This window comes from Heterocephalus glaber, unplaced genomic scaffold (genome assembly GCF_053883595.1).
Source record: "Heterocephalus glaber isolate CG9 unplaced genomic scaffold, H.glaber_assembly_v1.0 deba00001452, whole genome shotgun sequence".
NCBI lineage: Eukaryota > Metazoa > Chordata > Mammalia > Rodentia > Bathyergidae > Heterocephalus > Heterocephalus glaber.
In genome coordinates this window covers 11,852,869-11,923,298 of record NW_028258302.1, presented here as the reverse complement: position 1 = coordinate 11,923,298, position 70,430 = coordinate 11,852,869, and the positions used below count along the sequence as shown (strand labels likewise).

General features: G+C 49.5%; 1 protein-coding gene and 1 long non-coding RNA gene across 4 annotated transcripts; both read right to left on the bottom strand.

Moving 5' to 3' along the window:
* Window positions 1-15,349: 15,349 nt before the first annotated feature.
* On the bottom strand, window positions 15,350-17,148 carry LOC110350380 (uncharacterized). Its single transcript, XR_002396924.2, has 2 exons — window positions 16,464-17,148; window positions 15,350-15,510 (listed from the first exon to the last, which is right to left on the bottom strand). It is a non-coding gene; the product is annotated as an uncharacterized LOC110350380 (long non-coding RNA).
* Window positions 17,149-27,220: 10,072 nt separating this feature from the next.
* Window positions 27,221-69,355, bottom strand: Nkain1 (sodium/potassium transporting ATPase interacting 1). 3 transcript variants are annotated; one of them, XR_015452759.1, is made up of 7 exons: window positions 69,241-69,355; window positions 34,960-35,097; window positions 32,162-32,242; window positions 30,577-30,790; window positions 29,882-29,942; window positions 29,295-29,376; window positions 27,221-29,153 (listed from the first exon to the last, which is right to left on the bottom strand). XR_015452759.1 is itself a non-coding variant. In XM_013074183.3 (7 exons), the coding sequence occupies exons 1-7, from the start codon at window positions 69,292-69,294 to the stop codon at window positions 29,144-29,146; spliced, it is 624 nt and encodes a 207-aa protein (XP_012929637.2). In that variant the 5' UTR covers window positions 69,295-69,348; the 3' UTR covers window positions 27,221-29,143. The 3 variants fall into 3 exon arrangements, 2 of the variants coding, with proteins under 2 accessions (XP_012929637.2, XP_012929639.2); XM_013074183.3 differs by having other exon boundaries at window positions 30,577-30,774; window positions 69,241-69,348; XM_013074185.3 differs by lacking the exon at window positions 32,162-32,242 and having other exon boundaries at window positions 30,577-30,774; window positions 69,241-69,351.
* Between the last annotated feature and the right edge of the window lie 1,075 nt (window positions 69,356-70,430).

Sequence of the window (70,430 nt, the reverse complement as noted above, 5' to 3'; positions counted from 1 at the left end):
AATATTTGCTCATCTTGTGGAATACTTGCAGAAATACCCTGGTATCAGCACTTGGGAGACTGAGGCAGGAGGATTTCTTAGAGTTCAAGGCCAACCTGGGCTACATATTGAGTTCAAGGCCAGACTGAATTAATAGCAAGACCCTGTCTCAAAAAACAAATAGGGCCAGGGATTTAGCTCAGTGGCTCCGCTGCCTGCCTCACAAGCTCAAGGACCTGAGTTCGATCCCCGGTACCAAAATAAATAAGTAAAAGAAGAAGAGGAGGAGGAAGAAGAGACCCTGGCATTGTAGTATCTCCAGGAACGGTGCACCCATTCAGGAAGACTGGGGGAAATGGTCTAACTATACACTTACAACCTTAGGGTTATGTGCTATGGAAATTATACTTCTATTTTTAAAAATGAAAGCCAGGCATGGTGGTGCCTGCCTATAATCCCAGCATTTGGGAGGCTGAGGCAGGAGGATCACTGCTGGGTTACATAGTCAGTTTAAGACCACCCTGAACTACAAAGCGAGATCCTGTCTTGAAAAAAAACAAACCAAAACAAAACTCTGGCCCCAGTCAGCCTATCTTTGCTTATCTGCCATCACTACTCTCTTCCTCAATGGCTGCTCCCTAAGGCAGGCAAGGCAAGGATAGGCTGATTGGGGCTGGCATTTTTGATCTCTAGCTTTCAAGGCTGGTTATTTTCCAGCCTGGTCTTATTTTGGGGGAAGGAGTGTGCAGAAGCTGAGGCAGGAGGGTCCCCTGAGACTAGGAATTTGGAGCCGCCACCTTATGTCGAAAAAAGAAAATGAAAATTTTAAGGAATGAAAAATGTGGAATAGGGGTATGATTATAGATTACAAGTGATATCAGAGACTCATCCGAAAAAGGAGAAGGAGAAGAGCATACAAATTCAGAAGGGAAGATAAGAAGGAGCCGAACAAGCTGACCAGACACGCCTGAGGGTTAAATCTGCATCGGGCCCTCAGCACTGGGTGACTCAGCCAAAGAGCTCAACAGGGCATAACAGCTGTTGGCTGAAATTCACCCCACAGATATAATCGCGGCCTGAGCCTGCCTTTGAAAACCATGCATTTCTGCCTTCCCACTTCCTGCATTCCAGGGGCCCTGGCTGGCTCCAAATTCCACCCTCCCTGTCCCACTCTGGCCTGGGATCTGACTGCAGCCTGTTGCCAAAAGACCAAAGGCTGAGGGAGCCCCAAGGGGAACCAGTCCTGCCATATGAACAAAAAAGGGAAAATATTATACCTTGCCGTGAAAAATTTTTTTAGAAGCTGGGCTTGCTGGTGAATGCCTGTAATTTCAGCACTAGGGAGGGTGAGGCAGGAGGATTGCCGCAAGTGCAAGGCCAGGCTGGGCTACATAGTGAGTTCAAGACCAGTTTACACTGTCTCAAAATGTATGAGTTCAGTCTACCTTCCAGTTTTTCTTTCTGCCTAAATATGTTTTCGTAGGGAAGAAACCAAAGCAATTTCATGAGACCTTGCATCAAAATAAAAAATGAAAAGGGCTGGGGTGGTAGCTCAGAGTCAAAGGTCTTGCCTCAAGCCTTAGTACCACCAAGAGGAAGATGAGGGAGGCAAAGGAAAGTAAATTGGTTAGCTGCAGAAGGGTCATTAAGTTCCTTGTTCTTGCGGTAAGGGGTTGATACCCGCCAGCTTTCAGGCCCTGGGATCCAGGGCCACTGAGCGTGATCTGAGTGTAATCAGGACAGTGCCCAAAGCGAGGTGAAGAGGACACTTGTCCTCATTCTGCTCCTGGGTGGGCCTGGGGTGGGTGGGGCAGGAAGTAGTGTACCAAGGGGGTTATTTGACTCCTTGTGCAATGACCCATTTCACTTGAACTCTACTTTTGTGCTAAATCAATGTCCGTGGTATTAATTGACCTTGAAAATTTGTTCTACCTCCTAATACTTTACTCGCAGCACATACTGGCTGTTTTGTTTCCTTTAGCTTTTTTTTTTTTTTTTTTGGTACCAGAAATTGAACTCAGGACCTTGTGCTTGCAAGGCAGGCACAGTGCCACTGAACTAAATCCCTGGCCCTCCTTTTGGCTTTTTGAGACAGAGTTCTGCTACATAGTCTAGGCTGATCTTGAACTCACCGTGTAGCCCAGGCTCTCCTGAAATTCACAGTGATATTTTGGCTTCAGTCTCCCAGAAGGCTGGTCAGAGGATTATTGCAAGTTCCAGGCCAGCCTGGAACATAGTGAGACCCTGTATCAAAACAAAACAATAAGCAACAAATAAACAACCCAGGCTCCTGGCATATAGTTTTTGTGTGACTTTTTTGTTTGTTTCTTTGTTTTTTGAAGTGGGGTCTTGCTATGTAGTTCAGGCTGACCTGGAACTCACCATGTAGATCCCATACTGGCCTTTAACTGGAGGCAATCCTCCTGCCTCAGCTTCCAGAATGCTGGGATCATAGGTGTGTACCATCATGCCCGGTTACCTCTTCTAATGTTCATTGTTAATATTGTAATTTTAATTCTAAGACTAATTTTAATTCTAAGACTAATTTTATGTTTGTAAAATATTATTTTATGGCAAAAATGTTTGGAAAGTATCTCCATGTACAAAATAAAAAACAAACTTCCTTTTATGCCATTGGTTTTCAAAGTATCAGCTCTGGGTCACTAAGTTCACACAATCCATAGCTTTTTTTTTTTTTTCCAATCAATAACTTTTGCACCCTGGCCAAAGTCCTGATTTTATTGGCTTGTATAGGTCTAAGTCAACACTGTATTTTTTTTTTTGGTACCAGGGATCGATCTTGGGTCCTTGCACTTGTGCAGCAGGGGGCGAAACCACTGAGCTAAATCCCCAGCCCTCAACACTGTATTTTGTGCCAAAAGAAACATGTTTGAGCTGGGGATTTAGCTCAGTGGTGCCACCACCTGCCTTACAAGCACAAGGTCCTGAGCTCAATCCCTGGTACCGGGGGGAAAAAAAAAAGAAAAGAAAAGAAACATGTTTGGGAGCATTGGGAAGGGCAAAGAAGTCACTTTAGATTGACAAATAATGTGACGTTAGGCAGGTCATTGACAACATGTAAAATGACTAGCATTAATCCAGAAAACTGCTGGGTGTGGTGTATACACCTGCAATCCCAGCATTCAGGAGGCTGAGGCAGGAGGTCGCAGTAAGTTTGAGGCCAGCCTGGCTACACAGTGAGTTCAAGGCTAGACTGAACTACATAGCAAGACCCTGTCTCAAAAAAAAAAGGAAAAGAAAACTGTGAAGCACAAAAATGCTTTCACTGCAGACCTGACCCCGCTTCAGATCTTAGTAACTGTTGTGATTCTGGGTGCCCATTAGATCCCCAAAGAGAGCTGCCTGGAAGAACATTGGGGGTTCCCAGGTGACCTGCAGGCGATGAAATGTTCAAAGTGGCAGCAAATACACTGAGACATGAAAGATGTTGTGGAAACACTGTCAATCTCGATATTTATGGCTCTGACAGGAAAATGTTCAGCCCTTGCAGAAGAAATTCCTTCTAGAAAACTCAAGAGTCAGGTAATGCATTTTCTTATTAGGAAAAGCTTTCTTAGCTAGGCAATCCAAGCTCTGGACACTGAAGGAGGAGGACTGCCGATTCCACCCCAGGATGGGCCACTTAGCAATTTAGGAAGAGTCCAATTTAAAATAAAAAATTTTAGGACCAGAGATTTAGCTCAGTAGTGCCCTGCCTCACAAACACAAGGTCCCAAGTTTGATCCCTGGTACCAAAAAAATGTTTTTTTAAATAAAAAAATTAAAATAAAAAAATTTAAGAAGATGGGAATATAAACTGGACTTGGTGGTGCACACCAGTGACACCAGCACTCTGGAGGCTGAGGCAGGAGGATTGAGCCTTGAGTTCAAGGCCAACTGGCCTACATAGTGAGTTCAAGGCCAACCTGAACTACAGAGTATAAACCCTGTCACAGTGCTGGGAATGTAGCTCAGTGGCACAGCACCGGCCTGACAAGCAGGAGGTCCTGAGTTCAATCCCCGATACCAAAAGAAACAACCAAAACAAAACAAAACAAAATGTGACCCTGTCTCAAAAAATCAAAACAACTGCCTCGAAAGTATAAGGTCCTGAGTTCAATCCCTGGTACTGAAAAAAAACCAACAAAACAACAACAACAAAACCTGAGAATATATTTTGAGAAGAAAAAAATAACAGCTTTCCTAAGTGTGTAGAAGTTTGACTATACACTAGATCTCAATTCTGTATTAAATGAGCTTATCGAAAATGGTGAATTAGGCACCCTTGGCAGCATGTACCTGTAAGGGCAGCCTCAACTATATAGTGAGACCCTGCCCCCCCCCCCAAAAGGCGAATGAGTGCTAGGAGTGTAGCTTAATGGTAGAGTGGTTATTTAGCATATGCAAGGCCTTAGGTTCCACTCTCAGCACAGACAACCACAGGCACACAAGTAAATATAAGCTGGGCATGGTAGCACACCCCTGTGATCCCAGCATTCAGGTGGCTGAGACAGGATCGCTTCGAGTTCGAGGCCAGCCTGGGCTACATAGCAAGACCCTGTCTCAAAAAAACAAAATACAAAAAAAGTACTATGAATTGCCTCCTTTTATATGTGCGACTAAAATGCTAATCACATCTCCTGAGGCCTTCAACCTCCCTCTGGCTTAACCTGCCCTGGCTCCCTCCTTCCGCCCTCCTTCCTGGCTAGAGAGGAACAGCTGGGAAGGGTCTTGGCCCAAGGGAAGCCATTCTGTTGCTGAGCAGAGCTGCCAAGGCTGTGGGGGGTTGGCTGAAGCTCTGGGGCAGAAAGGTCTCACCATGGAGGAGAACTGCAATTGGGCCTGGCAGCCATGATGTGGGTGGCCACAGGGAAAGGAGGACCAGGTTTCCAGAAGGAGGAGGCCGGGGCAAAGCACAGAGGAGCAGCCTAGGGCTGGGCCGCACCATGGCGGGGGGGCCTTCCTGGAGGAAGGGAGTGAAAAGAGGAAGGTAACAAGGGCTTTCCAGCTCCCTCTCCTTCACAGAGCCACCACTGTGGAGCCTGTCCTTGCTCCCAACACTGTGAGTTACTATGGAGACAGATGAGCAAGAGGGACAGACTGGGACCCCTAGCACTCCAGTGGGGAAGGAAGCCAGCTGGATAATTCATTCATTCATTAGAAGTATAATTACCAACCAAATTCATAACAAGATTATCTATTTATTTGGGGTCTGCCATGAAGACACAGGCTGTGGGATGTCCCTGGTCTGGGGCCTCAGGGATCATCACACCTCTACTGGACCTCAGGCAAACAGGGAGAGGGAAGAATGTGATGGAAAGGAGAAATGGGGTGTGCAAAGGCCCTGAGGTAATAGGGTGCAGTGCATTCAAAGGGTGTCCAGTGGAGCTAGGGTACAGTGGGCAAGAGGAGGAGAAGGTGCGATGGAATCAAAGCCACAGGAAAGACCAAGTCCGGCCACCCCTGCAGCAAGGTGAAGGAGTTTGTCAAGATGGCGTTTCCATGTGTTTTTTGAGGGTAGTGGAGATTGAACCCACTCCTTTAGCGTGCTAAGCATGTAGTGTACCACAGAGCCACACCCTCATTCTCCTCCTTCCAAAACACTGTTTTGTTTGCAGTATTGGTATTGAACCCAGGGCCTTTGCATTGAGTTTCATTTCCATCCCTTTTTATTTTATTTTATTTTTTATTATTGAGACAGGGTTTCTCAAAGTTGCGAAGTTGCCAAGGCTGGGCTCAAATTTTCCATCTTCCTGCCTCAGCCTCCCAGAGTGCTGGGATCACAGATGTGTGCCTCCTGAACCACATAGTCAGACCCTGTCTCAAAAACAAAAAATCAGGAGCTGGGTCTCAGTGGTAGAATGCTTGCCTAGCATATGCAAGGAGATGGGTTCGATCCCCAGTATAGCAAAAAAGTGAAAACCAAACCAGATGCTAGGGTGCACCTCAGTAGTAGAGCACATGCTTAACAAGTACGAGGCCCTGGCTTCGACACCTAGCGCCAGGAAAATAAGTAATAAATAAACAAATAGTAAAAGCTGGTGGTGCACGTCTATAATCCCAACACTTTGGGAGGCTGAGGCAGGAGGATCACCACGAGTTCAAGGCCAGCCTGAACTATAGAATGAGACCCTGTCTCATAAAACCAAAAAGAGTCTGGCGTGATGGCGCACACCTGTAATCCCAACACTCCGGAGACTGAAGCAGAAAATTGGCCATGAGTTTGAGGCCAGCCTGGGCTACATAGTGATTTCAAAGTCAGCCTGAACTATATAGTGAAACTGTGTCTCAAAAAGCAAAAACAAAAAACAAACTCAAAAGGAATAGTAGTATGTTTTGCATATCATTTCTCACCTTTTATTTGGTACCTCAGGACCTTGCGCTTGTGAGGCAGGCGGCGGAACCACTGAGCTAAATCCCCAGCCCAATTTCTCACTTCTTCTTACTTTACATCATGGAGATCTTGGAGATGGTGCTATTACTCTTTTTTTTTTTGTACCGGGGATCGAACTCGGGACCTTGAGCTTGCAAGGCAGGCGGCAGAACCACTGAGCTAAATCCCTGGCCCTGGAGATGGTACTATTACTGGCCACTTAGGCTCATACTCAGGTTTATCTGCTCAGGGCTGACCAAATCAAAGGTAGGCCAGGGCCGGGGATTTGTCTCAGTGGTTTCACTGTCTGCTGTGCAAGCGCAAGGACCCGAGTTTCGATCCCCAGTACCAAAAAACAAACAAACAAACAAGGGTAGGCCATATAATTGGGTAAAAAAGGAAAAAGGTGCAGTGGGGTGGTGTATGCTGTAATCCCAGCACTTGGAAGGCCGAGGCAGGAGGATTGGATGTGTTCAAGGCCAGTGTGGACTACATAATGAGACTTTGTCTCAAAAAATAAAACAACAAAAAAAGTATTTATTCAAAACTAGCTCCAAGGAGATGGAGGGGGCTATTTGCCTCAAATCACTATCTCCCAGTGTACAGGTAGGCAAGGGTCTTTTATAGCGAGGAGCAGAGGGGAGGGGAGCACAGACAGGCAGTGCAGATCTCCACGCTTGCGTTGTCACTTCAGGCCATCTGCAGCTCATCTTCTTTCTTGTGGGAAAGCAACCAGGCTGCTGGCCTCCTGAGGCCTGCATCTGCATGTTCTGCCACTTCTGGGCTGAGGAAAGAAGGAGGTGTTGGCTACGTGCTCAGCAGGAGGAAGTTTTAAGAAGTTGCTTATTTCTGAAAGAAAAAAACTAGCTTTTAAAGTTTCATTTTGCAGTGCGGGTTACAGTGCCATGACAGTGTACTTAAATAAACATTCTTCTCAGTGACTGCCTACAATTACTTTCTACGGATAGACTTTATCTAAGCACTCCTAATTGAGGGATATATAGCATTTTGTTACTGTGACAAGATACCCGAGATTGTCAACTTACAAGGAGGAAAGGTTTATTTTGGCTTACGGTTTCTGAGGTCTCAGTCCATGCTGTCTTGGCACTGTGGCTTTGGGGCCTGTGGTGAGGCAGTGTGTCATGGTAGTGGAGCAGAGCAGGCTGGGGTCCCAATGTCTCCTTCCAGGGCATGCTCCCAGTAACACAACTTCCTTCCGTGAAGCCCCACCACCTAAAGTTCCTACCACCTACCTCCCAAAGGGCCATGGACTGGTGACCATGTGTTAATCAGGGACACTTAAGATCAAACCATGTCTGGGTTCAATCTCCAGCACAAAAATAAATATGGTCCAAACCATATCAAGGAACATTTAGATTATGGTATCTTCACTATAACATACAAGACTACAAATATTCTTTGTGTACATGTTTGCATGTACAAGTATTGTATATATTACATATCAGATTTGTAGAAATAGAATTTTTTTTTGTACCAGGAACGGAACTCGGGTCCTTTCGCTTGTGCAGCAGGCGGCGAAACCGCTGAGCTAAATCCCCGGCCCAAAATAGAATTATTTGATCCAAGTCTATATTCAGTTGAAATTTTTGTTTTGTTTTGTTTTGTTTTGTTATCTTGAGACAGGGTCTTGCCATGTAGTTTAGGCTGGCCTCTAACGCAAGGCTATCCTCCTGCCTCGGCCTCCCTAGTGCTAGAATTACAGGAACATGCCACCACATCCAGCCAAAATTTTTCTTTTGACAGTTGGGAGACTGAAGCAGGATTGTATATTCCAGGCAGCCCAGAAATTTAGTGGCTTAGTGAGACCCTGACTCAAAATATTTAAAAAAATTTGTTTTATTTTGTTTTTTATTTGGTATGTAGTTCAAGCTGGCTTTGAACTCATGATATATCTACAGCTGACCTTGAACTCACAGCAATCCTCCTGCCTCTCAGCCTCCCGCGTCCTGGGATTACAGGTGTGCAGCACCATGCCAGCTAAAATAAAATAATTTTTTAAAAGGGCCAGGAATGTAACTCAGTGCTCTCTAGTTTCAATCCCCAGTATTTTGCTTTTTTTTTTTTTTTCCGGTACTGGGGATCGAACTCAGGACCTTGCACTTGTGAGGCAGGCAGCGGAACCACTGAGCTAAATCCCTGGCCCAATCTCCAGTACTTTGAAAAAAAAAATTTATTTTGTTTTGAAACAGAGTTTTGCTCTGTTGCCCAGACTGGCCTCAGACTTACCATTCTCCCATTGTCCTGGCTCAACCTTCTGAGTAGCCAGGATTACAGACATGGCCCATTGTACTCAGCTTTTTGCTAAGGTTTTTGTTGTTTTTTTTAAGAGATATTAACAAATTGCCTTCCATAGGCCTGGTGTAGAATGACGCTTTCATGAAAAATTATGAATGTGAAATTTATGAACAGTTCTTAGCTCCCTTTGGCTGGTGTTTCTGTCTTCTTGGGCATGGAGGCTGAAAGCAGATCATAATGTAAGACAAGAAAAATAAGTTGCTTATGTATAATAGAATTTATCTGAAGTGACATCATTTTCCCCCTTTTTGGTGGTGGTGTTGGGGATCAAACCCAGGGCTTCACACGTGCTAGCTGAGCGTGAGCAGTCTCTCTACCACTGAGCTGCAGCTACATCGCCAGTCCTTCACATTTGTGTTTGTTTGCTTTTCCGTGTGTGTGTCTGTGTGTGTGTGTGTCTGTATATGAGTGTGGTACTGAGGACTGAACCCAGAGCCTTGGCATTGAGCTGCATCCCCAGCCTTTTTTGTTTTGTTTTTTGAGACAGGGTTTCACTAAGTCACCAAGTTACATAGGCTGTGGTCCAACTTGTGATCCTCCTGCCCCAGCCTCTTGAATAGCTGTGACTACAGGTAACAATGCCACCACACCCAGCGCTGTCTGCCTTTGTTTTTAGGCATAAGGCTGCTGCCAGAGCAGGTTGCTGAGTGGATCTAGAGAGCACCTGGGATATGGGGAGCTGAGTTGGACAAGGATTAAAGTGGGCCATGGGAGGACAGAATGGTCAGCAGCTGCACTTATGTGGAGAGAAGTGGGACATTCCTGGGAAGACTGGGGCTTGAGCTTTCCTACAGTTTCTCTGAATTTTCCACAACCTCCTTTTTATCTGACATGAGTTGAACAATGCTCAGTTTCTTGCAAAACTTCCAGAGCAGAGCACTCCTGGATGTCAGCCTTCTTCAGCCCTTGGCTAATGCTGGCATCAGGTGTGGAAAGGAAGGCAGCGGTTTACAGTTGCGCGCCCACATCAGGCGTTTGAGTCCATTACCTAAATTAGTCCCAGATGTGGTGGTGAGTCCTGGCCCCTAGCCCACATCCACATGCTGTGTCACAGTTAGTTATGGTCGTACCATCCCCGAGAGTGGATGGCTTGGGAATGGACATGTGACACAGTTCTTTCCCTGTGACCTCAGACAGATCTGCAATAGGGCTTCTAAAAGTGCTTCCTCCTGAGAGACAGCCGTGGGATAATGCTGTTTCCTCTTTCCCTGAACACTGTGGTGCTAGGATGGGAGCGAGGAATTGTAGCCCTGCCCTTGAACCAGCCTGAAGATGGAGCCACCCCTAAGGGTGACGGAGCAGACAGGTGGCCAAAACCTGGGTCCCAGATGGAATTCTGGGATCACTGGCCAAGCAGAAGTCCTCTGTACCGCTGGTTCCTCCTTGATGTGAAATCACAAATGTGCCACTGCTTAAATGTTTGAGTCAGGGTTTCTCTTCTATGCATGAAAACTGATTCATGCAGATGGAGCTGTTTTTTTTGTGTGTGTACCGGGGATTTAACTCAGGACCTTGAGCTTTCGAGGCAGGTGCAGTGCCACTGAGCTAAATCCCCAGCCCTGGTTTTTTTGTTTGTTTGTTTTTTGAGACAGGGTCTCACTATGTATGACAGGCTGGCCTGGAACTCACAGCCATCCTCCTGCCTCAGCCTTCAGATGTTATCTCTCTCCCTCATCATGCAGTCTGCCCAGCTGTGCTGCTGGATTTGGAGCAACAGGTGAAATGTAGGTGCTACCCCTTACCTGAGAATATACACTGTTTCCATGCTGTCTTCAGACAGTAGGTTGAGAGTTTATAACAGTTTCAGCTGATGCCCAGGACAAATTATGTCTTAAATGTAATAGACAAGACCTTGGCCTTCTGAATGCATGCATGAACATAGTTAATGAGTGAAATTGTCCTTCTCAAGCGGAAAAAGTACTAAAAGCACTTGGCCCAGCCTGACATCAGTGACCATTTTTGACACACAAATGTCAAGGATCTACAGCATGATTGCACTGTGATCCCTTCTGATCTCTGGGGTGTGATGTTTAGACTTAAGATTTTTAAAGTTGCCATGAAAAAGTCTTTAAAATTCAAATGTGAAAAAAAAATAAGATTCAAATATGAAGCAAGCTCAAGAAGGTCAAGAATGATCTGCCTCCATTCAACAATTTGGTAAGCTGGTGACAGAGGCTCAACAGCTCAGTGCTAGAACTCGGGCTCGAACAGAGCCCTCTTTGCCTCCAAAATCTGACTCTTTCCAGTACAAACTGTAGGCACAACTTCCCAGACTCGGTGGTATAAAGTGAAAGTAGAGTGGCCAGTGTTTCCTGAAAAAGTCTTTTGTTGTACTGCCTTCTCTCCTCTGGAACTCTCTATTCTTTTGGGGCTAAAACCACTTAAAAAGAAGTTGTTCTTTGTGATTTGACTAATGCTAATTCTTTTTTTTTTTTTAATACCAAGAATCAAACTCAGGACCTTGAATTTACCAGGCAGGCACAGTGCCACTGAGCTAAATCCCCAGCCCTAACTAACCCTAATTCTGACCCACCTAGACCTATGAGATAGGAATGGGCACATGACCATGTCCTGCCCAACAGGACAGCCTGTCTGCCTCATCTCAGTGATTGGATCAGAGAAATCATGAGCACTTGCTTCTAATTGAGTCAACTAGAGTCCTCCTAAAATCTCTTTGCAGACTTATAGGAGAAAATTATCTCTCCCTTGAAGTTGTTAAACTAAATCTTGGACTTTCAGAGCTCTCCATATAGGGAAACTATAAAGCAGGGGAAATGGGGACCTTGAAGATGTCATTTGAGCACCTTGATCCAGCCATACCTGAAGCCAAAATTTTCCCAGATTTTGTTGTTGTTGTTGTTGTTTGTTTGTTTATTCTAGTGCTAGGAATTGAACCCAGAGCCTTCCACATTCGGGGCAAGCAGTCTACCACTGAGCTGGTTCCACAGCTGTTTCTTCCACTCTTTTTTGTTTCCTTTATTGATTTTTTGTTTGTTTGTTTGAGATAGGGGCTCCCTATGTAGTTCAGGCTGGCCTTGAACTCAATATATAGCCTAGGCTCGCCTCCAACTCACAGCAATCCTCCTGCTTCAGCTTCTGTAGTACTGGGATTACAGGTGGGCATCACTTCACCTGCTGTTTTGCTTTTTTTTTTTTTTTTTTTTGGTACTGGGGATCAAACTCAGGCCCTTCTGCTTGCAAGGCAGGCGGAAGAATCACTGAGCTAAATCCCCGGCCCCTGTTTTGCTTTTTGTACTGCTGATTGGACCCAGGACCTTCACACTGAGCTATCTCCCCAGACCATTTTATTTTCTATATTGAGACACAGTCTTGCTAAGTTTTCCAGGGTGGGGTAAAACTTCTACCTCAGCCTCTAGAGTGCTGGATTACAGGTGTTTGCAATCATGCCTGCTTTGATTTCTTCCTTCCTTTCCTCCTTTTGAGACAGTGTCTCACTATATGGTCCAGGCTGCTTTGAACCCACAATCCTCCTGTCTCAGTCTCTTGAGTAGCTGGGATTACAGGTGTGTGCCACCATGCCTGGCTTTCTCTCTGCCACTCTTAAGCTCTTTTTTTTTTTGGTACCAGGGATCGAACTCAGGTCCTTGCACTTGTGAGGCAGGTGGCAGAACCACTGAGCTAAATCCCTGGCATATCTCTTCCACTCTTAAGAGAACCAATCTTTTCCTTTTCTAGTATGCGTTCTTGTATGTGTGTTGCTGGGGATGGACCCAGGGCCTTGTACATGATAGGCAAGTGCTCTATCACTGAGCTACACCCTAGCCCAAGAGAAGCAAGCTTATCACATTATCACCACTTCTATTGTATGGTCTGGGTCTGAAATATCCCCCCACCAAAAGCTGGCTGTCCAAGGCTTGGTTGCCAGCTGATGGGTCTGAGGGAGTGATGGGATCCTAGGCTGTAACTTCATCAGGGCAAGTTCATCACGTAGCTGAGAGGGCTGTTGAGAGGTGGGGCCTTCCTGGAGGAAGCAGCTCACTGGGGCTGTGCCTGTGAAGGCTGTGTCTTCTCCCCAGCCCCTTCCTCTGGGCTCTCTATTCTCTGCTTCCTAGCAACCATGAGGTGAGCAGCTTTCCCTGCCACAGCCTTCTGCCAAGATATTTCGGCATCATTTCAGGCCTGAGAGCTATAAAGCCAGCTGACCATGGACTGAAGCCTCTGGATGAAACTCTCCCCCCTTGAAGTTGGTTTATGTCGGATATTTCATCACAACCACAGAAAGCTAACACCTACATGTCTAATACCTACATGTGTCCTCTTTCACATACATGAAGATGTTGCGTGTGTAGTTCAGGGCTTTTACAAGAATTGATGCGAGGGCTGGGGAGATTTAGCTCAGTGGCTCCGCCACCTGTCTTGCAAGCTCAAGGACCTGAGTTTGATCACCCATACCAAAAAAAAAAAAAAAGAATTGATGTGAGCACTGTGAGCAGCCACTCGTTGTGCCTAAATACCATTTGAGAGTCATGTGAAAACATGAGTGGTGCAAGCCTGGCACCACATACACACGCACATACACAGAGGCACACGCAAACGAGTGTGCAATTCTGACCCCTTGAGGGTTCCATTGGAGAACAAGGGCTCACTCTGAGCCATGGAATCCTCCTTCAGGCCTGAGCAAAGCAAGCTGAGTAAATAAGTTGGTACACTGGCACACCCCAATGATCTCAGCGTTCTGGGAGGCTGAGACAGGGAAATCACAAGTTCAAGCCCAATCTGGGCAACTTAGTGAGACTCTGTCTCAAAAGAAAAAAGAAATGAAGAGGCTAGAAATGTAGCTCAGTGCAAAGGTCCTGGGTTCAAAACCCATTATCAGAAAAAACAAAAACCCACCCTGGGCTGATAGATAGGAACTTTACCATAACTTTCTGTATAGCCCTGGGAAATTCATTTTCTCTCCTTAAGCCTTCATTTTCTCAACTGCAAAACTGGACAAATAATAGTAGCAACCCATTAATTAGATTTGTTTTATTCACAAAACAATGCACCTACACCAAGACTCGCTTTATTTCCAAGTAAAAGAATCCCAAATGGGACTAACTTTAAGCATAAAAAAAATTGCATAACTGTAAAGACCAGGATTAATAGCTTTGGCACAGCTGCATGTGATGTCATCAGAGGCAACTTTCTAGATTCTGCTTTCTTTCACTCTAGCTACACTCTCAAACAAGGCAGACCAAGTATTTTTCAAACAGCTACAACCCCAAGCCAAACAATCATCTTCTCTACCTTCTTGTGTGTGGGTGGGTTGGGGGTACTGGGGACTGAATCCAAGGCCTTTACACAGACATACATCTTCAGCCTTGTGTTTTGTTTTGGTTTTTTGGTACTGGGGATCGAACTCAGGACCTTGTGGTTTTGAGGTAGGTGGTGGAACCACTGAGCTAAATCCCCAGCCCTGTTTTGTTTGTTTTTTGAGACAAGGTCTGATTAAGTTGCTAATTTGTCCAGGCTGTGCTAGAATTTGTGATCCTCCTGACTCATCCTCCCAGAGTGCTGGGATTATGGATGTGCACCAGCTCACCTGATTTATCTTCTCTATTTTGATGACTACAACAGCCTCTGTCTCTCTCCTCACCCCCACCTCCTACCTCCACTCCCACTCATCTCCACAGTGATGTTTTGTTTTGTTTTTAGACAGGTCTCCCTATGTAGTTCAGGCTGACCTTGAACTCACTATGCAGCCCAGGCTGGCCTAGAACTCGAAGCCGTCTCTTGCCTCAGCTTCCCAAGTGCTGGGATTACAGGTATGTGCCACTAAGCCCGGCACAATAATGTTTTTAAAATGTGAATCAGAACATGACTCCTCTGCTCAAAACTCCCCACCCCTTGCCCCGAGCTGGATATCGAACTCAGGACCTTGAACTTGCCAGACAGGCTCCATGCCGCTGAGCTACATCCCCAGCCCTCAAAACTTTTGAATAACTTCTCATTCAAAACATCCAGACACCCCCCCGCCCAACCTCGCAAGGCCCACCTGCCCCTAAAATCTGGCTCAGGACTCATCCCCTGCTTCTCTCCTCCTTTTCTATTGTTCTTCCTGCTTTTCTTCATGTGGGGGTGGGAGTTGAGGATACTGGAAGATGTTCCCTCTGACAGGAACTCATTCGTCCCCGTGGCTAGTTCCTTCGCTTCATTCCTAACACACTTTCCCTTGCATCTGTCTCTCTATGCATCTGTCCTCACAAACCCTAGTCCAGCAGGAAAAACAGAGCTCTCTTGCCCAACAATGTGAATCTAAGCCCAGGGCTGGTTTTCATTGGTCCAGATTGGCTGGGGACGCCCCTGTACTGCCAACCGCTGTTGCCAAGGGGCTGAGATGCTCTGATTGGTTAGGCTCTGGTCAGGAGCCCAAGAGCTGCTGGGAGTGTGAGCTGAGCAGAGGAAGATAATTCCCCTGAGAAACACTGGGGTGCTGTTACCACAAGGGCGAAGTAATGCTGGGCGGAGAAAAAGTGTTTTCAGTGTTTGCCCAGCAGCTGACAGGATAGATAGGAAGTGCTTAAGGGAAAAAAACAAAAACAAAATGAAACAGCCAGTTGCACTGCCTGCAGGAATCCTTTGGGGATTTCCTTCATCAACTTTCATTCATTTAACAAATTTCTATTGATATTACTCATGTCTAGGATTTATCCAAAGGGAATCTGCTACTCCCTTGAATCAAAATGTGATAATGTACTAAATGATGAGACTTGTCTAGAACAACGCCTGGCATTCATTCCACAATATTTATTGGGGTTTTATTAGCAGTGGAGAGGCGAGTAGATGACAGCTACGAACACCACAGGCAGTCTCTCTCCCGCGCCTTCTTCTGGTTTGTTCTATAGGAATAAAGGCAGAGTCAAAAAGAAAGTTCATTTAAGACACAGGCCACTTATGAAACATACCTTCCAGGGAGAAATATGAAATGTCCGGGGCTCCCCTTTAAGGAACAGCCTTTTGTGCCTTTGGAATTGTGTACTTGTGTTAATCATTTTTTAAAAGCAACGCTATAATAAGCTACATGACACCCAGTGGAATGGCTGAAGGTCAGAAGATTGGAAACGTCAAATGCTTAGGGAGATTTTGGGGAACTCCAACCTCCAACTTGCTGGTGAGAAGATAAACTGATATAATCACTTTCAACAACAATTGGTTTGTTATCAAGTTAAACATACAACTACCCTATGACTCAACAATTCTTTTTCCCCCGAGAAAGAAAAACCCATGTCTTTTATATTAAGGTGAAATTTATCTCGGGTGAAAGAAATTAGAACAGTAGTATGGGATGTGAGGTGTGGATTCACTGGGAAGGGTTCCAAAAGAACATTCTGGGAAACTAGTAAATGTATCTTGATCAGGGTGTGAGTTACAGGCGACTTTCACTTGTCAAAACTCACAGAACTGAGTACACATTGTACATAGGTACTGAACTATCACTCTACTCCGTATTTAAGAACACTTATGACTTCACTACAAATAAACATAATAATATATGGTAAATTAGATTACGAAGTTGTCCTCTGGGGAATAAACCAACTCAAGGAACTGGAAGTACATGTTCAAGTTCTGCGAATTTCTTTGAATGCAGATTATATCTCAATTTTTAAAAGGTCATCTGGCAAGGATGGCTAGGGGAAGTTACAGCGCCCAGGGGAAATGTACCACAGGGTGACTCCGGGAGGGTGTGGATGGCCTGGAGGTCAGGGCAGGCCCTCCTGAGAGAGATTCAGAGATGGGGGACCAGAGTCTGTGCGAAGAGGGATAGGGAGGAGAAGGAACTCAGAACTTGAACCTCAGCTTCTCTGGGAGACCTCTCAAAGACACGTAGTCCGTTAGTCACTTTAATCCGGCAGCTGTCTCCGGTGAGGTTTCACGTTGAATCTTTCAGTGACCCTTCGCCATGAGAATTTCGGCTCCCCTTTTTCCAAGTGAGTAAGGAACTAGGACGTGGCGGAAGCCGGGCGTTGGCGCTGCACCTTCGATGTCGGTTTCCCCGAGGCAGAACCTGAGGACTGTAACAGCAGACTCCCCGGGTGGCGAGGCCGGGGCCCAGGAATGTTTCACGGGACAAAGGCGGGGTAGGTGCCCGAGCAGAGCACCCACGCCCAGCCGCCGGGCAACAGGTCCCCAAGAGCGGCGTGGCCCGGGACGCCCCGTCTGCTGCACCGCGCGGATTCTGCTGCAGAACAATGAGGGCCGGTGTGGCGTGGCGTGGCGTGGCGTGGCGGGGAGGGGTATGTGAGTGTGTGTGTGTGTGTGTGTGTGTGTGCGCGCGCGTGTGAGCGCGCTGGATTGAGGGGCGGGGCTCAGGCCCGGCGACGCGGGGCCTCAGGGTCCGGTGCAGAGTAGGGCGACTTGGTCCCAGTGCGACCGCAGCCGGGACTGGGCCCTAGGGGGGCGGGGCGAGGCGCCGGGTGGGCAGAGCCCTGCGTGGAGGAGACGGGGCTGGGGCCAGAGACTGGACCCCAGGAGGAAGGGCAGGGCCGGGGCACGGTGGGGCGGGGCCCTCTCTGGAAGGGGCGGGGCCGAGCTCTGGACTGGGGGGCGGGGCCGAGCTCTGGGAGGGTGGGCGGGGAGTGGCGGGCCCCGGAGGTTCGCGGGGGGGGCGGGGGGGCGGGGGGGGCGGGGGGGCGGGGGGGGGCGGGGGGCAGAGCTGAGCTGTGTGGGCCTGTTGTTGTTCCGCGGAGCCGAGGTTCGCTTCGCACCCTCGCCGGTTGCTCCCAGCCACCAGATCCGGTCATGAGTACCTGCAGGACTGGCGGCTGAGGCCTGGAGCAAGTTCCTCCGATGACTGGGCTCTGATTCCTGGCCTGTGAAAAGGCGAGGGCAGCTCGGGTCTCCCAAGGTAGTTGGAGTGTGAGTGGACAGAATGAAAGTGAAGAAGGCTTCTTCACCATCCCCTTCGCTAACAGTCACTTTGTACTTACTAGGAAAAGCTGTACCTGTAGCTGTAAGTGCAAAGCTTGGACCTACTCCACACATTCTATAAAATAGATAACATTCTCCCCAGCTTCCTGCTGAGCTCTCCCAAGAGCTTATGCGGGACAGGCCTTTGTTAACACAACCAGCAAGTGGCAGAACTGGGACATAAACCTGGGTGGGGTCTGAGTATTTTTGGAGCCTTTCTCACTCCGGAGCCTGTGCCTTTATTCACCATGCAATTACTGCCTAATTATTCAGTCACTTAAAAATTATTGGCAACCTACTCTACTAGGTCATGTGCCAGATGTAAGAAATATAGTAAACAAGTTACAAATCCTACACAAGTGAAGCTTATATGCTAATTGAAAAGCAGTGATCAATTATTTACAAGAATAATTATATCGGCCAGGTGTGGTGGCGGAGGACTGTAATCCCAGTACTCCGCGGGGCTAGACAGGAGGATCGCTGTGAGTTCCAGGCCAGACTGGGTTGCATAGTAAGTTCAAGGCCAGGCCAGGATGATACATAGCGAGACTTTGTGTCACACACACACAAATATATATATAAAATATATTATATATATTATTATATATTATATATATATGGGGGGGTGCTGTGCGCAGCTTAGTGGTAGAGTGCTTGCCTGAAGTCCTGAAGTGTACACGAAGCCCTGGATTTGATCCCCAGAGCCACTGAAAAATAAAAAAGTAATTTAAAAAGAATTCCTCAGTATTGCAAAATAAAATGGAAAAAAATTATTTGAGCTGGGATGTAGCTCAGTGGTAGAGTGCTTGCCTAGAAAGCCCACAAGACCCTAGGTTTCATACCCAGCACTACCAAAAAAAAAATAATTATTGGGCCGAGTATGTAGTTCAGTGGCACTGCACCTGCCTCACAAGCACAAGGTCCTGAGTTCAATCCCAGGTACCAAAATAATTTTTTGTTTTTATTTTTTGTTATTATTCAATGAAAATTGTGATGTTAACTTGGAGGAGACGTATAGAGAACTACAAGGGCGGTGTTTTCTAAGCAGCACATGCTCATTGTGTGCCAGGTTTGATGCTAAACTATTTATGATTAGACTCACTTAAGATCTAGATGAGGGCTTAGCATGTAAAAGGCCCTGGGTTCAATCCCTAGCACATACAGAAAATCTGGATCAGACTTTTTGGATGTGGTATTTATGACCTAGGATTCTAGCAGTCGAAAGTAGCAGAAACAGCACGAGCTAACCAAAGTGAAGATTTCCAAACTTCATCTCTTTTTTTTGTTTTGTTTTGTTGTTGTTGTTTTTTTGGTACCGGGGATGGAACTCGGGTCCTTGAGCTTTCGAAGCAGGCAGCGAAACCACTGAGCTAAATCCCAGGCCCCTTGGCTTCATCTCTTTATCATCCCTCAATCCTTTTTTCCATTCAGCCAAGCAAGATGGCTACAAGCAGCTCTAGGCTTTCATTGTCCACATTATAGCTTGGTCCCAGGAGAGGGCATAAATTTCCAGTGGATCCAGAATATCAAAATGCAATCCTAGGGGCCATTCTCCTGACTTCTTTACAGTTTTTGTTTGTTTGTTCGAGACAGGGTCTCACTATGTAGTCCAGGCTGGCCTTTGAACTCGTTATGTAGCCCAGCTCGAACTCACAGCAATGCCCCTGCCCCAGCTTCCCCAATGCTGGGATCACAGGTGTGAGCCATCACACCTGGTGTGACTTCCTTACAGTTGTCTTACACTTTTCCAAAGCTGAGCCCTGTATAGGCAAGGCTTAGGACACTAGGACTTGAGGCTGCATGTGTTGCACTGAATTTGGGGGAGTGTGCAGTGACACACATTTACAATCCCAGGTACTCAGGAGGCTGAGGAGAGGATCACAAGTACAAGGCCAGCCTGGGGGGGATGTAGCTCAGGGGTAGAGAGACTCTAGGTTAGATCAGATCGCTAGTTAGTACCACAATAAATAATAAATAAATATTAAATTTGGAGGAATGGGAGTACACATCACCATGGCAGGCAAGGGTTGCAGGCAGATCATGGAGCGGAAACAAGGCAGAAGGAGATGGTGACTGATTCTTAGGGCCAAGCTCTGTGCCAGAAGGACAGACCTCTTCCCTGTTACCATCCCAAGAAGGCAGGCTGGTGCTGCAGAGGGAGGGGGGTTGCTGCTGTGGGAAAGTCTGAGCAGACCCCAGAGAGGTCCTGGGCCAGGGAGACCTCAAAGAAGTCTCAGGAAGTCTTACCCTCGCCCCCTCTGGCCCCAAGGGACACACTATTAGGGCTGTCTTACAGGGGGGAATATTGAGGCTCAGAACAAAGGCTAACTTGCCTAAATCGAGCCACTAAACAGACAAAACTCAGCTCCCTCAACAAAGCCAAAACAAACAAGCACCTCAGCTTCCTGGCCCAGAGCTCTGTGCCACCCCTACTCTTCTGATCAAGTTTTCCCCAACCTACCATCCTCACCTTGGGAACCTGAAGCCTCCCTATCCCCATCTATGGTGATTCAGGAGCTTTTATCTTACAGGATGGGATGAGGGGCCAGGGAAGGGTAGGGATTTGGAGGTTCCCAGACTGGAGGGGGTGGTCTCCCAGGCTAGATGTCTGGAGACAGCAGATAGTCAGTACCAGCCAGCAAGTGTTGCTGTGACAGCCTGATATAAAAATGAGATTTTAGGGGCCAGGGATTTAGCTCAGTGGTTCCACCACCAGCCTCTCAAGCACAAAGTCCCGAGTTCGATCCCCAGTACCAAAAAAAAACAAAATGAGATTTTAGGCCAGGCATGGTGGTGGATAACTGTAATCCCAGCACTTGGGAGGCTGAGGCAGGAAAATCATGAGACGTTCAAGGTGAGCCTGGGCTACATAGTAAGTTTAAGGCCAACCTGAACTACAAAGAAAAAAAAAAAAAAAGCTGGGGATGCAACTCAGTGCTAGAGCCTTTGCTTATCCAGCATTGCCAGGGCCTGGATATGATTCCCAAGAGCTGGACCCTGGCTGGAAGTGGTAAGGAGGCTGAGCAATACTGCTTCTGATAAATGCCCAGTCAGGCACTCAACAAACAGGAGTCATCGTCACAGAAACTTTACCACCTGTGTCAATTTTTACTGTGTCTCAGTTTCCTTATCTATAAAATGGGAATCACAACAGCTGTTTCACAGTCACTGTGAAGATTAGGAGAGTTAGTGTCAGTCTGGAACATTGTAAGCATTTAAAACCAAGTGTGGGGCCAGGGATTTAGCTCAGTGGTGCTGCCGCCTGCCTCGAAAGTGCAAGGTCCTGAGTTTGATAGCTGGTACCAAAAAACAAAACAAAAAAGTAAGTGTGTGTGTGGTACTGGAGATGGAACCCAGGGTCACATTGGGTTATGTTTTTATTTTATTTATAGTTTATTTTTTTCAGGCCTCCCTCATGTTGACACAGGGTCTCTCTCCTTTTTTTTTTTTTTGGTACCGGGGATTGAACTCGAGTTCTTGTGGTTTCGAGGCAGGTGGTGGAACCTCTGACCTAAATCCCTGGCCCTGACACAGTCTCTTTTAATTGCTAAATGGCCCGGGTTGGGCTTGAATTTTTAATCCTGCTTCAGGTTCTCAGAGTGCTGGGATTATAGGTGTGCACCACCATGCCTGGCTCCCAGCCCTGTTTTTTTTTTCCATTTAAATTCTTTTATTCGTACATTTTAGGTATACAATATGTTTACATTCATCATTGGGTGCTTGTACCTGCACATGATGTATCTTTGTTCTTATTTTTTCCCCATTACCTGTGCGCCCTTCACCCCCTCCACCCTTCCCTATTTACATAGACTTTGTTTCCATTTTTTTCTTTTCTCATAATTTTTCCTTTCCCTTCTTTCCTTTCCCCTTGCCCTACCACTTCCCCTTTGCACCTTTTTTCCCTATTTCAAATTATCAATTTTTTAAAATCATTTTAATCCTTATCTACACTTTCAGTTTCTCACACTAGAGATACTAGTCGGTATTTACACATGTGTGTCCTATTTATTTCACTTAAGAGTTTTGCCGCCTGCTTTGCAAGCACAAGGGCCCGAGTTCCATCCCTGGTACCAAAAAACCCCACAAAGAGTATGCCTCAATATGCATCCATTTAGCTATAAATGTCTCTAGTTTCTCATTCTTTATGGCTGAGTAGTACTCCATTTTATAAAAAAGCTCACATCTTCTTTATCCAATTTCTAGTTGATGGGCACTTGGGTTGTTTCCAAGCTTTACCTATTGCGAACTGTCCTGCTATAAACATGGGTGCACATATATCGCTGTGGTGTGATTCTTTTAATTCTTTTGGGAAGATACCCAGCAGGGGAATAGCGGGGTCAAATGGGACCTCTAGTCCTAGTTTTTTGAGGTATCTCCATACTGATTTCCACAGTGGTTGCACCAGTCTGCACTCCCAACAATGGAGAAGGGTTCCTTTCTCCCACACTCCCGACGACATTTGTTATTGGTTGATTTCTTGATAGCAGCCATTCTTTCTGGGGTGAGGTGGAATCTGTGTTGTTTTCATCTGCATCTCTCCAGTGATGTTGAACAGTTTTTCATATATTTACTTGCTGCTTTTACTTCTTTGTCTGAGAAATGTCTGTTCATTTCAGATGCCCATATTTGAATTGGGTCCTTAAATTTGGGGGGTCTGATTTGTTTTTCAGTTCTTTATATATTCTACATTTCTTTTTTTTTTTTTGGTACTGGGGATCAAACTTGGGACCTTGCACTTACAAAGCAGGCAGCGGAACCACTGAGCTAAATCCTTAGCCCTAATTTTTATATATTCTAGATAGTAGTCCTTTGTCTGAAGTACAGCGGCTAAAAATTTTTTCCCACATTGTAGGTTGTCTCTTAGCTCTGTTGGTAGTTTCTCTTGCAGTGCAGAAGCTTTTTTAATAAGATGAGATCCCAGTTGTTGATTCTTTGTGCTGGTTCCCATGCTACTGAGGTTTTGTTCATAAAGTCTTTTCCTATGCCAATGTCTTCAAGAGTTTAGCAAGTTTAGTGTTTCTGTCTGAATGTTTAAGTCTTTAATCCACTTCGATCTCAGTTTAGTGCATGGTGATAGGTATGGGTCTTGAAATCCAGTTTTTCCAACACCATTTATTAAATAGACTATCTTTCCTCCAATGAGGGTGGTTGGCTCCTTTGTCAAAGATGAAGTGGATGAGTATGTCTGGAGTTGTTTCTGCATCTTCTAATCTATTCCACTGATCCTTGGGTCTGTTTCTTTGCCAGTACCATGCTGTTTTTATCACAGTAGCTTTGTAGTATAGTTTCAAGTTGGGGATTGTGATATCCCCAGCCATGTCTCTGTTGCCTAGAATTGCTTTTGCTATTCCAGGTGTCTTCTGGTTCCAAATGAATTTCACTTGATCTTAGCCAAAAGGCCAAGAAGCCATGGTTCCAAATGAATTTTTGGATTGTTTTCTCTAGTTCTGTGAAGTATATTGGAATTTCAATTGGCATTGCGTTAAATCTATATAGCAGTTTTGGAAGCAGGGCCATTTTCACTATATTGGCTCTTCCTAGCCAGGAACAAGGGATGTCTTTCAATTTTCCTATATCCTCCTTGATCTCCTTTTTCAGAGAGCTGTAGTTTTCACTGTAGAGGTCTTTTGCTTCCTTTTTTGATTGATTCCTAGATATTTCTTTTTTGGAGGGTGCTATTGTAAAAGGAATTGTTTCCCTAATTTCATTCTCAGTAAGTCTGTTATTTGTGTATAAGAAGGCTATTGTTTTTTGAGTGTTGACCTTGTATCCAGCTACTCTACTGAATCTGTCAATTAAGTCTAGAAGTCTTTCAGCCAAGTTTCTTGGGTCTTCTATGTAAAGTATCATATCATCAGCAAATAATGACAGTTTAACTTCTTCCTTTCCTATCTTTATTCCTTTTATTTCTTTCTCTTTTCTAGTTGCTGTGGCTAATGTTTCCAGAACTATATTGAACAGAAGTGGTGATATCCTTGTCTTGGTCCTGATTTTAGTGTGAAAGTTTTCAGTTTTTGACCATTTAGTATGATGTTGGCTGTTGGTTTTTCATAGATAGCCTTAATGAAGTTGAGATAAAGACCTTTTATTCCAATTTTCTGTAGAGTTTTTTTCATGAATGGGTGTTGGATTTTGTTAAATGCCTTTTCTGCATCTATTGAGATGATCATATGGTTTTTGTCCTTGACTCTGTTAATATAGTGTATTACATTTATTGATTTACTTATGCTGAACCATCCTTGCATCGCTGGGATATATCTGACTTGGTCAGGGTATATGATCTTCTTGATGACCCTTTGTATTCTGTTTGCCAGTATCTTATTGAGGATTTTTGCATCTATGTTCATTAGGGAGATTGGCCTGTAGTCCTCTTTTTGGGTTGGGTCTTTCCCTGGTTTTGGAATCAAAGTAACACTTGCTTCCAGGAATGAATTTGGAAGCATTGCTTCCCTTTCAATTTCCTTAATGAGTTTAAAGAGTAATGGCAATAGTTCTTCTTTAAATGTCTTGTAGAATTCAGCAGTGAAGCCATCAGGACCTGGGATTTTTTTTGTTGGTAAATTTTTATTACATATTCAATTTCACTCATTGTTATTGGGGTGTTTAGAATTTCTATATCTTCTTCATTTAATTTTGGCAATTCATATGTATCTAGGAATCTGTCCATTTCTTCTATGTTTTCCATTTTATTAGAGTACAGGTTCTCAAAGTAGGTATTGATGATCCTCTGGATTTCTGCTGGGTCTGTTGTGACTCCACCTTTTTCATTCTTTTTTTTTTTTTTTTTTTTTTTTTTTTTGGTACCAGCGATTGAACTCAGGTCCTTGCCCTTCCAAGGCAGGAGACAGAACCACTCAGCTAAATGCCGGCCCACCTTTTTTGTTCTTAATTGCATGGAGTCTGCCTTTCCACTGGATGGCACCTGGCAACACTGCTCACTGTATATTCTAATCACAAACAAACTCACAAGAGAACTTCCCGAACTCCAGAAAGTAGTGGGAATGATGGCATAAGTGTATTCGATGAAAGGGGGTTGTATTTTGAGGGAGATTAATAGTAATGTATCTTTTACTGTAATAAATTTTTTAAATGCAAATATTTACTGTATATTTTGATCATATGTATATATTTATTTATATTTGGATCACATTTATATATAAAATTTTGTTTTGGGTAAATATTCTCAAAGTCCATCTCTAGATATGAGAGAACCACAGGTATAATCTGGCAGGGCCTCCATGAGGATAGAGCAGGTAGGCTCAAAACTGTCTGAATGCCTTTTCGGACCTAGGACTTCCCAAACCTGGATCCCTTCAGGTACTGGTGAGAAACCCAGATTCCCATCACTGCCCTGCAGGGTTCATTGTTTCTCCAGGTGACTGGGGCTTGGGAATCTGGATATTTAGGGATATTTCTGCTCTACAAGATCCAGAAACTGCCCTGGCCCTTTGAAGCAATGAACCTTCCTGACAGGGAGTAAGGCCTTGTTGTTGGGGCCTCCCTCAACCCTACTGTGCCTGGAAGCTGAAGATCGGAAGTCCAGTGCACTGAAGAAACCACAGTAGAGCAATAAATCACAGTCATCTGTTGTATTTGTCCAAATGCACCTTGGTTACTTTTTTTTTTTTTTTTTTGGTACCAGGGATCGAACTTGGGACCTTGTGCTTGTGAAGCAGGCACTGGAACCACTGAGCTAAATCCCTGGCCCTGTCAAATGCACCTTGGGTCAACGTCTATCCTGTTTCTCAGTTGTCATTGTTTTGGGTTTTTTGTTTGTTTTTGCATGTGTGTGGTACTTGGGATTGAACTCAGAGCCTTCACACTGGGCTACATCCCCAGTCCCCCATCCCTCTTTTATGCAGTACTGAGGATTAGACCCAGTGCCTTCACCTTAAGCTACATCTCAAGCCCTTTTTAAATTTTTGAGACAGGGTCTAAGTCACTAAATTGCAAGCTGGGCTTGAACTTGTGATCTTCCTGAGTAGCTGGGATTACGAATGTGTATCACTGTGCCTGGCTATATTCTGTTGTTTCTTTTATTTATTTATCAAGACAGGGTCTCACTGTGTAGTACAGGCTGGCCTCAAACTCACAGCAATCCTCCTGCCTTCCCAGGGGCTTGGGATTGGGGGTGTGTACCACCTCCGCTACCTGGATGCTTCTTGTGTGCAGCAGCTGCTGAGAGATGGCTCAGGGATGGCAGGATGGGAGGGCAACACTTCACTTCCTGGGCAGACCAGCTAGACCGGTTCCCGAGTGCTTAGCCTGGATTTGGCTGGTCATTGCTGTGTTAGCTCTCCCATGTTCAGATGCATGGAGTTCATCACACACCACCCCCAGAACACAGGCTGCACACAGAAGAAACTCTCAGCCTCCTGCAGACAAAACAGTGTCCCACTTTCCTCAAGCCACCCTTCAGCCCTGCTGGTTCTCTGTGAAGTAGATCTCTAATTGAGTAGCGCATGAGCAAAATCCTTCAGTAGATCCCCATTGTTCTGACATCAGGCTGATGCACCCTGGTTTGACCAACTCTTTCCCTAAGGAAGGCAGAATAATGGCCCCCAGGTATCTCCACATCCCAACCCCTGGAACCTGTGAATATGTCACATAACAGAAGGGATTTCTACAGACTGTTGATTAAAGTAAGGGCTTTGAGATGGCAAGGTTATCTTGGATCATCTGGGCCTGGCTAGAGCACTGACATTCAACCAGGAACTCCATGAAGCCAGGGTCCAACTTATTTCCCTCTTTACTGATGGCCTGGCATGGCCCACAGGGGCTGCACACAGAGCTGGGCATCCTTCTGTGAGCACAGAGGCACAAGTCACAGGTGCAGCTCCACATGGGTGATGGGGATTGGATTCCCAGGGCTGAGTCACGTGGAAGAAGCAGTGGGCTGAACATAAGTAAAATATTTTGCCATTTACATGAAAATAGGAAAATATTATATGTGTAATTCTTTTTTTTTTTGGTACTGGGGATCGAACTTGGGTCCTTGCGCTTGCGAGGCAGGCACCGGAACCACTGAGCTAAATCCCCAGACCATATGTGTAATTCTTAAAAGAAGTGAATATCACAGAAAGATATGAATATCCCAACTGTCTGGATTCTACTATTACATGTTCATTAACACAATTTAAAAATTAAAAATACTGCTGGGGATTTAGCTCAGTGGTTCTGCTGCCTGCCTTACAAGGGCAAGGTCCCGAGTTCAATCCGTGGTACCGAAGGCAGGGAAAAAAAAATAAAAATACTGATTCTTGGACTGTGTCATGAGAAAATGTTCCACGATGTCAAGGGCAGGTGTAGAAATTTGTCAAGGGCAGAGTCTGCCAGCTCACTTCAAGCCAGGAACCGAACTGTCAGACAGAGGACACAGCCAAGATGCAAAGGAGAGTTGGGAGCACCAACCCAATATGCACTTAGAAAAACAAACAGAAAGCTCTCCTAGGGGTTGTGAGGCCAGGTTTGGGAACCCATTGCCTTAGCTGACCTTTGTGTTTTTGTTTTTTAGATAAGAAAGTGACTTGCCAAGAGCCACTCAGCCAATGTCTAGGAAAATACATTAATGAGGATATGGCTTCCCAGTCCTGCCCACTCTGGGGCAGGGCACTTTTCCCTGAGGAGAGGGCAGGACAGGAAGACAGAAAAGAAAACACCGTCTTTAATCAACTCACTTGCACAGAAGCCAGAGGAACACTCCTGGCCTAGCAAGGTTCCAGTGAGAAGAGAACCTGGTCTCCTGGAGAAAACCAGTTTATAAAAACAAACAGCTCCAGAGCACCAGTGGGTTACCCGTTGAGTAGGAAGAGGCCTGGAGAATGAGGATGGGAGGGGTGAGGGCTGCAGGCAGGAGCTGGACCAGTACCAGGGGCTTGGCCCAGCTCCATGAAAACTGACCCCTCTTGAGCTGTACTCAGCACTGGTTAGGCTGACCGGTTGGTGCCTTAGTGCCCGCGGTGGCCAAAGTCACACCGCACTACAGATGGGGTGGTGGGGTGGGGTTGCCATTCTAGATCAAGATCGGGTGAGGAGAAGGGCCACGGTCACCACAAACAGGCTCAGGTGTGCAGACCGTCCCGTCTGGGTTTCCCTCCGCCTTCCCTGTGTCTCCCATCTTCCTTCATAACCCTGGGCTGCTCCCATTGCACAGACCTGGGTGCTCACCCTGACCTTCTCCTCTGTGGACGAATCAGGCAGTGCTAGGTTACAGGATCCCCAGGGGTGCCTGTGCAGGGAGGTGGTGAAGAAGTGCTCTCACCTTTATTTCCCCTCAGGAAGATTGGAGTGCTGGTCCTTCTGATACACCTCTATTATCCATGCCCTCATTCTGCCCCTTCAGAATTCCTTCTGGGCATTTTGTTTGTTTTTTTGAGACAGGGTTTCACTATGCAGCCCAGGCTGGCCTTGAACTTATGGTGATGTCCCTGCCTCAGCCTCCCAAGTGCTAGAATCACAGGCATGCACCACACTCCCCTCTGGAACCACAGTGGTGATGTGGATGGAGCCATCAGAGGTTGGCAGGGTTGCCGGGAGAGGAGGGAACGGGATCCTGGGTGCAGTAGACCTGGTCTCAAGGACCTGGAAGGGCATAGCGGGACTTGCAGCCCCATTTCCCTGGAGAAGGGGGCTTTGAAGGTTTGCCAAGGGTGGATGGAGGCTAAGTCTAGGAAGGCTTCACTGGGTGTTAGAATGAATTCAGGGCTTTGGGCTCTGCCCATCCGGTTCCCAACGAGAGAACGAATGGGTGTATTGCTTTAAGAGAGGTGCTGGCATGGGGGGGTGGTGGTGTGTGTGTGGCACAGTGCCCAGGGTGGAAGGGGGCTTGCAAATGGAACCCAGAGGGAGGCACTGGGCTTTGGAGTCTGAAATGACAAAGTACACAGTGTTCAAGGCCTGTCTCCACCGCAAGTTTACCTGTGTGGCTTCAAGCAAATCACTTTACATCTCTGGGCCTTAGTTTCCACATCTGAAAGTAGGGATTACAATCCCAGCCTAGCCCAGGGGATTGAGAGTCAAAGGAGAAGCCTAGAAGAGTCCATCTGCTAAAGGATTATTTTAATTACTTGGAGTGGGGAAACGAAGGCCCAGAGAGGGCAAGGGCTTTGCCACATATCACACCAGGTGTCAGTGACAGAGCTGCGATTGGAACCCAGGACTCCTGCTCCTAGTTCACAGTAGCTTTCACCAAGGCTGGTGAATGAGTGAAGAGATGGGGTGAGTCTGTCTGCCCTGCTGTTTTTCTCTGGACAAGGGCAAGATGTTGGGTGAAGGGTGAAAGGGGTAGACTGGAGAAGGGAAGAAGGCCCTGGCATATGCCAAGGCTGAGATAAAAAAAAAATACAAACCCCGCGATGCCCTCCCCCGGTCCGGCCCCAGAAGTCCGGGTTGTGTAGGGCCAAGTCCATTCTGCTCCTTCCACTGCTCAGCGGCTGAGGCCGCGCAGGCTGCAATCGGTCCACAAGACGCCAGGGGGCGAGCTTGCCCATCTTGGCCGGAGCTCCCCGCAGTCACTGTCAGTCCTGCCTCCAAGGGCGGGGTGCCGGAGTGGGCGCGGGTCGGAAGCTACCCAGACCTGCAGGACACAAAGGCGGATGAGGGGGTAGGCATGCGGACAGAGACGAAGCGGGCAGAGAGATCCGGCTGCCCTCCCCACTCCACCCTTCACTCAACTGCCGGTCCCTCCACGTGCACCCAGCCCTAAGCCAGGACCCACGTGTACAGAGGCTGCAGCTGTAAATGCGACGTCTTCTGTGGCGCCTGGTATCCGTAGGAGTCAAAGCCACCAATGAAATCAACTGCGGAAGGGGAGGGGGCGAGTTAAGAGGCTGGGTCCTGAAAGGGAAGACTCGGTAGCAGGACCCCGAATCCCCCGGAAGCCCAGCGGGAGAGGCGGGGATGAGGTGGGGCCTTCGGGGCGGGATCTTCTCCTGGCCTGCGGGGATGGGCCTGTGAGGGAGCCGGGCCAGCAGGGGCTCAAGTTCCCAGACTATAGAGCCTGGGAGGGAGGCGGGACTACAGGAAAGAGGGACCCTGGAGGCGGGACAAGACCCCGCCCCCCATGGAGTGGGGGCCAGATTGGAAAAAGGCGATGGTGGGGCCGTAGGCTGGGCACCTGGATGTCTAGGCCCTAGTCTGGCTGGCTATGCAGATCCCACCCACTGCTGCCATCTCTCCCTGAGAGGGGCCCGGGCTGGCCCAGAGCTCCCCTAGGCAAGGCCTCCCAGGCCCTGTCCAGGGTGCTGAAAATCGCTGCGTGGCGCCCGGCCAGGCTTCCCGCATCCCTGTGGGCGCCTTACTCACAGCTGTCCTCCTCCTCCAGGAACACTTTGCTCACGTAGCAGGCGAACACAAAGCCGAACAGCTGGGAGAGGGGACGACAAGTCAGGGGAGAGAGCGCATCTTCTCCTGGGCCCCTGCGCACTCGCCCCAAATTGGAAGGGGTGTGTCGGGCCTGGATTGAGGCAAACAAACCCTTCACAACTTCAGGTTAAATGCCTACACTTAAAAGTCCAGCACACTGGGTCCCCTTCTTCATTCCTGGAGTGTGGCTTCTGATAAGTAATTGCCCCTTTGAGCCCAGCCTGTTAAGATTATGTGTCTGTGTGTGTGTATAAAGTGTCTAGAATGGGGCTGGCCTCTTGGAAACGGGATTCCTACCAACTTGGAGCACCTTCCTATTCTCACAACTCTACTAGGTTCCTTTTGTGAATAAGGACATAAACTTAGAAAAGGTATACAATGGTGGGTTGGTGGGTGGGTGGGTGGTGGTGGGCAGACTCATGATCTGATGCCTCATCGCATTCATTAAGCCCACCCACTCTTGGCACAGGGGTTAGGCAGAGGTGAAGAGAGGTGGCACAAGGTTTGGAACCAGGTCCAGGCAGAAGCACAGGTAGGCTGGGAGACCTAAGTGTGTCTCCTCTTAACTACAGATAAAGAGAGGGGTTGGGATGGAGCCCACCCCTCTGAGAGTTTGTGTGGGGTGAGCGACTCACTGCCAGGAAGATCTGCAGGGCACTGCTGAGGGCTTCGATGTAGGGATAGTCCAGCAGGCAGCCGGTGACAGAGATGACATGATGGTCCTCCAGGGCCAGGCGGGAGTTCAGAACGGGGGTCACCAGGCAGCCGGGTCCGTTCTCCATCCACCAGGAGCGGTGCAGCGATGTATTGAAGGTCATGATGAAGTCCCGGTCCTGGGGGCAGAGGGGCCTGGGATACTGAGCGGGGGGAGGGGAGTTATACAGCACACTTGGATCTACGCAAGCAGCCCCCTCTCGGGTGATTTGGGAAAAGAATGAGGATTGCACTTGCAAGTCCGTGTTTGGCCAGCAGGTGGCAATTGATGATCATACAGGCCTCACACTTCATCGCTGAGTTGGAAAGGGTTGGCGCTTACCTTAAGGGAGAGTCAGAATTTCAGGGATACAAGGGACATTAACAGTGTGTGTGTGTGTGTATGTGTGTTTGTGTATATGTGTGTGTGTGTGTTTGTGTGTGTAGGGGGCAACTCTCCAGTGGCTGGTGAAATGCTCAGTACGGGCCCCTTCACGGCCCACTCTCCACCGCTTTCCCTGTGTGTTGCGGGGCACATCTCTCCTCTCTTGTGTCCTTGGTCTCCCCTTTTGTTACATGGAGAAAGGGCTGGGCTACAGCGGAAGTTCTTGCCCAGGTGGCAGCCTGAGCTCAACAACTTTCAGTCAGACTGAGACTCACTGTGTGCTGGCCACTCAGGTGTGAGCTCTCGCTACGCCCCCTCAGCAACCACATGAAGCTGAGGATACTGCTATCTCCACTTACTGGAGGAGGAAGGGAAGCTCAGAGAGGACGAGCCATGGCCTGGGGCCACACTGCTGGGAAATATTAGAGCTGGGTTTTGAATGTATTAAGGTTAAACCAGAAAGCCAAAGCTCTTACTCACATATTTTGCCTCCTTTATTTAAAAACAGAAGAAGTGGGCTGGGGATTTAGCTCAGCGCTTCCGCCACCTGCTTCACAAGCACAGGGACCTGAGTTTGATCCCCGGTACCAAAAAAAAAACGAACCTAAAAACAGAAGCAGTGTCTTTCTGGGCTTGGTCATCAAGCTAAACAAATGTGCTTTAAAAGTTCTCCATGTGACAAAGTCTGCTCATTGTTCCCTGAACAAACACTAACTGGTTCTATCCCTTCTGAAAATTATCGATCAGCACTGACCCAAATCTTTGAGTCTAAGCTGAACAAAGTGCATAGCATTTTCACTCCCCTTGCTCTGAACATTCGATTGCTATTCATGGGGCCTAAGAGTAGCTTTCTTGGCCAACACATGCTGTTGCTGTTTACTGAGCTTCTGATCAACTGGGATCCCTGGCCCATCTTTACTTGGACTGCTCTTTAGCCTCACCTGTTCCATCATAGTTTCTGAGAAGAGCAGAGGAGACAGAAATAAAAATGGGGGGGGGAGTGTTGCACAGATTACTTGAGTGTATAGAGGCAGGGAGGTCTCCAGAGATGACACCCCAGGCCTACACCACACCAAGAGCCCTGGGGTAGGGATGGGAAAAGTCAGGCTCTGCCTTAGGGCACTGCCAGGCCTGAGGCTTACCTGGGACAGCTGTCCAACCTCCAGGTAGAAGCAGATGATAAATGCATTCCAGCCAACCCAGAGCACCAGCCAGGCTGCATACTGGGGAAAGCAGAGGTGGGTTCAGGGTGGGGCCTGGGGAGTGGGGAGGGGGGTGAGTCAATGGAGATGGAGGCCAAGGGTGGAGGAGACCTTTGCAGGGAAAAGCATGGTAACACCCCAGAGAGCACACTATCATTTACAAGTCATCTTCACATCCATCCAGTCCTTACCACAGCCCTGCAAGGCGGGCTTTGTCCTCCTAGAAACCACTTAGCTAAGGCTGAGAGGTTCAGGCTTTCCAAAATCACACAGCAAGCAATTGGGAGGGCTGGCATGCCAGTCCAAGTCCTATCCACTTTGTTAAAAATTTCCACTAGGATGGAGGTCTGTAGAATGTACTAGAATCACTCGGGGAACTTGTTAAGAATGCAGATTCCAGCTGGGGGCAGTGGTGCTCACCTGTGGTCCTAGCTGCTCGGGAGGCTGAGGCAGGGGGATTGCTTGAGCCCAGGAGTTCAAAGCCAGCCTGGGAAACTTAGTGAGACCTCATTTCTCTTTTTTTTTAATGCAAGGTCTCACTATGTAGTTCAGAGTGGCCTTGAACTATGTGGCACAGGCTGGCCTTGAGCTCATAGCAATCCTCCTGCCTCAGCCTCTGGTGAGACCTCATCTCTTAATTAAAAGAAAAAAATATATATAGATTCCTAAGTCCTGCTTCCAGATTTACTGATTCTGAGTTTCTAGGGATGTTGTTCAGGAGCTGTTTAAACAACCCCAAATTGTGACTTGGATGACACACTAGAGCATACTCCAGATGGCAAACCACTAGAGGGCAAGGGCCTCATCTGCCTCATTCACCATGCAACATGAGTGCCTGGCAGTGCAGATTATGTAGCATTCGGTGACCACTGGACCACAGGAAGTGGTATGGAAAGTATTCCTGTTAGGCCATAGCTGTTAAATGGAGGTGCGTGGTCAGAAGGCCTGAAGCTGAGAGCTGGCATTTATTAAGAGTAGGGGGGAAGAATGAGGATTCACTTTATTTCATAGGAGGACTTTTTTTGTGGTAATGGGGCTCAAACTCAGGACCTTGCACTTTTGAGGCAAGCATGGTGCCACTGAGCCAAATCCCCAACCTGAAAGATTTTTTTTTCCCCCAGTGCTGAGGATGGAACCCAGGGCCTTGAGCGTGCTAAGCAAGTCCTCTACCACTGAATTACACACTCAGCCCCATGAAGCCTGAACTGTTGTAAGTGGCTGTGATCCTCCATGAGAGGGTAGAGTCAGCAGTAGTTTAAAGATACTGAGAACTTTGGACCAAAAGAAACAGGAAGTCATCCTGAAGCCTGGTGCCTGAGAATGAGGGTGACATCCTCTCACACATGCTTGGGGCTGGTATGAGGGGCCCAGGGGAGGTGGGGGCAGAGGAATATGTGGGGCCTGGCGAAAGGCTGAGGTGAGCAGAGCAAGCTGAATCTCCAAGATGGAAAGGGAGCCCCATCCCCTAGCCCACTCATTTTGCCACTATCCTCCCTCCTTGCTCTGTAAACTGCTCCTGAGTGGCCCAGGTCAGTGCGTGCGGCCCCATTAATCTCTGCACCTGGCTAGTGAGAGTCTGGAGCTGCATGGTGAGGGAAGCACTGGGACCTCTCAGCCCCTAAGTATTCCCCCTCCCAGATGTGACCACCTCTCAGGAGAACAGCATCCCAGCCACAGCCGAAAGCTAGAGAGGGCAGGGCAGAGGAGGCTTGGAAGCTGGATGCTCCACACAAGCCCCGTGCCTGCACCTGCGTGGCTGCCACCTGCTGAACAGCACAGTCGACAGTGCCTCTCAGGGCTCTCCTGAGAACTGGTCCAAAGTGTCCTACGTCAGGGGATGTAGAGCTCCACAGGACCCTGCCACCTGGCTCCTGGGAGGTGAAGTCCTAGAGTGGCTGTAGGGGGGCTTTTGCTGGCAGGGCATTGCCTGCCATTGTCATGGTAACTGTGAGGCACACACTCAGTAGATTTAGTGGAAAACTCCCAGAAGCCCTTGCAGGGGCCCCTGAAAATCAGCAGGGACCACAAGGTGAGTCTAGCTGGAAACAGGAGTTTGAGAGATTGTGGAGGACCACGGCCTGGAAAGAGGAAGTGGGAGAAGGGACAAAATCAGACCCCTGGAGCTTGAGTGCAGGCCACAGCAGCTGCTCCAGACCATGTCCTTGATGCACATATCACTAAGCAGGGACAAAAGCCAAGTCTCCTGAAGTTTCTCAGTACCCTGAGAAACTGGATAAGATGAGGCCCACCCCCCTCCTTGGTCTGTGCCCCCTGGTTTGCTGAGGCAGCTTGGTGACAGGGAAGACACTGCAGATCTGAAGCTCTAATCCTGGCCCTGCCTTTACTAGCTGTGTGGCTTTAGGAAGGCTCGCAACCTTTCTGAGTCTCTGCTTCCTCATCTGGAAAATGGAGATGGCAGGACAGACCTCATAGGACTGTTGTAAAGATGAGATAAAGCATGTGAAACAGCAGTGTGCCTGGTGCATACAAGGTTCCTGCTAAGTGATCTGTCTTGCTTATGTTTGGATTATTTCTCCGGGAAATCTCTGAAGAAAAATGGTCTCCTCCAAGCAAAGCAGTGTTGGGATTTGGGCATTCATCCCCTGGGGCTGGAGCCAAGACAAGCCAGTCTGGGTGCCCAGGGTTGGGGAATAGTTCTGGCTAGAGGGGCAGGGAGAGTGGGGTGGACAGGGGTGAGAAGAGGGGCCCAGCATGGGAAGGGGCTAGGTGAACCATACCAGGATGAGATACCGGGAGCGGTACTGCACAGTGCCAAAGATGCCCAGGATAACTGCCATGATATGCAGGAAGTTGGCCAGGATGGGAGCCCACTGGTAGCCCAGGAAGTCAAAGATCTGCCGCTGCAGTGCAGCCACCTGTGGAAAAGATAGGCTGAGTCCACTGTCACCCGTGGAGGACAGGGACTCCTCCCTAACCTTGTGGAACAGGTGACATCAGTTACCATGGTAATGGGCACAAGTCTCAGTCATCCAGCTCTTCACACCAAAAGGATGCTGGGAGTTGGGAGCTTCTTCAGGGGCAAGTCTATGGGGGCAGGGTGGGGGTTCCTAAGCCTGAGCATCATTTTTGGGATGAGCTGTAGGGAGCCAGGAGCCAGGGTTCAGAACACTGTCTTCCTGCCCAGGAGGCCCACTGGCCACTGGAACTCCGCCCCTTCTCCTTGTGGGGAGTCTGGTGGGGCCAGGTCTCAGACTGGCTGTCCCAGCAGGTGAGAGAGAGGCTAAGCCACAGGCTTGCAGGGCCAAGGGACATCCTTGTGCCTGAGTCACTCCTTCCAAGGACACTTCACCAGGGGTTGTCCTGGCCCATGGGAACCCTGGGCCACAGAGAAGGGATTTTTCCCCCACTTCTTTTCCTGAGGGAGTTCTAGCAGATTGCAGAACTGACCCCACATTCTTCCTCTTCCTATTTCTGTGCACTTTGGCACTTTGGTAAGGCTGTGCTGGGTCATGTGACCAGCCTTGCCCAATGGAACTTTAGCAAATGATACAAGGGAAGGCTGGGAAAATGCACAGTATGTAACAGAGAGAACCATGTGAGGGACTCCCAAGGTGAACTGCTGGAGGCCCAAAAACACACGGGAGAGAACAGAGGCACCCTGCTGACAGGCAACCACCAAATATGTGAGCAAGACCATCCTCCAGACTGCTCATGCGCTAGGTGACCAAACACACAGCCCACCCCAGAACAAGTGCCCCACTCATCACAGAATCTCGAGCTACACAAAATGTCTATTTAAAACCGTAATGTCGGGCTGGGGATTTAGCTCAGTGGTTCTGCCGCCTGTCTTGAAAGTGAAAGGTCCCAAGTTCGATCCCTGGTAACAGCAACAACAACAAAAACTTGTAATGTCTTGGAGTGACTTGTTATGCAGCAAAAGGTACCTGATACATACAGGACACAATTGACACTCCCCAGGAGGGCCTGGTTTGATTTTTTAGCTAATATACTTAGAAACAACAGTGCCAAGGATAACTATTATGTTTGGCTGTCCAACGTTCCTTCTTCAGGTGACAGACTTCATCTGTTTTTCAGAACCACCTTCTACCACTGTCCATGGGGCTTGTGTGGGGTTGGGTTCATTTCTAGGTTGTGGGGTGGGCAGGTAACTCAGGCCCAGCCAAGACCCAGTAATGGTTTTAGGCTTAGCACTCATCCTAAGTGGGTGGCCCCTGCCCCCACCCCTGAGTGTCATTCTGGATATCTGTGGGGACAATTGGGACATGGCTGCTCTCTGCCTGCCAGGATACCCGAGTGGAAGTGGTATCAGCCTGGAGGTGTTTGTGGTCACCTTTGTCACCCAGGAGGATGGCCTGCCCTAGAGGCCATAGCTGAGGGGCTGTGGGAGGAAAGGGAGCAAACAAGGGCAGTGTCCTGGCGACACAGTTTGGGTCTTAGGATCTAGTGTGTCTAATGCAATCTCCCGCCTTATACTTCTCATTTCTGTCCCTTGTAACCAATAGTCCTGACTCAAATAAAGGGAACAAAAGAGCGTCTGGGGCTTGGGGTGGGGATTCTGACCAAGGGAGGAGATCCCAGAAGGCTTTTCCTGGCAGGGAGGCAAGAGGTGGTGCTGATACCACCACACAGATGGTGAAGCTTGGGCAGCAACCAACGAAGCTGCAGGCTTGGATGAGAGCATGAAGGAGGCCTGGTGGTGGCAGATCCAGCCCTGGCACCTCCTCACCTGATGCCAGCCTGCCTCTTGTTGGTGGCTCCCCTCCCAGGACTGCAGATGGTAAAGAGCTTTCCAAGTTCATCTCTCACTGGATAGTCCTTGGCAGAAAAGCAAGGATGGGATCATTGTCTCATTTTGGAGGAAAGAGAACATGAAGCTCAGAAAGGGGAAGCGACCTGCCCAAGGTCGCACAGCAGGAGACAGATTAGGCCTTTCTCTGCCACCTGTTTCACCTGGGCACCAAAGAATACCTTTGCCAGTGGCACTGGTTTGGAAGTGAAAAGGTGCAGGTCCCGACAGAGTCTGCCCCTGACTGCTGAGTTACTTTGGGCAGGTCACTTTGCCTGCCGGGACTTGAGCTCGTCTCCCCTACACAGGAGTCACGTGATTACACAGTCCAGCTCTGCCTGGTCTGGTGACCTTGGGGGAGAAACTCCCCAGGCCCATCCAGGGCCATTCCATGGTTTCTTGCTGCTGCTCCCCAGCCCAAGGACTCTTCTACCACTTCCAATCTTTCCCCTTCTCCCCGACTCAGCCCAGCCTTGGCAGTGCCCATGGCTTGGGGTCCAGCTTGACATTCTCACCTCCACCAGTACTTGCTCCTAGGGAAGAAAGTCCCCATCAGAGGATGAAGGAGACTGACAGTGATACTGAAGGTGTAACTGCAGAGATGTTTTTCCCAAATATGTCCAATAGAGAGATAATATACCCCACCCCACCCTGGCCCCTACTCAAAACCCCTATTAATAATAATAATAATAATAATAATAATAATAACAACAACAACAGCACAGCATTGGAGTTACTCCAACTCAGTTCACATACAGCCCTGCTGTGTGGCCTAGAGCAAGTCGCTCTCCTTCTCTGAACCTATTTCTTCAACTCTAAATACAACTTGCTGCCAAGTTATAGTGAGGCTCTGAAGACATCACATAAACTAGTAGACAACTGAATGTGGTAAACGGTGGCCAATTAATAGAAGACCGAACAGTCTAAGCTGCTTAGTTAGGCCCTGGAGGTCGACCAGGGTCCATAACAATGCTTATTCCCTGTCAGTGCCTGCCTCAGAGTGGCTGAAACGACAACCCAAGTCCTACATTCACTTCCTTTTCCTCTCTCCAAGCCCTTGCTAGTAGTCGAGTGCAGCTCAGTTCCCTCCTTCAGCAGGAAGACCTCCTGGATTGGCCGGTCTGCCCCTGCTGCTCCGCCCCACCCAGCCCCGCCTCGGCCTCCCCCCCCCTCACCTCCAACAGCCACTCCAACCTCCATCCATTGGCACCTGACATGTCCTCCTCTATCCAGGCTCCTCGCCTGGGATGTGTGTGAGAGAGAGGAAGTAAGATACTTGCTACCGGGGAACTCAGTCTAGCAGAGGAGGTGCATAGGAAATCAGACAATTCAAACCAGTGTAGTCAGCACCGTAATCCAGGATTCCCCCCAACCCCCAGTACCAGGAATCAAACTCAGGGCATTTGCCAGGCAGGCAGGGTGCCACTGATCTACATCCCCGGCCCCAGGCCTTATTGAGACAAATTTAAAGATACTTTTTTTTCTGGTGGTACTGGGGATTGAACCCAGGGCCTTTGCCTGAGCCACACACCCCCCTCTTTAAAATTTTGAAACAGGGTCTCTATAAGTCACTAAGTTGCCCAGGTTAGGTTCTTTGTGATCCTCCTGCCCCAGCCTCTCAGAGTGCTGGAGTAACAGGTGTACACAATGCCTGACTTAAAGATAACTTTTTTTTTTGGTACCGGGAATCCAACTCAGGGCCTCATGCTTGCCCGGTAGGCGCTGTGCTGCTGAGCTACATCACCAGTCCAAAGACACCTCTTTAAAAAGATTCAATATCTTTTAAATAATATCAATTCTAAAGATATTATTATTGGTACTGCTGGGGATTGAACCCAGGGCCCTGTGATACTAGGCTAGCACTTTATCATTGAGCTATACTCCCAGCCTTTAAGGTTATGATTTTTTTTTTTTTGGGAACACCAAGTCAAACATTCCAGAACTCCTGAATGTGCAGCAGCTAATTAACAAATACTGATAACAAGGAAGCAGGAGGACTATCTTCCCCATCTGGTTGTGCTGTCTTAGAAACAATCTTCTGAGGCCACAACAACCATAAATCATAAACAGCCTCATGTGTCTCCGTGATGAGACCTCTTTGATGAGAGGAACTGTGTGGAAGCAACAGCAACTTGGTCTTTTGCAAAGATTTCAAATTTATGTCCACTGAGGGACAAAACCAGCTCTGGGGATGTTTTTACCAGCTCAAGGTGCAAGCCAGATCAAGCAGCCTCCTCCAATCTCTCCTAAGTGTGCCAGAAGGGAAGTTCCAGGAGGCAACTTATGTGGCCTCTTCTCAGATCTCCAGGCAGAGGGTGGCTGGCCGCCACCTGGTTCAGGCTCAGTGCTTTCGGATGTGTGTGTGGTCAACCCAGGGCTTTTGCACTGAGCTATAGCCCCAGCCCTTTTTAACATTTTTGAGACAGGGTCTTGCTAAGTCACTAAGTTGCCCAGCTAGGCTTAACGGTGATCCTCCTGCTGGAGCCTGCAGAGCTCAGGGATTACAGGCACGTGCCACCACATCTTACACCCTCTTGAAGATGAATTTGGCCCCTGCTTCCTCCTGGTCAGCTTCTGCATCTGGGGACACCCCCTTTGGCACATCCCAGTCTCTCAAGTGCCTTCCCGAGACCTCCATTTCTCTTCATCCCCAGCACCCCTTGGACAGTGCCCCGAAGTCACCAATCTGAAAACCCTCTCCAGATCCCCTAGGTGACTTCCCAACACCCTTCAGAATGAAAGGTCCAGTCTTATGCTGCTGGGAAAGCCTGGAACTCCTCCTCCTTTCGTCATATCTGTCCGAAGCCCACAGCTGGACAGACCCGTGGTCCACTCTCCCAGTGTCCACACACCAGCCCAGCATTCTACAGTCACCCAGGGTCCACAGCAGACCACACTCATGGCTTCAAGGCGGCTCCTGGTATCATCCACAGCCCCACTGGGCATCTCCCATGATAGTTTAGGATCTTCCCCTGGTCCTTGGGTCCTGGGACCCCTGTGCTCTCTCTCTCAGTGGTGGCTTGGTGCCCATGCTCCCTGTATCCTCCCTGCCAAGGTCAGTCCCTGCACCTGCTTCTGCCTTCTCAGGAGCCGGCCCCACCCACGGGCCCTTTGGTTTTGTAAACGCAGCTCCCCTTCTCCCCAGCACCCTTGCCACTGGGTCCTGAACACATCCAAGCCTCTGCCATTAACACCCCCTCCAGGCCCTATCTCAATTGTTACATCTAAAATGTTTCAAAGGTCTCACATACCGCCTGCCATCCTACGGCCACCATTGTGCAGCTTTCCATTGAGCCACCGAAACAGTCCTCTCCGAGGTCACTATGACCTCCATGTCACCAAACCCAGGGCTTAGCTTCCTCACTGCTCCTGCTAGAAGATACCCGAAGATGCCTTCTCCTGCCAGCGACACTCTTCCCTGGCTTCTGCCCCAGAGGCAGCATGACCTAGTGGTTAGGAGCAAAGCCTGGGCTGGAACCCTGGTTCACCATGTACTACACAATTCCAGACAAGTCACTAACCTGCCTGTGCCTCAGCTTCTTTGCCAGTAAAGTGGGTAGGATTTAGCCACAGGGTCCTGAGGAGAGTCAGCATGATTTCAAACTCTCCTCCCCAGAACACCCTGTCCCCTGGCTCTATTTTTTCCACGGCACTAACCACGAGCCAAGGTGCCAACTTCTCCTACGTGCTGTTGGCCCCTACACTAGGTGGAGTGCTCCCCAAAGGCAGGGCTCCTGCTTGTTGTGCACTGTGGTACGTTTAGTGTCCAGGGCAGTTCCTGGCATAGCACAGGTGATAAAAGTTAAACTGATTCCCTTCTCTCCCCAGCTACTTCCCCGATTCTGGCCCTAGATCTCAGAGGGCCCCAGGGCTCCAACCTGGGCCCTTTTTGCACCATATGTCCTGGGAAACGTGCGCCCCACCACCCTCATGACTGCCAGCCTGCTGGATCATCAGCCTTCAGCCCCCTTTCTCACCAGCCACTTACCAGGTGTCTCAGTGGCAATTCAACCCATCCAAACCTGGTTGGCTTCCAGGGCTCTGGGCCCCCATTGTGTCCAGCTGCATAGGAGGCCTTGGTGGCTCCAAATCTCTGTCCAGGCTTGCACTGTTACGGCCTTCCTGCTGAACCTCAACTTTAGGCTCCGGGTCGCTCTCCTGCTCCCTGACCCTGGCTCCTTGATCCTCCAAATCTCTCACATCCCACCACTTTTCTCCACCCATCTTTTTTCGCACTTGGCCGTACCAGTCCCCTCCCCCCAGCCTCCTTCAAACCTAAAGAGACCCCGTCCTCTCCAGAGTGAAGCCCCGGGCTCCCTCTGCTGCCCCTCCCCCACCCTTAGCTCCCCACCCCCACCCTTGATTATTTATCTGGTTGCTGCCAGCTGAGGGGGGATGCTGTTGCCATGGGAACCTTCAGCCCCTAGTCAGGACTGCCTCTGTTCTCAGTAGGATGCTCTTGTCTGTCTAGACACCAACCCCAGGAGCCCAACCCCAGGTGGGGGGTGGAGGGGCAAAGGATGAATAATGCAGATGGGCCCACCCCAGCCTCAGGAAGCCGGCTGGGGGCTGGGGGTGACGGCAGGGAGGTGGTCAAGCCACGGAACCCATCAGAAACCTCTTATACCCGAGCCCTTGCCAGCCAATTCTGCAAGTCAACTACTTTCCTGGCCACAAGGCCACAGGCTTTACACACAGAAGTTTGGTATCTGCAGGCTGAGAAGGGAGGTGGCTCTTAAGTTCCTGAAGCACAGTTTGTCCAGAGTGGTTCTCCTTTACTGACTTTTTGGTTTGGGGTCCAGAAGGGCTGAGCTGCAGCCCAGGTTAGTCACTGACCCCGGGCAGGTGACTCCCCTTCTCTAGGCCTCAGTTTCCTCGCTGGTACAGACTCTTGAGGATGCAGACAGTTCACACAAAGCTCTCAGCAAACCTGGTGCCTGGCACACAGCTGGTACTCAGCACACGATAACAGCCTTTGCGGTACCCCCAAACTCAAGCCTCGCTTTTCCCAGTGGATTTCTGAGGCAGCTGACAAAATTAAACTCGATTTGGTCCCTCATGCATGAAATGAGGGAGTGGGTTGGCTCCACCACAGGCTGGAAGGAGCCCTGGAGATGGGAGTCCAGCCCCTCCTTGGGGAGGGGTCACTGTGACAGCAAGCCAGGGAGGGCTCCACCTGCAGTCAGTGCCATTGGAGCATGAGCTGAGCCATCCAACCAGAAGTTCAAAGGAACAGAGTGGTGGAGACCAAGTCGTCTTAGGGAGGGGCAGGAAAGAAGGCACAGGAGGGACTGAACCCACTGAACAAGTATTTCTCGGGCAACAACTGTGTGCCAGGCCCTGGGCTGGGTACAGAGAAAGAGGTACTGAAGGAGCTGGCGTGGCCCTGCCCCAGAGAGCACAGGCCTAGAGGTGGCCACCAGGAGGAGCCTTGGGCCCAGAAAGGGCAATGCCGGGCCAGGGGCCTCCTGGTGCCTAGTGACCTCTGCAGGCGGGCCACACCTCCGAGTTCCTTCTGTGAGGTTCCCAAACTCTTTTCTGCCTCTCCTGCCCAGCCACAGCCCCACCCGCTGGAGAAAGGCCAAGCTATTGCTGCCGAGTGAAGAAAGCCAAGCAGCAGAACAATGTGATTCCATTGTGAAAAAAACACAAAAAACCTCACAAAAGCCAAAAAGACACCAAATGTGTGTGACAGTGAATGCAGCATCAAGAGCCAGGGAGAGACACAACAACAGTGACAAGAGCTTATCTCCAGGGAGTGGGAAATGGGAGACAGGGAGGCTTCAACTTTAAGTATATATACATGCTTCTGTATTACTGAAATGTTTTACAACAAAGTTATGTTTTTAAAGGAAGTTAACAAAAAATGCCTTCAGATTTTGATTCAACTCTGAGATGATGTAAAAGAACACTAGAAGCCGGGCATGGTGGCTTACATCTGTAATCCCAGCATTTGAGGGACTGAGGCAGGAGGACCACCATCCTGGGCTAGTGAGTTCAAGACCATCCTGAACTACACAGTGAGACCCTGTCTCAAAAAACAAAAAGGAAGAAGAGGAAGAGTACTAGAGTATCTGGACGCTCTGACACCTCCTCATCCTCGAGAGCAGACGGTGCTGTGTGAACTTGGCCAAGCTCTGCTCTCTGGGCCTCACTGTGTCTCATCTGCATAGGAGGCCTCTGTGGCTCCAAATCTCTGTCCAGGCTTGCACTGTTACGGCCTTCCTGCCTGTGGAGACTGGCCTTGGGGCCTGGGTGACCTCTGCTGAGGGTCTAATGTATTTTTTTCCCAAGTGCTGGATTGCAAGTCTCGAGTGTCCCCAGTTCTGCCTGGGTCCTCACAGTCCAGCTTCCTGCTGCCTGAGAATGATGTCCAGATCCATCCCTTCCCCTCCTCCAGGAGCTGCCAGCCCAGGGCGCTCTCTCCCCACAGTCACATGGATGCGGCAGAGCTGGGATCTCGCCTGTCTCTGCGCCCCTCCTTTGCTCAGCCCCATCAGGGGAGGAGAACGCATAGGGCTGAGATGGCTCAGAGCCTGCTCTGGACCAATGGGTGAGGCACCCCCACCCAAGGCAGTCATGGAACCCTGAAGTGTATTCATCTGCACTTCTAGCCAGACCATCTTCTGAGCATTAACACCTGGTGGTTCCTTCATTCTTCAGATATTTCTCCAGTGCCTTTCGTGTGTCTCATCCTGAGAACTCAGTGGTGAGGACAGTAGACCCAGCTCCTGTCATGGAAAGGACCATCCTGCCTCTTCCCTTCTGGGCAGACACCAGTAAGACACTAACAAGGAGGCCTGAGTCCCGGTCCAGACAGTGAGAGAAAAGTCAGGGCAGAAAGGTGTTCTTTCCCACAAAAAAAATGCAACCCAGGAGACTGATAGTCTCTCTCACTGGTGCTATCTTAGAATATTTTATTAAGCACCTGTTGTATTATTATCTTGGTACCAGGGATTGAACCCAGGCCTGTGTATATGCTAGGCAAGTGCTCTGCCACTGAGCTATACCCACCCTTCACACCCACATCGTATCTCCTAATCCCATCCCCATGTGCAGATGAGGAAACTGAGGCCCAGTAAAGGGGCTTGTGCAAGGGGATGCAGGAGAGCTAAGCCTCCAACTGGTCCAAATGGAGCCAAGTCCTTGCTCTTCCTCAGCACACCCTGGGACTTGGTGACGGGGCCAGTTTGCATGGGAAACTCATCCTTGGGAATTTCCTTCATGGCCCTGCTGGAGGGCCCTTGGCTCTGGAGAGCAATCCCCCTCCTCCTCCTTTGGGCAGAGCCTCCTACCCAGCCCCAGACCAGACCGCCATCTGTCGGTCCTCACACCCTCCTGCTGTGGCCCTGCCCTCCACCTCAGCTGGGCCTGGGGGAGCCAGGGAGCCAGTGAGCAGCTGGTCACTACCTTCTACATAATTAGCCCTCAGAGACCAGCTTGGAGCTGGGAGGGAGGCCCGGGACCATCTCAGCAGGCTGATCTGGCCAGCCCAGGTCCTGTTGGGAAGCAGGGGCCTGCCCTCTGTCTCCATGGCAACCCCACCCCCCATCTCAGTGACCACTGACCCGTCCCCACCCCTTCCCCAGTTGGGGGGCTCCGCAGGCTTCTTCTGGGCACATCTGTCTTACTACACCTCTGAGCTGACAGCTCCATTGTTAGAACTGTGTGCCTGGTAGTGACCCAATTAACACACATCTACATTAATTTGCATAAATCCTGGGTTGTGGGGCCCAGGGTGCTGCTACCAGGGAGAAACCTAACAAAAATCCAAAATCTTTCCATCCCATTGGGCTATCTCCACATCCACCATCTGGTGCAAACCTACAGTGTCCACAGGGGGAGTGACTCTGATTCAGTTTCCCCCTTGGGAGATGACATGGATGCACACCTCAAAGTGGTGCTGACAGGGCTGAGGAGTCTCTTAGATGTGTTTCCAAGTCCAGGCCTCTCCCCAACCCCAGGAGCCTGCTCCCTGGATGTGGAGTGACTGTGCTACTGCCTCCCACTTGGTTTTTGCCCTCCCTGATGTCTGGGTTCCAGCAGGAAGTGGATTAGAAGCTGGAAAGGCCAGCTTCACATGTCTGACCTTCTGTCAACAATGTCTCCTATGGCCTCTGCCCTTCAGCAGGTGTATCCCGGGAGCAAAGGACATCTGAATGGGCTCTGACCCATCTCCACCCCCTCTGAAGACCATAGATGACTTAAGAGCAGTGGGAAAAGGCACTTGAGTCAGGCGGTTTAGGTCTGGTACTCACCGCTTTAGGAGCTTTTTCTTTATCTTTGACACATGCCTTAGTTTCCCCCTTTGTAAAATGAGGATAACGATGGCCTTCCCACCTCCTGGAGTTGTAAAAATTAAGTGAGATAATGTGAATGAGATAATGGCAGTGTATGGTGTAGTAAGCACTCCACATATGTCAACTATTATTAAAGTTATGATAATATGAGCTGGGCGTGGTGGCGCACCTCTGGAATTCTAGTTCCCAGGAGGCTGAAGTAGGAGGACTGCTGCGAATTTGACACCAGCCTGGGCTACACAGTGAGTTCAAGGTCAGCCTGAACTACATATTGAGACCCTGTCTCAAAAAAAAAAAAAAAAAGGAATAATGAAAAAACTCTGGATGCAGAGTAACTTGTGGTAGCTGCACATGATGGAACCCAGGGCCCACTTGAAGAGGGGGCCAAGAGAAAGGATAGAGAAAGAATCACAAAACCATTAACTTGGTGGCTCTGGGGAGCAAGATTATGGGGAGTCCTTGAGATTCTGCAAGGTTTTTACCTTTAGGAATAATACTTTTATAAGAAAATAAGGCATCAAAGGAAGAAACCAAGGAGGGGTAGAGGGGCATGGGTGCAACCCTGAGCTGTGGGTGGGGTATGCAACTGTTCGTGTTGGGTGCAGCACATTCAGGGACAAAGCCCAGAAGTCTTGGGCCAGCTTTGGAAGTGGGATAGTGTAGATGACAGGGCAGCTCTGGAAGGTGGCAGGGATGGGCAAGTTGCAGCCAGACCTCAGGCCCCGGGTGCCAGGCAGTGGTCCCAGAAAGGCAGGTAAGGCCCAATGGGACCAGGCACTTGGGAGGAGGCTGGACTGGATTGTGTGTGTGTGTGTGTGTGCGTGCGTGCGTGTGCGCGCGCGCGCGCCAGGGCCTTTCTTGGCAAGCCTGGGTCCATTCCCACTCCACCTCTGTCCGTGTTGCTGTGCCCAGACTGCTGGGACCAAGGCAGGCTCTGGAGTGGGCAGCACAGTCCTGGGAGGAGGGAAGAGCTGAGCACAAACAGGACCTCCCCAGAGATGCTGCTGCAGATAACTGAACATTTGGATAGAGAAAAGGGTGATTAATCAGATTCCCCGACTAAGCACAATGGGCACTGCCATATAATTAAGCCAAAAACTTGCAGCAAAAAGCACCTTAATGGAGCAGGCACTTAGGCAGAACATTCATCACGGCAGCATTCAGAATTCCAGGGTGGCTGGAGGGACGGAGGGCTGGGGGAGAGCAAAGAAAACCACATGGAGTTAAAACCGATTGTGAACACGGCTGAGGCCGGGAGCCCAGGAGTTATCAGCTCTGGCTCTGAGTCAGGGAGACCTGGAATTATGCTCCAGCTCACAGGTTCTGCAAAGGCACCTGGAGCCTCAGTTTCCTCAGCTGTAAAATGAGAGTAATGTTTACTTCCTGGCTTTATGTAAATAATGTAAAGAACTCTGGATATATTAGGTGTTCAACAAATGATGGTGGGTTGGACAAGCCACCTTCCCTCTCTGGATTTTACTTTCTTCTCATGGGGAAGAGAGTTCTAAGGCTGTTTCTTTCTCTCTCTATCTCTTCCTCCCTCTTCATTCCTTCCCTTTCTCTTTTGTTTTGTTTTTGGCAGTACCAGGGATTAAACCCATGGTCTTTGCACTGAGCTCCATCCCTAGCACTTTATTTTTAGAAAAGGTTTCAGTAGCCCAAACTGGGCTCAAACTTGAGATCCTCCTGCCTCAGCCTCTGGAGTGCTGGGATTATAGGTGTGTCCCACATGTCCTGTCTTCTTTACAGAGAAACTGCAAGATCAAGTAAAATGATGATCTCAAAAACAATACACTAGAGGTCTTTGTCTCTCCTTTGTTTAGAGACAGCCCCGCAGATCTGGCCCTGTAATAAAGGCTTGTTAGGGCCTGGTTTAAAAAAAAAAAAAAAAATATATATATATATATATATAGAATGCGCTTTCTAAACAGTAACTTGCTATGCCCGCATTGTCATTCATTATTAAAATAATTATTGAATCCTTGGTTTCATACTAAGGTAGGATTTTTGGTTTTGGGGGGTGTGTGTGTGTGTGTACGTGTGTGGTATTGGGGACTGAAACCTGACCTCTATCCCCAGCCCTTTGTAAATTATGAGACAGCATCTCATTAATTTGCCCAGGCTGGTCACATCCTCCTGCTTCAGCCTTCTAAGTAGTTAGGATTACAGGCACATGCCACTGTGCCTAGCCTCCAGTCAGATTCTTGCTGTTTGTTCCTCAAGAGCTTCATGGTATATTAAAAGTATGGCCACACTATCTGAGTGTGAATCCTATCTTCAAGATTATTAGTTGTGTGACCTTCAGCCAGGTCACTTAACATGTCTGTTCCTTAATTTTTTCATCTTTAAAATGGGGACAGGCCGGGGATTTAGCTCAATGGTTCCACCGCCTGCCTCGCAATCGGAAGGACCCGAGCTCGATCCCAGGAACCTAAATAAATAAGTAAGTAAATAAAATAAAATGGGGATGATGAACTTGGCCTGGTGACTTAGGTTTGTAATCCCAGCACTCTGGGAGGCTGAGGCTGGAGGATGGCAAGTTTGAGCCCAGCTTGGGCATGGGCAGTTTAGCAACTTAGTGAGACTGTCTCAAAATTTAAAAGAAAAGGGGATGAAGCCAAGAGCACACGTCCATGGGGTCACTGTGAGGCTGTAGAAGGGAACATGTGTAAAGGGCTCCAAATACTACCTGGCTCATGGCTATGCAGGTGCTGGCTGTGGGGCTGCAGTGAGTCTGGGCCCAGAGCACCCCTGTTGTGAAGGGGAGGGACCACAGGCTGTCCTCCACACATGCCCCCGTGAGGCCAGGTGGCCCTTCCCCCACCCAACCGATCCAGTCCAGCAGCGGCCTGGCCTGTGGGGCCACTTGGTCCTCTCTTTCTCATCCGCCTAAGCAGCACTCACGGACACTGACCTGGTGTTGGGCCTCTCCTGGCGCCCAGTGGAATGGGGGCAGGTCTCGCTGTGTAGCCCAGGCTGGCCTTGAACTCATTATGCAGTCCAGGCTGACCTCAAACTCTTGGAGATCCTCTTGCCTCAACCTCCCAAGCCTGGGATTATAGGTGTGCAACACCACACCTGTCTTGTCACTTCTTTTTAGCATTGTCCTGGAGGTTCTAGCTAGGACAGTTAAGATAAGAAAAAGTAACCAAAGTCATCCAGATTGGAAAAGAAGAAATAAAACTCTCTATTTGTAGGGGACATGATCTCCTATGTGGAAAAAGCTAAGATATGAGAGCTTATAGGTCAGTGAGGGTGCAGAATCCAGGATCAATATGCAAAAGTCATTTGTTATTTCTACATATTAGCAATGAAGAATCCAAAGATGAAAATAATTTCATTTACAATAACATCAAAAGGAAGAAAATACTTAGGATAAATTTCTCCAGAGAAAAACCAGGCATAGGGGATCACACCTGTAATCTCAGTATTCAGGAGGCTGAGCCAAGAGTATCAGCATGAGAGACCAGCCTGAACTACATAGTGAGACCCTGTCTCAAAAGCAAAACCAAAACTAAGGTACTCAGGACAGTGTAGTTCAGGCACTTATGTCTTTAGACAGACATACAGATAAATGGAATAAAAGAGTCCAAAAATAATCCCATACACTGATGGTCAATTTCTTTCCAACAAGGATGCTACAGCCACTCAATGTACAAGTTCATCCTTTCAACAAATGGTGATGGGACAACTAAACATCCGTCCTCACCCAAAAGAATGAAACTGGACTCCCACCTCCTGCCATATCTTTTTTTTTTTTTTTTTGGTACCGGGGATCAAACTCGGGTCCTTGTGCTTGAGTAGCAGGCAACGAAACCACTGAGCTAAATCCCGGGCCCTCCTGCCATATCTTAAAACTCAAAATGTATCAAAAACCTAAATGGGGCTGGGGATTTAGCTCAATGGTGCCTCTGTCTGCCTCGCAAGCGCAAGGTCCTGAGTTTGATCCCTGGTACCAAAAAAAAAAGAGAGAGCCAACCCACAGAATGGAAGATACTTGTAAATCATACATCTGGTAAGGGTCTAGAATCCAAATATATAAAAAACTTTCATCCATTAATAAAAAGATAAATAACCCAATTTTAAAATGGGCAAAGAATTTGAATAGAAATTGCTCCAAAAATATACTAATTACACATGAAAATATGCTCAAAAGTAATAAAAAAGACAGATAATAAACTGGGTGTGGTGGTATACACTTGTAATCCCAGCACTCTGGGAGGCTGAGGCAGGAGAATTGCAATTCAAGCCCAGCCTTGGCAACTTACTGTAGCAACACACTGTCTCAAAATTTAGAAGTATAATAAAAAAGGCCTGGGCTTTAGCTCAGTGGTGCCACCGCCTGCCTTGCAAGTGCAAGAACCCAAGTTTGATCCCCAGTACCAAAAATAATAATAATAATAATAATAATAATAATAATAATAATAATAATAAAGGGCTGGAGGGGCTGGGGATTTAGCTCAGTGGTTCCGCTGCTTGCCTTGCAAGCACAAGGACCCGAATTCGATCCCTGGTACCGCCCCCCAAAAAAGGGCTGGGGATGTATCTCAGTGCAAAGGCCCTGGATTCAATTCCCACTACCAGCCAGGGATTTAGCTCAGTGGCACTGTACCTGCCTGGCAAGTGCAAGGTCCCAAGTTCAATTCCCTGTACTGAAAAAAAAAATTCCCACTGCCAGAAAAAATAAAAATAAAGAAAGGTGGGGGAAGTTGAGGATATAGCTCAGTGCAAAGATTCTGGGTTTAACCCACAGTACACGAAAGAAAGAGGTTGGGGGAGAGAGAGGGAGGGCAAAAGGAGGGAGGAAAGAAGAAAGAAAGGAAGAAAGAGGAAGAAAAGTTTGAGGCCAGCCTGGGCTACATAGCAAGAACCTGTCTCAAAAAAAAAAAAAAAATTTGTACACAAATGCTCACATAAAAGCCCCAAAGCCCATCAACTCATGGATAAACAAAATGTGATACACTGATACAGGAGATTATTATTAAACCACAAAAATGAACGGAGTATTGATACAGGATACAACTGGATGCCTCTTAAAAACATTATAGTAAGTGAAATAAACCAGATACATGCTGTATAATTCTACTTATATGAAATGTCCAGAATAAGCAAATCCTATTCAGAGAAACAGAAAGTGGATTAGTAGCTGCCATGGGCTAGCAGCAAGCGGGGGTGGGGAGTAACTGCTAATAGATTCAGGGTGTCTTTTTAGGATAATGAAGATATTCTAGAATTAGTGGTGAGGGCTACACAACTCTGTGAATGTACTAAAAGCCACAGAGTGTGTACTTTATTTATTTAGTTAGCTGTGTTGGTGGATTGAACCCAGCACCTCTCACCTATGCTAAACACACACTCTACCCCGGAGCTACACCCAGGACCCACGGTGTATGCTTTAAAAAGGAAAACTGTGCAGAACATGCCCATAACTTGATGCGGCAGGGCCACAGGCTAAGCAGGAAAGCAGGCTGGGAGTGGCCCCCGGGGACCAAACATCACCCTCGAGGTGTCAGGCACCTATTGTGGGGGATCAAACAAGAGTTGGAAGGTCATTTCCCCTGGCCGGGTCACTCTTCGAGTGACCTGATGCATGGGGGAAAGAATCCCATTCCCTCACTTACTTGGTGGCCTCCTGTACTGAGGCGCCCAAGAAGGAAACTGACTGGAAACCAGCCTCACTGCTATGGCAACAGCAGCCACTCCTGCCTGCTCCTCCTTCTGACCAAGAGCCAGGTGGGGAAGTCTGCCCAGCAACAGCAGTGGTGTCAGGAGCCAGTGGGCAAAGGTGTGGGGCAACCTTGGGATCCCCTACAATTTACTGTCCCAGCCTTGGCTGAGATCTCAGCCTCCTTCTCCTTCCAGGGGAGGATCATAGCAGCCACCAACATCTGGACTGTGGTGCAAGCCAGCCTGGGGTGTGGAATCATCAGCCCCGTGGGACTGGTGAGGGTGCCGAGGCTCTTCAAGGTGAGGGACCTGCAGCCGGGTATCTCCCCTTTGCCCTGCTCATCTCCTGTCACAGGCTAAGGGGGCATGAAGGAATCAGTGAGTGGCGGAGTGCCACTTTTGACGGTAATCCACCTACTATGGGGAGTAGTGTTCCGTTCTGATCTGGCCAAAGGAGTCACTTGCAGCCCTGAGTGCAGCCTGGAAACAAGGGATGGGGGAGAAGGGTTACACAGACCCCAGTGACTGATGTGCCCTGCTCTGAACTTGCGCACAAGCATTAAGGACAATGGCTCAGATTTTGGGTGCGCTGACTCTGTGCCAGGCTTTGTGCCAAGCACTCAGTGTACACCATCCCATTTAGCCCTCATAACTACAGATGAGGGGCAGGGTGGACCTATTCTTCCAAGGAAAGCAGGCTCTAGCTCAAGATCTCAGGGCTGCAGAGGGGGAGACTGTGGCACACCAGGCGGTCTGACCCCAGAGCCTGAGCTCTTAGCCAGACACCCACAGGCCCCTCCACAGCTCTCCAGGCTCCCTCTGTCCTCCCCTGGGTAGGCAGGAAGATTGAAAAGGAGGGCAGAGAGGAGCTGAGGGAGGAGTGGAGCTGCCTCCTGCAAGCGTTTCCTGGCCCTGGGCCAGGGGCTGGGAGAACTTGTTGGAGGAGGTGCTGGCCTTGTGCAGGTAGGGGCTGGAGAGAGAGGGAAGAGAAGGCCTGGCTCCTAGGACCTATTATGTGCCATGCCGAGCAGAACTCCGTATAGGTGGCACCTGACTCCCAAAATGACAGGAAGGGGTAATAACAGCCAACATTTATATGCCATGTGTCTCTCCAATGCTTGGAAAGGCATTCTTCATTTACTCCACACAGAAACACGCCAGGCACACACACACACTCAGATTATCTGGACGTGGGAAACTGAAGCACGAAGTCACTTGCCCGAGGTCTCCTGGCTGACAAAGATTTGTACCAGGTCTCTGGCCCTAGAGTCCATGCACTAGACAGACTCACTCACTACCTTACCAGGAGAGTGGGTAGCTCTTTCCCTGCGGGAATGAGCCCTTCCTGAGCTCAAGTGTGCCAGCAAGTTTGAGTCTCCGCTCCTGAAGATGTCTGTGGCATTAGGATTTATTCAGTGGCACCTCCTACACTGTGGGCACCTTGCCACTACTCCCCACCAACCCCAGCCAGAAACCGGGGGCCACGGGGAAAGTTTAGCTGCAGACTCTTACCTGCAGATGTCCAGAACTGGGTATAGTGGGGACAATTTCTTCCGCTTTCCTGGGACAGTGTATTTTGCTCAGGTTATTTTTTGTCTGGAATCACATACCCAACCTCAGAAGTGGCACCAGCCTTCTCTCTAGAAAAATCCTTGAAGGGCCCCAATGCCAGGTTCCCTGTCCTCGCCTAGGGCAGTGTGGAAAGGAGTCAAAGACTGGACATAAAAACCCCTCCCCTTGGTTTCTGTGTACAACAAAGGGTGGGAGGATCCCTGAGAGAGGTTCTTGGGGACCCTCCCTGCATTGCAGGGTTCTGTGGCTGGGAGGACTCTCTCCAGCAGACAGCGAGGACTACAGGTTTCACAGACACACCTGCCCACTAAGCACCGGTGATGATGATTCCTACAGGCCATAATCAAAGAAGTCTCGATTTTCTAAGCTTTAACTAAGTACCAGGTGCAGTGCTGAGTGCTCTTCATGTCTCCTCTCACTGAGTTCACTTGGCAGCTCGGAGACATAGGTATGATCATTTCCACTCTTCAGATGAGGAAATGAGGCTGAGAGGCGTGAGGCCTCTGCTGCTCACGTTCCTAGGGAAGAACAAAGACAGGGCTCCCAGGCCTGCAGCTTCCTCTTCTGCAAGGTGTGGCGATCCTGCCACCCCGGTTGCAGCTGGGAGGGTGAGAGCTGATCACACACGTCAAGCATTGGGCCTAGCAGGCTTGAGGAACCGTCTCCACAGCCTCCTAGGCCCCACTTCCCGGCCTATGGAGTCCAGCCTGTCAGAGCTGACAATTACATGTGATTCTCAGGCTGGACCCCAGACAGCCTCTCACTTCAGCGGAGGATCCCTGTGTCCCTGGTGGCCTGTCTTGGGGATGACAGCTAGTGGCAGCTTGGGGACAGGAGTCCACTCGGATGGCTCATGGGGCTGCTGGCCAGACAGGCGGTGACAGGCTGAGAAGCTGGCAATCCCCAAGGCTGATTAAGCAGCAGGGGAGACTCTTTTGCACCTGACCCCCACATCCAGACCCTGCTCTTTAATGTTTGGGTGCTTTCAGGACCAGGGCAAACAGCTGGACGTGGTGATGCATGGCTGTAATCTCAGCCCTTGTGAAGCTGAGGCAGGAGGATTGCCATGAGTTTGAGTCCAGCCTGGGCTATATAGTGAGTTCAAGACCAGCCTGAACTGCATAGTGAGACCTGTCTCAAAAAAGAAAAAAAAAAGGGCTGAGCACTGTGTCTGCCTCACAAGTGCAAGGTCCTGAGTTTGATCCCTGGTACCAAAAAAAAAAAAGAAAAAAAAAAAGGACCAGGGCAAGAGCACCAATGGAGGCTACACATCATGTGCCTAAATAGTTAAGAACTATAACCAAGATAACTCTCAAACAAAATATGTTATATCCTCCTTCTCATACCTACTGGTTTGGACAGCCAGGCTGGGAATTTCAATTTCTCTGACTGCTTTGAGTTTGGTGCCAGAAGAGAGGTGCATCTTTGGACATCTGGGAAAGCCAGGCAAGGTGACATTCATATTTCTGGAGGGGGCCTCATACCCAGGTCTGAACTCTCAAGAACACACAACAGCGACAGACACGCACGCACACACACCCAGCAGTCAGCTTGCTCTCCCAGTCCAGGTGTGAATATACCAGCAACACAGGCTCTCCTATGGAGAAGGCCCCGCAGGTCTTGCAAGTGGGCCTGGAGCTGCCTGGTCAGCAGACTCTGGGGGTCTGAGTATCTCCAGTGGGGTCTAGGTAGGAGGGTGTAGCAAGGGGCATGCCCTGAGGAGGGCAGGGTACGGCCCCCTAATATCCCTGGTACTGGCCCCTCGGCAAGCGGGCTGTGGTGTCCTCTGTGAGCAACCTGGTAAATGCTCCCAGGGAGTGGAGGGCTCGGGAAATCAAGTTCTGGTCTCAGCTCTGTCCTGTGCCACCTGTGACCCAGTGAATCCCTCTCTTGTGTCCTGTCTGCTCCTCTGGAAGGCTGGAAGTCCAGAGTGACAGCAAGAAGCCATGCGGAAGGGCTTGGGCCTTACCTGTTCAGCTCTACCCTGACCACTAAAGGTCTCTGAGAAGCCTTCTGTGTGATCCCACATTTCTTACTGGCTTCCTGCCTGCTTTTTTTTTTTTTTTTTTTGGTGCCAGGGATTGAACTCGAGACCTGGCACTTGCAAAGCAGGCGCCGGAACCACTGAGCTAAATCCCTGGCCCATGGCTACCTTTTAACAGCACATCCCAAGTGTGATCACTGACGGCACTGGAATCCCCAAGGGCAGTACCTGTGCCTCCCTTACCCCGCATCTCAGCACCCGCACATGCTCGGTGCAGTGAGAACCCAGTGGATGTCTGGCTGGCTGAATGGACTGGGAAGCCTTGTGGTTAGTCACTTGCCTTCACCTGCCTGGGGTTCACTCAAGCATCACCCCTTCACCGAGCGCCTTGGGAAGGCCACGCTCCATGCCTGGCTCTCAGATACTGCACCAGGCCTCAGCAAGCTCACAGACCAGGGAGAAGGATTCGATGTAGAACTGGGAGCAGAAATGCAACAGCATGATGTCCGTGGGCTGAGGGGCAAGGGCAAGGTGCGTACAGAGGAAATGATGAATGAGCCAGCCTAAAAGATGGACAGGGGAAAGGACTCTGGAGGCAGAAGACCAATTCAGCCAGGCATAGTGGTACATGCCTGTAATCTCAGCACTCAGACTTCTGTGAGTTCAAAGTCAGCCTGAACTACATAGTTCAAGGTCTATGAGACAGTGTCTCAAAAAAACCAAAAACCAGGGCTGAGGATTTAGCTCAGTGGTTCCGCTGCCTGCCTAGCAAGTGCAAGGTCCCAAGTTTGATCCCCGGTACAAAAAAAAAAAACCCAAAAACCAAAAACCAAAAACCAAACAAAAAAACAAAGTACCAAAGCAGGCAGACTTTCAGTGTCCCACTGTCTAGACTACTGTGGTCCTCAATCACGAGCAGCACCATCTGGAAACTTCATAAAGAATCCAATTCTAATCTGAGTGTGGTCACACATGCCTATAATCGAGGGACTCTGCGAGGCTGAGGCAGAAGGATCACAAATTCAAGCCCAGCTTGGGTAACTTAGTGACTTAGCAAGACTCTGTCTCAAAATTTAAACTAATAGAGGGCTAGGGATGAAGCTAAGTCTGAAGGCCCTGGGTTTATTCCCTGGTCACACAAATTCTAGAGCCCTACACCAGACCTGCTAAATAAGAAACTCTGGGGAGAGGTCTAGAAGTGTGTGCTTTAACAAGCCCTCCGAGTGACTCTGACACCATGACTTTAGGCTTCATCAGGCAGGGAGGAAGGCTAGGCAGGATCAGCACTGCACTTTATTAAGGTCACTCCAACAGCCGATGGGAGGGCAGTTCCAGGGCAGTCGGTGAGGGGCTAGCAAAAGGGTTTGAATCTGAAAGTTGGTCTCTGTGGATGTCACCTCCAGCTGGACAGAGCTGCTGCAGAACAATACAGCTTCTCATGTGAAAGGGAAGAGGCCACTGGGAAGGCCAAGATGCCTGCTGGGCACAGGGCCTGTTACCAAGGTGACCACCTGTCACTTGGAGAAAGGGGCAGGGTCCCACAGAGGGGTCCATGAGGGGAGGTGGCTGCCATAGCAACCTCCCCTCAGGTGGGGCAGGGAAAGAGAAGAAGGAAGGCTGGTTGTCCCCAGATTCCTCCTCTCATTCCCAGAATGAAGCCCACTGGCCCTGTAGCCCTAAGTTTCCCCTCTGACCCCATCTGGCCATCATCCTCCTCTCTCCAAGTGGGCCCTTGGTGGCAGTTTCTTCCTGTCAGCATCATGAAGCCACACCCACCTGGGCTTCCTTCTCAGCATATTGACCTCCTCTCAGAGGCCAGAGCCTCCTCTCTACCAAGCCCTCACTTTCCTTTGCCAAGGCTGCTGTGACCCATGTGGGAGTGGTGACCCAGACTGGTGGAGGGATCTTCCCATTCTGCCCTCAGCTGGCACGCTGGCATCCCTAGCCCTCTATTAGTTTAAATTTTGAGACAGAGTCTTGCTAAGTCACTAAGTTACCCAAGCTGGGCTTGAATTTGTGATCCTTCCACCTCAGCTGGGACAGGTCATCTGGAAGGGCACCCCAAACAGCTTCTCAAGACCCTCCACAAGAAAGCTCCAGACAACTACAGCCCAACTTGATCATCAGGATGGAAAATGCAAAGTTCAAGCAGTCTGAAGTGCAAGAGGCCTGGGCTAGAGGTCTACACCAACAGTGCTGACCCAGGCAGGCTTAGTCATATCTCAAGACTGTTTCCTTGTTTGTTTGTTTTTTTTGGTACCAGGGATCGAACTCAGGATGTTGCACTTTCGAGGCAGACCACGAGAAACCACTGAGCTAAATCCCCAGCCCCTGTTTCCTCCATTTGTACATAAAAGACAATATCTACATAATGGTTATGTGCCCCCTGGGATCACCACAGAATCAAAGGAAGAAATGCACCTGTAGCAGAAGCACAGGCATGCCTAGCATTCCAGTACTTAGGAGGCTGAGGCAGGAGGAGCATGAGTTCAAGGCCAGCACAGGCTACACAGTGAGTTCAAGGCCATAGTATCTCAAAAAGCCAAAAAAAAAAACAAAACCAAAAAACCCAACTTGCTGTTACTGTTACTATTACTATTAATCACCTGGCAATGAATGGAGTCCTGCCTGGTAAATTGGCTCCCCCAGGCAATTTATATTTCCTATAGTCCTTGTAGCTTTCAATCACTACAATCTGCCAGGAGCACCTAGGAAGCTTAGTGCGAAGGGACTTGGGGTCTTCTCTAACTCACCACGCTGTACTGTGTGCAGGGCAGAAGCCCCGCTCCCCAGCCTCTAGGGAGAGGTCCTTATCCCTCCCCCCATGTTGCAGGTGCAGGTGTCAGTGTCTCTGTGGGAGAGCATGAGCTGAGTGGCAGCTTCAGGAGCTGGGGCTACAGGGAAGCCCCAGCCAACCCTCTCCCCGCCGAGAGCTGATAATAGGAGAAGCTCTGATTATGCTCTAATTGCTTTCTTCCAGGCAGCTTCTCTGGAGCCAAGGAGTTCAGAGTTCATGAATAAATGAAGAGAGAGGAAGTGGGAAGGGATGTTTATTGATCCACAAATCTCTGCATGCCAGTGTCTGCCCCACAAATGCTTGGGCATGCAGCAGTGTGCAAGGGTTTTTCTCTTGCCTTTTTTTCCCCTTCAGTACTGGAGATTGAATCCAGGACCTCACACGTGGTAAGCAAATGTTCTACTCTTGAGCTACATCCTCAGCCCTTTAAAACATTTTTTCTTAAATTTCTTTGAGGGCTGGGGATTTAGCTCAGTGGTTCTGCCGCCTGCCTCACAAGAGCAAGGTCCTGAGCACGATCCCCGGTACCAAAAAAATAGAAAAATTTCTTTGAGACAAAGTCTCATTTAGTTGTCCAGGTTGGCCTGGAACTTGCAATCTTCCTGCCTCAGCCTCCCAAGCAGCTGGGATTTCAGGTATGCACCACCATGACTGCCTCAGTGTGCAGTTTTGAACACATACAAACCAGCACACACATGCCCCCTCCCCCAGTTCCTCTCTCCCTGGAACAGACCGGAAGGGGTAAGAGGAAGATCCAAGAAGTGTCCTAAATTGGTTTTGGGTCCCAGTCCCAAAACTACTCCTGACTTGCACTGTAGTCTTGGGAAGTCACAGACCATCTGTGGGCTTCAGTTTTCCCAGCTAGTCAGGGTGGAAGTGACATTGGACAGTCTCTCAGAAAACCCACCCTTGGGCTGGGGATGTAGCTCAGTGGTGCTGCACCTGCCTGGCAAGTGTAAGGTCCTGAGTTCGATCTCCACTACCAAAAAAAAAAAAAAAAAAAAGAAAGAAAAGAAAGAAAAAGAAACCCAGCCTTTCACATGTCGGGGAAAACGTGCAGCTAGAATGAGTAATGAGCTAGGCCAGGTGGGCACTGGCCCCTGAGGCCTCCATCCAATACCTCACCCTCTAAGAAACGCAAGCTGGAGGCTCCAGGGAAGTGGCTGGAAGGATGCCCACGTTCAGTGCCACCTCCATGAGGCTAGGACACCTGGTGGTCAGATGTCTGCTCTGCCACTTGCAGTCTGTAAGGCCCTGGGCAAGGCGCTCTTTCTCTTTATTCTTGTACTACCAGAACCAATTGATTTTTTTCCCCCCAGTACCAGGGATCAAACTTAGGATCTTGCACTTGCAAGGAAGGCACAGCGTCACTGAGCTAAATCTCTGGTCCGTTTTGCAGTACTGAAGATAGAACCAAGAATCTTCACACTGAGCTATATCCCCAGTTTTTATTTATTTATTTATTTTTTTTGGTGCCAGGGATTGAACTTGGGACCTTGTGCTTACAAGACAGGTGGCAGAACCACTGAGCTAAATCCCCAGGCCACCCTAATTTTTTTTTTAATGTTATTTTTTATCTTGAGACAGGGTCTCACTAAATCACTAATTTGCCTAAGCTGAGTTTAAACGTGGCAATCCTGCCTCAGCCTCCCAGAGTGCTGGGATTACAGGCATGTGCCACCATGGCCAGACCTTCAAGTTTCTTGAGCCTCAAGCTGCTCCTTGTGTCAAACAAGAATGACAGAGGATGTGTTGTGAAGGGTCACCAAGGGTATTACTGGTTCGAGTCCTGTGCCTGGCAAGGAGTATGCATTTGATGAGTGGGAGCTGTAACTGCTAACACTGCCAACAGCCCTGCAAGGGACAGACTGTTGCTTGCATTGCAGAGGAGGAAAATGAGAGGTCAGGGATTTAGCTCAGTGGTACCAAAAAAAAAAAAGAAAATGAGGCACAGGTTTGGGCTGTGGCTCAGTGGTAGAGTACTTACTTGCCTAGCATGAGCAAGCCTCAGTGCCATGACAGAGAGAGGTGGCTTGCCCAGTGCCATGCATTAAGTGGCCTACTTTGTGTGACCCACCTGTGTCCCCAGAATGGGACTGGCATACAGTAGGTATCCATAAATAATGTTCTAAATTACAGAAAAGTGGAGAAAAAACCCTGCATAAAACAAGCCCTGTTTCTACTGTCCAAGGTAGGGGATGGGCTGATGGAAGAAGTACAGCAAAATTTCTTTCAAGGTCACAGTGAAATGCTGGGTTTGAGGGGCCCCAGGACTCCTTGCCTCCTAAAATGGAGAGATTGGGATCCTTGGTATGTACTTTATTTATTTTGGTTTTCTGAGACAGTGTCTCGTTATGTATTTCAAGATGGTCTTGAGCTCACTATGGAGCCCACACTAGCCTCAAACTCACAACAATCTTCCTGCCTCAGCCTCCTGAGTGCTGAGTGCACAGGTGTGCACCACCATGCCCAGCCAGTATGTGTTTTTTGTTTTTTTTTCGGTGCCAGGGATCGAACTCAGGACTTGTGCTTGCAAGGCAGGCAAGGTGTCACTGAGCTAAATTCCGAGCCTGCCAGTACATGCTTTTTGAAAGAAAACTTTTTAATACTTTAACTATTATTTTATTTTATTTTTCAGAGGGCAGGGGAGTTTTATTGGAAAGAATAGCTCCTGGGTTTCCAGGAGTCCCAAGTGGGTGGCCCTTGAAGGAAATATTTTTATCCCTTCATGACTTCCACTAAGGAGCCAAAGTGAGCAACCCTGGCTTTCATATCTGCCAGACTCTGCTCTGCCACTGCCTTGCTGTATGACTATGGGCAAAGGGCTTCGATTTCAGAGCCTTGGAGTCCTCATCTAGGAAATAGAAAAGGGATCACAAGATTCCACTGTTGTGAGGGTTTCAGAGATGGCACATGTGAAGTCATACGGCATTGGTGCCAAGGTACTAGCTCTGCCTCACCTAGTTTAACAGCTCTGTGCCTCAGATTCTGCTCCTGTAGCAGAGGGAAAACAGCTGGGGATGGAGCTCAGTGGTAGTGCTTGCCTAGCATGTGTGACACTGTGTGTTTGATCCCCAGTACCACCAAAAAAACGCCCCCAAAAAACTGCTCACCACACACACAGGGTTCACCAAGCAGACTATATCGAAGGTGCCTAAGCCGCTCTAGGTACTATAGTAAGGACAGTACAAAGCGTGTCCTAAGTGCTCAGTAAATCTTGTCTGTTAAGCAATGCCACGTATAGAGACCCCGAGGTCTATTTTACATATGGGGAAACAGAGAGAACAAGGACTTGCCCAAGGTCACAGAGCCAGTTCTGTGCAGATCCAGGCCTATCTGGAAACCAGGTGTAGCAGGGACTCGGGTCCAGGAGTCTGACTCCCCCTGTAGTCTGAGATGCTCAAGTGGATAAGCACAAGGCCTCCCACAGCACCTGGGCCACCGTGCTAGTGGGCTGAGGACTCTGGAGGGGCTGGAGATCCCTTCCTGTGCTCCTGGTGGCTCCCAGGCTGGCTTGTCCAGTGAAGTGTGTCAGAGGTCAGGGAGGGGTGACCCGCCTTCCTGGCCCACCTGGCTGGCCCCTCCACTCCAGGGCTGGCAGCAGAGGCCTTGGAAACAATCCAGGGGCCTGGGACCAGAACACTATGTGTCAGCTTTGTATGGTGGTGGCAGGCTTGTCTCCATGGCAACAGTGCAGTGTGAAGGCATCCTGGCATCATTAGGGAGCGCACTGAGTAGTATAAACAGAGGCTGCAGTAGATTACACGCCTATTATGAGCAGTCCCAGGCTCTGAGCACTGGTAATTATGCCTAATTGTGCATTTAATTGTGTAATTGAAAACCCACATCTCTAGTTCAGGCTGGGGCTGCAGAACCGACCCCCTCCCAAAAGAAAAGACGGTTAAGAGCCAACTCTTACTCTGGAAATCTTAGGGCTGCTTTTCCTTCTTGGGCATGGGGTGGCTACAGTGGGCAAGGGGATAAAACGACTGTACATTTCCATTTCCCTGCTTCCTGTGCCAAGAGCTCAGCCAGGCCCTGTGATTTGGGGTAGGGGCAGGAAGGAGCAGGCTAAAGGCAAAGGCATGCAGGAAGAGCACAAAAATGTCCATACTTTTCATTATTCATAACAAATACCATTTTGTGTTATTGGTACTGTCCTCTCAGGACTAGAACCACATCTGGTGGCTCCAGGGACCTGGGTCATCATTTCTTCATATTACATGTTCCAGTAGTCACCCACCCTACACACAAACCCTCAATCACTGCCACAGGCAGGGAAATTACCACCCGGTTCTCAGCCCCTGCCCTGCAGAGCCTCTGGAGAGTTTGAAAAATGCTGGAGTTCAACATCCTCACCCAACATCTCACTTCAGACTGGGGAAATGAGGCTCAGAGAGGGGCAGGGCCAGCACAAAGTTACACAGTAAGTGAGCACCAGGGCCCTGGGATTTTCTGCCATGCACCTGAGGGCATGTTTTATACCCTAAGGTGACTCAGCACCCAAAACAGTGCCTGGCATTTTGTGGGTGCTTCATAAATACTTGCTGAATTTGACTGTGGGTAGGGTTAGCTGGTGGAAATTCTTATCCTCTGACCCCAGAGGATTAGTCTTTCTAGGGTTGAGAAAGCTAACCTGTGCTGGTTCAGAGGTTAGTGATGGGCCAGGACCTCCTAGGGCCAAATGTCTGTGATCTGAGATTGATTTTTACAATCAAATGTGCCACATGTCCATTTGGATAGAGACAGTGCACACACTCATAGAGACAAAAGAGAGGTTACCTGAGTCCCTGATAACCCAGCACCCAGGTGTGAAGCACTGAGCAGGTCATCAGAGGCAGAAGTCCCCCTACTCCCCAGGCCCCCATATTCGTCTGTCACCACACCTACAGCAAGGTGGGCAACAAGGTACCAACTCTGACCTCCTCCTGGGAAGGAGGGGACTCAGTGATGGTTCAGGGCTGGAAGAGTCCTTTGAGATCATGAGTCTGGCCTCTGCCCTCCTAGCAAAGGCTCCCTCTTAGTGAGTGCCAGGACCCTGTGCCCAGAGGTCTCCCTACACTATCTTAGGTCATACATATTATAGTCCTGAGAGGTGGTGCTAACATTATTCCCGTTTTAACGATCAAGGAACAGCAAAGTGAAGGCCACAAGGATTAAGCAGAACCTCTGGTCTCTCTTGGCCTTGCACTGGTTGGGAAAGGGACGGACCCACTGCCTACTCTACAGTATTCAGGTTTACAGAACCTCCCATCCCATATCTTGGGCATTCAAGAGTGGGAATCCTTCATGAGCTCCTGCTCTGAATATCTTATCTTAACGGAGCCTCCCAACAACCCCATGGCAGATTATTATTATCCTGATTTCAAGAAGTGCAGGTGGAAGCTCAGAGAGGTTAAGGGTCTTTGTCAAAGTCATTCAGAGAAAGAGGCAGAGGTGTAACATAAACTGAGGCCCGATCCCAAAGCCCAGGCTCTCACTAAGTTGGTGCCCTTGCCCCTGCATATGCCAGCCACTTTGAGGGGCAGGGCTCGGAGGCCAAGGCTACCCGTTAACACCACACTGTAATGAGTATGACCCGAGATTAGGCAAAGAGATCTTCTAAAACCTCAGGTGCTCGGTCTCCACCCCACTGCCAGAAACATGTGTCCCAGGGAGGTTTGCTTTGCTGTCTGAGACTCCTTCAGTCTCCAAATCAACATGCTTCCCCCAGGCCAGCACTGTGGCCAAGGTGCTGGAACTGGGCTCAATGGGCCCAAAGACAGCTTCACCCCCATGTCCTGGAACTAGTATTTTATTGTGGTACTGGGGATTGAACTCAGGACCTAGTGCTTGCCAGAATGGAATTAGTTTTTTAAATGACATCTTTGGTGTCAGTCTGCCCTCCTGTTACCCACCTCTCCTTCAAACTAGAGGACGAAACATGTTCCAGTGATCAAATCAACCTAGCTCTACTTGGTCCAGATTTTACAACTGTTCTCAAATCCTGTGCCTCGACGACTCATCTGAGACCCAGACTGCACCTCCTGTTTCCTTAGTAACAAGTTAGTTCACTCTTGAGGCTCAGTGTGTCCATCAGTCAATGGGCACAAAACACATATTTACCTCATAGAGTTGTTATGATGGTTGATGAACTGTCCAAACAGATCAGTTTCTTCCCTGGGTAACTTTTTTTCAACCTGCCTTGCAGTTCCCTTAAGCCTAACATAAGTTTGAGGTGGGCAGAGATAGCATGCAAATGGCAGCTTGGGAGATCTGGCATCTAGTAACATATATTATGGCTGGCAAAGAGTTTGATTTATTTACCTACATCCACTCTAGTGTCCCCATAACCCTACAGCAGGAGCAACAGGGCTTGTGGGCCAGATCAGGATTTGAATCTTCATTCTGTAACTAATATTTAAGCAGCCATGGATAAGCCAAATAGGATCAAGGAACAAGTTATATAAAGTGCCTAGCATGGTGACATCAAACAGAAAGGCATTATTATTTCCCATGAAGCTCCATATTCTCCACGTAAAGATGAGTTAGCCAGGTGTGGTGGTTCATGCCTGCAATCCCAGCACTCTGGGAGGCCGAGGAAGGAGGATCTCAAGTTTAAGTCTAGCTCAGGCAACTTAGTCACTTAGTGAAACCCTGTCTCAAAAAAAAAAAAAAAAAAAGTTGAGCTGAGGGTGTGGCCCAGTGGTGCCTAAAATCTCTAATCTAGGAAGAATGGTGGCAAAGTGACTTTGGTAGAGGTTCACAGAGGGTGAGGGCTTTTCTGGAAGTCACAAAGCAAGGCCGGATCTCAGCACAGCTGCCGTTTAATAGGGTCCTTATTTTGAAAGCCATCCAGCCACCCACCCTTGCAAAGGAGAACCAGGGCCAACCCCGGCCCCCGGTGCCCTCTTCATTCCACCCAGCCGTGCCCAGCTTATGAGGGCTGACACTTTGTCCAAAGGGGACTGAGGCCCGGAAGGGGCCAGTGGCCTGGACAGTTTCATGCTCCTGACTCTGAAGCCAACCCCAGGACTTTAAGCCCCCTGCTCAGAGCCAGAGCCCCCCCCCCCAGGAGCCCAGAGCTTCAGTGCAGCTGCTGCGGGGCACAGGCTCTGCCCAGCCACCTCCTTCCCTTCCTCACCATCACTATGGCTAATAACAACATCAATCAGGTTGACCATGTTTCACACCATTACTCGCAGCTCAGCTGGAAGCCACACTTCCCCCCTCACCCACCCGCCACCTTCCAGAAAGCAAAGCGCTTTGTAGAAGAGAAAGGGAGTGACAATCTCACTCGTGTCTTCCCAAGCACCAAGTGCCCGGCACTTGACTAAGGAAGCTCTTTGTACACCTCCACAAGGTGGGGAAGACTCTCTTACAGAGGAAGAAGCCCGGCCCAGGAGTGAATGCTTGTGTCCAAGGTCACACAGAATGAGGACAAGAACAACTACAGCAGTGACAGATTCCTGAGCGCTTGCTGGCTCACAGTGCCGGGCACTATGCATGATCCTACTCAATTTTCATTTTCAGATGAGGAAACTGAGGCTTGACCCTGTCTGAGGTCACACACTGGTCACAGAGAGCAGCAGAGGGGCACTGGACTGACGGGGTGGTTCCCTGTTCAGGCAGAAGATTGCGGCATCCTGGTTCTGTCCCTGACCAGCTCAGCAACTTTGGGCAAAACTCATGACCCTCAGAACCTCAATCTCCTCATCTGAAAAAGGGGGTCATAAAGACCGCAATTCCACTGTGTGAAATTACAACAAAAAGGATAAAAACAGTAAGATTACAAACAGTTATTGATTGTTGAACACGCACCAGGCACTTTGCCAAGTCCTTTACATATGTAAACTCATTTGGTTAAATGAGGTAATGCGAGTTAAGTGCTCAGCACCTGACTCTTGGAGTGGGAATGACAATGACGATCATGAAGAAATTGATGACGATTCCCTAGGGCAAAAGTCTCCTGGTTCATCCCCTTCCCAGAAAACGAGTGGCCTATAGAATGCTTCAAGGAGATGGACTAGGAAGGAAGGGCAGGGTTTGGAAGGATGGAGGAAGAAGATGGCAAACAAAAATTAAGGAGAGGGCTGGGATGTGGCTCAGTGGCAGAGCGTTTACCTTGCACACGTGAGGTCCAGGGTTCAATCCCCAGCACAGTAAAAGGAAAACAAAATTAGGGAGTGAATAAACAGAGTTCTAATGTCAAGGTGATACACCAAATAGGACCAGGGAAGGCCAGGGATTTAGCTTAGGGGTTTTGCCGCCTGCTGCACAAGCGCAAGGACCCGAGTTCGACCCCCAGTACCAAAAAAAAAAAAAAAAACAGAACCAGGGAAAAGGACCTGAGAGAGAAGAACCAGATCAAGATGCAACCAAACCTCCCTGCTCCTCTCCTCTCAGACAGCATCCCTGAGTCTCTGGCAGGCAGAGCTGATGGGACTCCCGGGAGCTTACAGTGAGGTAGAGACTTGCCCAAATTTGCAGGATGCCAGTGGCAATGCAGGGCTTGAACTTAGTCTCCTGCCTCTCAGCTCAGCTCGGCGCCAACTACTGTTGTTTCCCTCCAAAGACAGAGCAGGGTGCACTTAGATATGTTGGGGTTACAATCCCAGGGAAGCAACTCTCAGTACAAACCATTAAAATAATATGGGCTGGGGGGTTAGCTCAGTGGTAATGTGCCTGCCTTGCAGGTGCAGGGTCCTGAGTTCCATCCCTGGTACTGGGGGAAAAATCCCTAAAGCTTATTTTTTCCTCTTTTTGATTTTTTTTTTTTTACCGGATATCGCACTCAGGACCTTGCACTTGTCTTTTTGATTTTTTGAGACAAGTTCTTGCTATGTTGTTCAGGCTGGCCTCAACTCAAAACGATCCTCCTGCCTCTACACCCAGTTAAATCAATTACATGGATTTAATCCTCACAACCATCCTAAGAACTAGAAACTGGATATTATTTAACAGATAACACAACTATAATTCAGAGAAGGTAGAGAAGGTAAGCAACTTGCCCAGGATCACGAGGCCAGAAATCGAGAGAGCCAGGGCGGAAGCCAGGCTGTCCAGTCCAACTCCAGATCCTGAATTACTACTCCACACTTGCCTGGGGACACAACGGCAGAGCCCTTTCCTACCTCTCCTGACCCTCTACCCCTCATGCCCTACTCCCTCACTCAAAGCAAGCCTAGTCCAACACAGAAGGGTGCTCAGAATTGGCCGGCTTGGTTGTCACGCTTAAATTCCACTTGAAAAAGAACAGTGACACAGTTTTTCCTTCTAAATTTTCAGCTAAAAAACCTTTAACGGCCTCTTTTATCCCTCAGTCAGTTGGATGAGAAAACTGAGCCTCCCTTCCACCCTCAGGCTGGTGAAGTCAGCATCTCAGGAGCATTTTATGGAGGCTGCCAGCCAGCTGGGACTCCAGCGGGTAGTGACAGCTGGAGGGACCCTCTGTGCAATCAGCTCAGACAGCGACAGAGCTGAGAGACCAGTTTTCAAAGTTCCAGATCAGAATACTGCCCAGATGATCTCATGGAACCCTCACAAGCTGCCCGAGCCACCCGGCCAGGATATGGCTAGGATGTGGCCAGGATGTGGTGAAGGGGAGTCCCATCCAGTCCTGTCCAACCCGAAACTAGTGCTGGTGTAGGAGGGGGAGGCCAGGTAAGCAGAGGTAGAGGGACCTCCTTGGCCACTTTTGAGTTTCTACAGAGCAGTAAGGAGCTCCCAAGGGACTTACCAGGCCAGAACTACTTATTTTGTAAGTAAGAAGGCAACAGAGGATGCTGGTCAAATAGATGTCTGGATCCCAGTTCCTCTAGAATTCTGGGCAAGTTACAGCATAGGGCCATCAGGGAGAGTAAATGAGTTAATTCATGGAAAAGTGCTTACAGGAGTAGCCAGGACCTAGCAAGTGCTCCACAAATCTATCCATTCTTAGCAGCAGCAGAGAATGAGTATGGGACAAACTGCCAACAGGTTCACCTTTGGGGAGAGGACGAGGCATGGGGAGATGAAAACTTTTGTCTTCTGTTCTGTGCGATTATTTATGTATTTGTTTATATAATACATGTTTTCGTTTTTCGAGGCGTGGTGGCTCACGCCTGTAATCCCAACACTTGGGAGGTTGAGGAAGGAGGATTGCTGTGAGTTTGAGGCCAGCCTGGGCTATACAGTGAGTTTGAAGGCAGCCTGGACTACATAGTGAGACCCTGTCTCAAAACAAACAAACAAACAAACAAACTCAGATAAAGTCCTCTGAAAGGTTTCAACATGTCTTGGTATTTTATGTTCCTCAAAGTAGATAAAGAAGAGCATTTGTATTATAAGGCAGGAATTGCCAAATAACAGATTCATTCATTTATTTTACAAATTTTAATGGAGTGCCAGGCACTGTTCCAGCTGCTGGGGATTTAGAGGGAACAAAACAGGCAATCTCTGCCTCTCTGGAGTTCCCATTCTACCTGGTTGTAATCAATCCCTTCTGCAGTCCTCAAGAATGAACATTTAACAGGCAGACTGACGCAGCCCAGAGAGGGGAATCCACTGGCCCAGTGCTCCACAGCAGGAAGCAGGGTTACAAATCCTCAGAGCCCAGGCTGTTTCTAACAGTACCCAAGAGGACAGGTCTCTGGATGCCATGCTTGGAGCTGCTGTCCCCAAGAGGATAAGCAAGATAAAAGAAGAGGTCTATACATCCTCCCTCAAAGCTTCATTCTCCATTGTCTTTTGCCCTGGGGGATGTGGAGCAGGGGTTTCGGATGCAAGGCAGAGTGGAGGCCCAGGTGATGGATCCACACGAGTGAGGCTTAGGCTACCCTAGTTCATACTCAGAATTGAGTGCTGCTCAATGTGTGTGTGAGAGGCGATGTCCCCACACATCTCTGTCCAGAGAATCACAACTTCAAACACCCTAGTTGTTGCAGAAGACCCTGGCCTCTTCCAAATCCCCCTCCCAGGGTCTCACCTGAAGGGCATGGCTGGCTCCCCTGGGCCCCCAAATTTACTCCTCTGGCCTCCCTGACACAACCACCTGAGTTTCCTAAACCAGGGCCAAGCAGTATCTCCAGATGCTCTGAGCCTCCCCAGGGCACCCAAGGATACCCAGCTACTGGGGCCAGCCTGGGCAGAGAGCTGGTTTGCCGGCCCCACCCCTGCTGCTCTGGTGGAGCTAATAACTGCTGGAACGTGGGTGGCCACAGTTGCCAGACCAAAGCAGGCAGGGAGGTTCAGCATCTGCTAGGTAAGCTGGCCCAGGACCTGCAGTTCTTGGTGACCCTCTCCAGGTTGGTGGCTCTCCATTCCCAGGCTGCCCCATGAGGAGCGCAAAGGGAGGCAGAGGCAGCACAAAGGAGGGGCGAGCCGTCTTGGAATCTAGGATCTCAGCCCAGGGACAAACAAGAACCAGAACCGGTCAGACCCAGAGACACACCAAGAAACCCAGAGAGAAACACACAGGAGCAGAGACTTTGTGAAAAACACTCACAGGGGCGGAGACCAGAGGCAAGACCCGAGCAAAGGAGACTCACTCAAACGAGCTTTCTGGAGGGAAACACGCGGCAGGGACCTCAACTGACAGACCAGCCTCGCACACACAACCCCGTGGCCCAAGAGAGCCAGGGTCCCCAGCGCGGCCCAACAGGAGCCCACTCGGACAGTGCCGGCGGAGGCGCGGAGCCCTAGGCGCGGAGCGGGCCCGGACCGGCACAGGACGCGCGGGACCGTGCGCGAGGCGCCGGGGGAGCGCGGGGCGCAGAGGCAGAAGCGCACACAAAGAGCCAGCCGGGCCAGCAGAGCAGGCTCCGCCCGTCCGCTGCGCGACTCCAATCCACCCCCAGCCACCGCACTCGCCCCGCACACACGCACACCCTCGAACCCTCCGCGCGCCCGGGACCCGCCCCACCGCGCCCCACCGCGCCCCACCCCGCCCGGCCGCCCGGGCGCGCAGCTCACCAGCTGCAGGCAGCAGAAGGCGACGAGCGTGCAGCGCCCGCTGCACTTGCCCATGGCTCCGGGGCCGCGCGGGCCGCCCGCCGTGGCGCCCCTCCTGCTCGGCGGCCGCCGCCTCCACGCGCCGCGCGTCCTCCCGAGGGCGCCCCGGGCGGCGGGGCGGGCGCCTAGGGCCGGGCCCGGGATCGCTGGGTCCCCAGGGCTGGGGCTGACCGCCCGCGCTCCGAGTCCATGGTCCGCCCGCCCGCGCTGGCTCTGCCCACCGCGCCTCCTTTGTCTTCGGGCCGGCGTCAGGCGCACTCCTGCCCGGCGGCGGGCGGCGAGCTCAGGCGGGCAGCGCAGGCACCAGGCGCGACGCGGCGCAGCGCAGCAATGCCCAGCTGGGGCAACCGCCCGGGCGCTCGGCGGCCGCGGCTTCCTGGCCCACCACGTGGCTCCGCCGCCGCTGAGAAGGGTGGGGCGGGGCGGCCGCGGGAGGGGAGGGGAGACGCTGGGAGGGTGGGGGAGCGGCGAGTAGTGGAGAGGGCAGCGTGCGGGCTTGGGGGCTGACAGCCCTGGGTCAGATCCAGACTCCTTCGCTCACTTGCTGGGTGACCTTGGGCAGATCTCATCACTTCTCTGGGCCTCGGTCGTCTCCTGAGCAAAGTAGGAATAATGCTCAGATGCTCGGATGGCTAGAGTCATTTTGAGTCTAGCACTAAGCCCTGAGCCCAGTATCCTGAGGGTGCAGGAGCACTCCATCCACCCTGTCCCAGGGCTTCCAACGTGGCCCTCCAGTTCCACTTCTGTTCCCAGATCTCCTCCTCATCCCAGCCTCCCACCTGAGTGCCTGGCCGCAGTTTTTCCTTCCCTCTTTCCTTCTACTGGCATTCATTGAGTCCTGACTACATACACAGTGCTGGAGGCCAGAGATGAGACCAGGGGCGCTGTGCCAGTTCCATTGGAGCTTCATAGCCCAGGAGCTGGGCAGGTCCTAAGGACGGCAGCCAGGGAGGTGGCTGATGGCAGAAGCTCACCCTGCTGAGGGGGCTCTGGCCAGCCACTGCCCTGGGCTGCGTCTCAGAAGCATGCAATAGGGTTGCAAGGAAGGGCTGCCTTCTTCAAGCCACACCCAAAAGCCCTCAGGCTGCAAACATCCCAGATCCATTCCATCATCCCTGGCCTGCTCCTAACTTCCTAGATCCACTTTGGTG

Coding starts and splice junctions, on each gene's coding strand:
- Nkain1 (XM_013074183.3), bottom strand. CDS start 69,294: ATGGGCAAGTGCAGCGGGCGCTGCACGCTCGTCGCCTTCTGCTGCCTG. Junction 30,775..32,161: donor AGGTTGGACAGCTGTCCCAG/GTAAGCCTCAGG, acceptor CTCTGCCCCCAG/GACCGGGACTTCATCATGAC. Junction 29,943..30,576: donor CCCTGCAGATCTTCCTGGCA/GTGAGTCGCTCA, acceptor CCCCTCTCCCAG/CTGTTCGGCTTTGTGTTCGC.